We start from the raw sequence: 72,089 nt of genomic DNA, 5'->3' as shown, positions 1-72,089 counted from the left end.
TCCTCCCTTTCGTTTCTTCCTCTGTCCAAACGAAGCAATCGTGCTGTTCAGTAACATCTGTCTCAACTGAAATCGGCAACAACGTAGCTGGATTCAACGTGTTGCATCTCTTTATATGCACATGACTCGTTAACAGTGTCAATTCGTAACCCGGTAACCGAGCACTAGTTAAGTGCTGTGTCTTAGTGCGATTCAACAAGGTATCCACTGCATGTGGAACCATCACAATCAGTGTATTATCCATCACCAAACCAGCAGACTGTCGAATCGAAACAGCCGCTGCTGCTGTAGCTCTCAAACAACTCGGCAACGCTTTAGCTACCGGATCCAAAGTCGACGAAAAATAAGCACATGGACGCTGCTTATCGCCAAACTGTTGAGTCAAAACTGACAATGCACATCCCTCTCTCTCGTGGACATACAATGTAAATGGCTTACTGTAGTCGGGGGTACCCAACACAGGAGCTGAACACAATGCATCGCGCAATTCTGAAAAGCTCTTCTGACATTCGTCAGTCCAAGGAATAGGATTTGGAGTATCCTTAACAGTAAGAGCTATCAAAGGCTTCGCAAGCAATGAAAAATTAGGGATCAACTTTCTACAATACGACGTAATACCCAAGAAAGCACGTACTTCTCTCTGTGTCGTAGGCACACTCATTTTCGCAATCGCTTGAATTCTTTCTGGGGTCAGTTTCCTTCGCTCCTTCGATAAGAGGTGACCTAAGTAGGTTACTTCTTGTCGACAATATTGCAACTTCGAAAGAGAAACCTTATGATGGAAATCAGACAAATGACGTAACAACGACAAAGTAGCCTCTCTACAGATCTCTTCATTATCGGCAGTAACTAACAGATCATCAACATACTGAATAAGAGCAGCACCATCAGGTAAAACAAACAAATCAAGTTGTGTTTTCAAAGCCTGACTATAGATCGATGGACTCTCACAATAGCCTTGAGGAGCGCGCTTAAACCGGAAACTTCGGCCTCCTAAAGAGAAGCCAAAAATATCCCTACTCTCCACGGCAATAGGGATGCTGAAGAAAGCATTCTTCAAGTCAATCACCGAAAACCACGTGGCTGTAGCCGGAATCAAAGTCAGTAAAGCGGTGATATCAGGCACAACAGGAAATTGCGGCACTACAATCTTATTCACCTCGCGGAGATCGATCACAAACCTATATACAGGAGGTTGTGAAGAATCCGTTCTTTTCAGAACAGGCAAAACAGGACTATTGCACACATTACCTCTTGTTTCCTCAATCACACCTTTCTAACTCAGATCATAGATGATCGCCAGAAGTGCTCTTTCACCATCGCTGGAAATCCGATATTGCGGAATACGTGGCAATCTAGCATTCGCTTTCAACGTCACAACATATGGTGGAATCTCTAGGAGACCCACATCATTAGGACCAGTAGCCCAAAGAGAATCAGGGAGAGAAGACAATTCATGTGGAAGTCGATCTTTAGACAAGTACATCGGAGAGATCTCTCTCTTACCCAATGTAAGGTGTACTCCTGACAGAGAACAATGTAGCGCTGCATACAATCTCTTCAACAAGTCTAATCCCAACAAGTTCTCACCACAACCTGTCATCAGAATAAGAGGTGCTTCAAATTCACAAGCTCCAACAGAAATAGACAACAGACTAGAAAACGGATTTGTAACCGGCGCGCCAGAAAAATATACTGAAACATTCGTGAAGCCAGACAAAGGTGCGCCAGGGAGTTTAGAGTGCATAATAGAACTCTTCGCAGCACCAGTATCCAACAGAAAAGGCTCTGACACATCTGATGCAATCACTTCAACATAAGGTCCACTCTGATCTACTGGAACTGAAACAACTCCCTCTCTTTGTCTATGGCTGTCCTAGCAATCATTACCATCCATATTCTCACCTTCGACATAGTAATCATCCGTATAATACTGAGCCGTACTACCAGACGCACCATTCTGCTGATCAAAGCTATTCATAGAATTCTGTGGAGGCAAGGAACGCGCATTCTGAGGAAACACACCACATCCCCTACCACTAGGAGCTTGCTGAACACCACGACCTCTCACACCAGAAGCACCATTCGTGCGCTGTAACAGAACCGGACAACTACTCTTGAAATGAGCCTCTTCTTTACAATACGCACACTGATTAGGACCTACGGGAAAACGCTGTTGAGAAGACTCGAACCTTTGCGAGTTTCTCTGATATTGCTGAGGTTGCTGATAATCGCGCTGATAATTACGAGGCGGATAAGCTTGCTGTAGAAGAATCTTAGTCTTAAGCTCTTTAGTCTTCTTGTCAGCTCTATCTTTCTCGTCCTTATCTCTATTTTCATAGTACTGGGCAGTAGCCAAAATCTGCGCTGACGTAGAAACAGCCCAAGCACTCTCAGAATCCTTCAACTTAGTGCACAATTCCGGAAGCAAATTATGCACAAACTTGTCAACGAACAACCGTTGACCACCTTCCGTACTCATGTCCTGACCACTATGGTCGACAAACGTCTCTTCGAATCTAGTGAAAAAGTCGGACACACTTTTGTCTTTCTTCTGCTTACACGCAGACAACTTGTCCCAGTTGACACGCATAGCAGGCATCAAAGTCTTCATATAATCAATAATCATACCAGGGAGGTCAGCAATCACGTCCTCTGGTTTAGCACCACCTACTTGTCTAGCATCTGCGGCCCTAAGATTATTCCATGTATCACCTAATTCCTGAGCATGATCCGTATGACGAATCAATCCCCATAAAGGCTGTGGAACTACATTTCCAAACAACATGTCTATATCAGCCAAATTCATAATACATAAATCTACAGTTTGAGATAATTCCTTATAGTACCCTGCTGGATTTCTCCTAACTGAAGAATCAGGCTCAAACAGTTGCTGAGAAGGAGATTCACTCCTAAATGACAACAACGTCGCAACTGTTCTCTCAACCTCAAGATCCACTAAAGTCCCTTTCGCAAACTCAGACCGTATACGGAACAACTCAGGCAGAGCTTGTCCTAAATCACCATCATCCCATTCTTCACGAAGGAAAGAACACATCATATCAAAAACATATCTCTGTTTCGGTGCTTCCCATTGACGAAAAACATCCATAACACACTCGAGACTATAGTGCGAAGGGTACGTAACCCATTTACGCGCTAAGTGATCCAACACTGTCTGTTCATCGGGACCAGGCAATTGGCTATGCAACTGCTTACGCTTTGCAACAGGAGACATACCCAATGATCCAAAAAGAGGAGAAAAGAGACCAGCAACAGTATCGGTCATTCTCTGTCGAACAGAAGGAGAAGTTGACAAAAGAACAGGAGACAAAGCAGACTGAGAGGAAACCAAAGTCGGAACAGTAACAGGAGGAGTAAACAATACAGGCATGGGAGTAGCAGATGAAGGAGGTAGCAAAGTTGGCGGCCCATGAGAAGGCTGCGCCAAAGGAATAGGAGCCAATGGAAGAGGAGCTGGCTGTTGAGGAACCACGGGAGGCAAAGCAACCGGAGGTTGCGCAACTACAGGAGGCGGAGGTGCTGTAGCACTCTGCACATAAGGGGGTGGCGAACTCAATAGGTGCGACATTAACAGATCTTTTGCAAGATCTTTCTTTTCTTCCTGCTGTTGAGGTGGCAAAGCTGGATAGCACTTGTCTACCGCCAGTTTACGTTGCCTAAACAACTGTTCGCTTTATTGTTCTTCTTCGTTATCCCTAAACTGTATAGCAGCTTGCACCATTGACATACCTCGTTCTCGTTTATTTCGCTTCGCTAACTTCATTTCTTTCTGTTTGGCTTCCTTTAGCCATAAGCGGAAAGAGTCAAACATCGCCGGCCGGGCTTTCTTCTTGAACAGTTTAACTTCGAGATTGTCTAAAATCTCAGTTTCAAAGCTACCATAACGGGGCCACTGTAGGACACCGTCTTTCCTGGTATACTTAATCCATACTTCATTATACGTGATAAGGCCCACACCATGTTTTATATAGAGCTCATAGGTCCGAGTTCCAATCGGAGGAACCGGACACGAGTCCTCCAATCGGGAATCCCTATTACAACCACAACAAAATATCTTTCCAAGTCTGCTAAGACCAGGCATCTTCGCTCACTAGTCTAGCTTCAAACTTCAAGGGAATATCAAAAACGATAGTCTCGTGAATACACGAGTCCCTCGACTTTGGGGCCTGCAGGTACCAAATCAAAGAATCCCGATGGGATACCAAAACAAAACTAAGGACTGGGAGACGCTCCACTCATACTTAGCTGAAATGTCGATGGCGTCACCAGAAGACCCGTCTATCGTCTCGCTCTAAAAATCATCTAATGGCTCCAAGACAGGGCGACAGTCAGGGCAGCAGTCCTTCGTAGCCGTCGGAAAGCGGGGAACCTCGCAGCAAAGACTTTCGGACCACGACGACATACAGGGGTCGATGAAGTGGCAGGCCTTCCTCCAGAATTTTCACAGGAAGTTCCTCACGATCTTCAGGCTTGGACCGGTACCTCTGAAGTCGCCCTACGATGGGCGCCAACTAAAGAACCGGGTTTTAGAACCCGCGGCGCCAGGGAAAACGCCCGATGTCTTCGAGTTCCCTTGCCTTGGCAAACAGAGACACAGGACACTTCTCGGTGACGTCAAAGACCAAATTTATTGGCTGCAACCAGGAACAGAGGTCTACGAAGCACAACACGGGTGGTTTGCTAGAGACTGCACAAATTCATAGAGCGGAGCATCGTCTTTTATGCTAAAAATCACATTCCTGGCTAGCATCGATTACATACAAACTGACCAATCGGAGGATGACATTTCAAACCTATCGCATGACGACAAACCCACTTTCAGTTCTCCAGCCCACCAGAAATGACCAAGCAAAATCCAACATTCCTGCTCGATCAGGCCGGACGGACCCATCATAAAAGACCTCAACCCATATCAATAATTAAGCCATAAAGGAAGGAACAGAAGCAGATGAGAAGCAAGATAGAAGGGTGTGTGCATGTACCATAAACTCAGCAATGTCCTGCTCTTTGATCTCTATCTGACCAGCTGCTTAACAAGGAACTGGCTCAACGAGGTCAGCCTCGGGCAAGGGAGTCAGTTCGTTCAGGTCACACAAAAGTCAGCTAAAGGTGTACGTGTCCCAAGGACTTGTTCGGCCGTAGTCATCGGCCTATGTGAGGGCAACCACACAAAATGGCTGCCGTACACAAAATGGAACCCGAAGGTTTGAACGAAATCCATGAATACGTAGTGTTTCCATTGATCGATTATGACGAAAACACTTGTACATACCGCACTCGTCATTTGCGGTCCGCTGATACCAAAATCGTCATTAGCCGACGACCTTTATTGAACGGGTTCAGAATCACGGAACCACAGACCCTCCTTTTGCCCTTACATAGGCAACAAACCCAAACCCATGTCAGTCTGAATCCAGGTCTATAGTAATCAGATCATCAAGATGTTGCTGTAGCATCATCCTAGTAATTAGCAACTCTCTCTGGACAGGTCTCCTCGCACACGAAGTAGCACAATGGCCACAAATAGCAGGAGCACACTGTACACAAAGACAGAACAGGAAAAGGATAGCTAAGATCATCCCAATGACCATCAGAATCTTCCATCCCCACGTGGATAACAAACCCCAAAACCATCCCATCAACGACCAATCTCCCTCGTCTATATGTACAGACTCAGAGATCTTATGTAGTCTGGAAATGGCCTGGAAAACTGTCGGAGCGTTGTCTGGAATGAAAACGCAGCAGCTCAATTGAATCAATTTACACACCCCACCTCTATCTGCAAGTATGACATTTAACGCAACTCTGTTCTGAAGAGTCATAAGGCGATTTAACTGGAGCTCAGCAGTCAAGTTACTAAGGGCACCGGCAGTTTCGACTATGGTGGACTCAACCACTCTCGTCAATTGTCGAATGTTCCTGCTATTAGCCATAGGTCCCCAGAACGGCAGAAAACCCTTAAAGAAATCTCCTAATTCTTGTCCTCTAGCAACTCTCGTCTTATGGTAATCTGCCGCAGCTGTAAACGTGGGAGGCAACAGGAACGAAACAAAACATGTGCCCGAAAAGTCAGGGGGCAACCATGTGTACGCTTTATCGTAACAGATGAAATAGGTACCCTTAGCTGCTAGAAAAGCTGGGGAAGTCTGAGACGCAAATACATATGTCTCAGGGCAAACACTCTTCCCTAACTGAGCTCTCGGATTCTTGCCATTACCTTGCAAACAATAATTACCCTGATCGGGCACTATCCAAATCGGAGGGGATTTCTTTGCTCGCTGGTTAACACTCAGACTAACTCCATATCCAGTAACGTTCCCTCCAATGTAGGCTTGTGTCTTATCTCTCGGGATAGTCTCATACGAACTAATTCCCCTAATCTTGTCAACTATACCCTTAACCAGAGCACTAGTCTTCGGACTATCTTTCACGGAACGTTGGGGATAGACTCCATGAGCATAAATGAACATCGTTCTGTATGCCCAAATAGAACCATTGTAGCTAAAAGGCAAAACCAGAAAAGGAATACCTTTATCGGTAGTATGGGGCATAAGGCCACACACCCAACAATTTGTTGTGTTCATTACTAGCTGGTGTTGATGCAGGAGCTGAACAAAGGAATTATTAGCAAATTCCAATCTTCTAACAGTTTCATGTTCGGGCAGAGGGTGAAAAGAATGTGAAGAAACAGTAGGAGGAGGCATAGGTTGCATAGTGGGCATGAACGTCACTTGAAAAGAGAATGTAACATAACCAATTAAAAACATCATTAAGCTAAACAACATAAACAAAGACAATATTAAAAAACGTTTTCTGCTCATTAATTTACAGATTTTGCTCTTGAAGCTTATTCTTTCAACAGGTCTCTCCATCTCGAAAAACTCCATCCTCTCTAATTGCTGCTCGCTGAGGTAGGGTGTTCTGTGCTAAGGAATGCATCTGTCAGTCGAGGGAAACTCCCTCAGACCAACCAGAACCGTCGACCTAACATCTTCGGCTTGCACTCCAAAGACTTGACACCGCGACCCTACAGCTGAACCCGGATGGTGGTTCGAAAAACAAAAATCAAAATAGTTCCTCGGAGGAGAGCTAACCTTCAAAATCAGAAAAAGAAAGAAGTTATTGGTTTATTAGTCCAGCGACTCTCAGTCGCAAATTATAACGCTCTTTGCCAGGCAATGTCTGTTCACGGAATAATAACTCAGGTTCAACAGTGTTCAAACGATTCAAGGGAGGCACAGCTTCTTGCAGAAGATCGTTGCTTTCTCATTCAGTGTTCGTTCCAATCAAACGGGCATCGCTAAAAGGCAGAAAACGAGGCACGGTCTCGGTCTCAGAATCAGGAAGTCCTTTCTGGACCCACAGGTCGTACGGCAGAGGCAAAGGGGCTCTCTTACAATGTACGCTGTGGATCCAGTTCTTTTTACCGGGCACTCGTACTGCGGAACGTGTGGACAAAAGAACTAAGTAGGGACCGTTCCAGCGGGGCTGCTCGTTCTTGGTCCGCTGGAAGTTCTTCACCAACACCCAGGTGCCAGGCTCGATGGCGTGTCCTGGATCTTCAGAAGCTTGTGGTAGTGTATCATGAACCTGTTGATGCAAAACACGCAATTAAGCCGTCAATTCGTACAGGTAGTCAAGCAATACAGGATGCTCTATCTCACTAAACTTTGTCGACCGCGGCACTCCCCAAATATTTACCGGGCGACCAAACACAACCTCATACGGACTAAGTCCCATTCGTGAATGCACAGTCATTCTTGTGGACGGAAGGGCTAATGGCAAAGCATTTGGCCATTGTAAACCAGAGCTCGCTTGAATCTTGGCTAGTTTCAGCTTAAGAGTGCCATTATAGCATTCTACTAAACCAGCTGATTGGGGATGATTTGCAGTGTGGAACTTCTGCCGGATTCCTAACCCATCACACACTCTCTTCATCACTTGACCCACAAATTCACTCCCATTGTCACTCCAGATCATTCTCGGCAAACCAAATCTAGGGAAAAATTCCTTAATAAGGGCTTTTGCTTTGGACAAGGCAGTGTTATCTTTCAATGGGTAGGCTTCCACCATCTCGAAAAAGAGCAAACAACCACTAATACATATTTCAGGTTTTTGCACCTCTCCATGTGGATGAAATCTAGCTGCAAAGCCTCAAACGGATACGTTGGAGGAGCAAAATGACCAGCTAGAGTTGGAGTTCCCTTACCAGGATTGTACATCAAACACACCATACAATTCTTAACCAGATTCTCTGCACACTTGGGAATACCAGCATTCTGCCATACTGGAGTTAACAACTAACAAATCCCTTTCACACTGATATGAGCCAATCCATGAGCCATCGTAACCACTGGAAGTACATACGCATCAGGTAACAACCATCTCTGATGCTCTGACAACTCAATCCAACAACCATTTGAATCCAATTTACCCTTGCTTTCTCTCCATTCATTCAACTCTTTCACCGTAGCTTCAGCTTGGATGAATTTCACACTCTCAATCGTATCTTCACACATACTTCCATCCGGAACCATCTCACCCGCAACATACATTCGACTCATCACATCTCTCGCAGTTTCTTTCGCGACCTCATCTGCAAACGCATTACCACGACCAACATCATCAGTAACTTTCTTATGCGCACTGCATTTCACAATCGCAACTTGCAACGGCAAAGTAAGAGATTCAAGACGTTCATTCACCAGCTGACCATGCTGAATCTTAGTTCCATGCGAAGTCAGGAACCCGCGCTCTTTCCACAAACGTCCAAAACTATGAGCCACACCAAACGCATACTGTCTATCGGTGTACACAGTCATTCGCTTTCCTTTCGACAACACACACGCTCTTGTCAATGCAATCAACTCTGCTGCTTGCGCTGAATTATGTGGGATACGTGCAGCTTCAACAATCGTATGCAAAGTCATAACAGCATATGCCGCAGTCGTATCACCATTCAGAAGCTTAAAGCACGAACCATCAACCCATAAGGTACCATCACATTCTGGAAGAGGAGTGTCCCTAAGGTCTATCCTCCCTTTCGTTTCTTCCTCTGTCCAAACGAAGCAATCGTGCTGTTCAGTAACATCTGTCTCAACTGAAATCGGCAACAACGTAGCTGGATTCAACGTGTTGCATCTCTTTATATGCACATGACTCGTTAACAGTGTCAATTCGTAACCCGGTAACCGAGCACTAGTTAAGTGCTGTGTCTTAGTGCGATTCAACAAGGTATCCACTGCATGTGGAACCATCACAATCAGTGTATTATCCATCACCAAACCAGCAGACTGTCGAATCGAAACAGCCGCTGCTGCTGTAGCTCTCAAACAACTCGGCAACGCTTTAGCTACCGGATCCAAAGTCGACGAAAAATAAGCACATGGACGCTGCTTATCGCCAAACTGTTGAGTCAAAACTGACAATGCACATCCCTCTCTCTCGTGGACATACAATGTAAATGGCTTACTGTAGTCGGGGGTACCCAACACAGGAGCTGAACACAATGCATCGCGCAATTCTGAAAAGCTCTTCTGACATTCGTCAGTCCAAGGAATAGGATTTGGAGTATCCTTAACAGTAAGAGCTATCAAAGGCTTCGCAAGCAATGAAAAATTAGGGATCAACTTTCTACAATACGACGTAATACCCAAGAAAGCACGTACTTCTCTCTGTGTCGTAGGCACACTCATTTTCGCAATCGCTTGAATTCTTTCTGGGGTCAGTTTCCTTCGCTCCTTCGATAAGAGGTGACCTAAGTAGGTTACTTCTTGTCGACAATATTGCAACTTCGAAAGAGAAACCTTATGATGGAAATCAGACAAATGACGTAACAACGACAAAGTAGCCTCTCTACAGATCTCTTCATTATCGGCAGTAACTAACAGATCATCAACATACTGAATAAGAGCAGCACCATCAGGTAAAACAAACAAATCAAGTTGTGTTTTCAAAGCCTGACTATAGATCGATGGACTCTCACAATAGCCTTGAGGAGCGCGCTTAAACCGGAAACTTCGGCCTCCTAAAGAGAAGCCAAAAATATCCCTACTCTCCACGGCAATAGGGATGCTGAAGAAAGCATTCTTCAAGTCAATCACCGAAAACCACGTGGCTGTAGCCGGAATCAAAGTCAGTAAAGCGGTGATATCAGGCACAACAGGAAATTGCGGCACTACAATCTTATTCACCTCGCGGAGATCGATCACAAACCTATATACAGGAGGTTGTGAAGAATCCGTTCTTTTCAGAACAGGCAAAACAGGACTATTGCACACATTACCTCTTGTTTCCTCAATCACACCTTTCTAACTCAGATCATAGATGATCGCCAGAAGTGCTCTTTCACCATCGCTGGAAATCCGATATTGCGGAATACGTGGCAATCTAGCATTCGCTTTCAACGTCACAACATATGGTGGAATCTCTAGGAGACCCACATCATTAGGACCAGTAGCCCAAAGAGAATCAGGGAGAGAAGACAATTCATGTGGAAGTCGATCTTTAGACAAGTACATCGGAGAGATCACTCTCTTACCCAATGTAAGGTGTACTCCTGACAGAGAACAATGTAGCGCTGCATACAATCTCTTCAACAAGTCTAATCCCAACAAGTTCTCACCACAACCTGTCATCAGAATAAGAGGTGCTTCAAATTCACAAGCTCCAACAGAAATAGACAACAGACTAGAAAACGGATTTGTAACCGGCGCGCCAGAAAAATATACTGAAACATTCGTGAAGCCAGACAAAGGTGCGCCAGGGAGTTTAGAGTGCATAATAGAACTCTTCGCAGCACCAGTATCCAACAGAAAAGGCTCTGACACATCTGATGCAATCACTTCAACATAAGGTCCACTCTGATCTACTGGAACTGAAACAACTCCCTCTCTTTGTCTATGGCTGTCCTAGCAATCATTACCATCCATATTCTCACCTTCGACATAGTAATCATCCGTATAATACTGAGCCGTACTACCAGACGCACCATTCTGCTGATCAAAGCTATTCATAGAATTCTGTGGAGGCAAGGAACGCGCATTCTGAGGAAACACACCACATCCCCTACCTCTAGGAGCTTGCTGAACACCACGACCTCTCACACCAGAAGCACCATTCGTGCGCTGTAACAGAACCGGACAACTACTCTTGAAATGAGCCTCTTCTTTACAATACGCACACTGATTAGGACCTACGGGAAAACGCTGTTGAGAAGACTCGAACCTTTGCGAGTTTCTCTGATATTGCTGAGGTTGCTGATAATCGCGCTGATAATTACGAGGCGGATAAGCTTGCTGTAGAAGAATCTTAGTCTTAAGCTCTTTAGTCTTCTTGTCAGCTCTATCTTTCTCGTCCTTATCTCTATTTTCATAGTACTGGGCAGTAGCCAAAATCTGCGCTGACGTAGAAACAGCCCAAGCACTCTCAGAATCCTTCAACTTAGTGCACAATTCCGGAAGCAAATTATGCACAAACTTGTCAACGAACAACCGTTGACCACCTTCCGTACTCATGTCCTGACCACTATGGTCGACAAACGTCTCTTCGAATCTAGTGAAAAAGTCGGACACACTTTTGTCTTTCTTCTGCTTACACGCAGACAACTTGTCCCAGTTGACACGCATAGCAGGCATCAAAGTCTTCATATAATCAATAATCATACCAGGGAGGTCAGCAATCACGTCCTCTGGTTTAGCACCACCTACTTGTCTAGCATCTGCGGCCCTAAGATTATTCCATGTATCACCTAATTCCTGAGCATGATCCGTATGACGAATCAATCCCCATAAAGGCTGTGGAACTACATTTCCAAACAACATGTCTATATCAGCCAAATTCATAATACATAAATCTACAGTTTGAGATAATTCCTTATAGTACCCTGCTGGATTTCTCCTAACTGAAGAATCAGGCTCAAACAGTTGCTGAGAAGGAGATTCACTCCTAAATGACAACAACGTCGCAACTGTTCTCTCAACCTCAAGATCCACTAAAGTCCCTTTCGCAAACTCAGACCGTATACGGAACAACTCAGGCAGAGCTTGTCCTAAATCACCATCATCCCATTCTTCACGAAGGAAAGAACACATCATATCAAAAACATATCTCTGTTTCGGTGCTTCCCATTGACGAAAAACATCCATAACACACTCGAGACTATAGTGCGAAGGGTACGTAACCCATTTACGCGCTAAGTGATCCAACACTGTCTGTTCATCGGGACCAGGCAATTGGCTATGCAACTGCTTACGCTTTGCAACAGGAGACATACCCAATGATCCAAAAAGAGGAGAAAAGAGACCAGCAACAGTATCGGTCATTCTCTGTCGAACAGAAGGAGAAGTTGACAAAAGAACAGGAGACAAAGCAGACTGAGAGGAAACCAAAGTCGGAACAGTAACAGGAGGAGTAAACAATACAGGCGTGGGAGTAGCAGATGAAGGAGGTAGCAAAGTTGGCGGCCCATGAGAAGGCTGCGCCAAAGGAATAGGAGCCAATGGAAGAGGAGCTGGCTGTTGAGGAACCACGGGAGGCAAAGCAACCGGAGGTTGCGCAACTACAGGAGGCGGAGGTGCTGTAGCACTCTGCACATAAGGGGGTGGCGAACTCAATAGGTGCGACATTAACAGATCTTTTGCAAGATCTTTCTTTTCTTCCTGCTGTTGAGGTGGCAAAGCTGGATAGCACTTGTCTACCGCCAGTTTACGTTGCCTAAACAACTGTTCGCTTTATTGTTCTTCTTCGTTATCCCTAAACTGTATAGCAGCTTGCACCATTGACATACCTCGTTCTCGTTTATTTCGCTTCGCTAACTTCATTTCTTTCTGTTTGGCTTCCTTTAGCCATAAGCGGAAAGAGTCAAACATCGCCGGCCGGGCTTTCTTCTTGAACAGTTTAACTTCGAGATTGTCTAAAATCTCAGTTTCAAAGCTACCATAACGGGGCCACTGTAGGACACCGTCTTTCCTGGTATACTTAATCCATACTTCATTATACGTGATAAGGCCCACACCATGTTTTATATAGAGCTCATAGGTCCGAGTTCCAATCGGAGGAACCGGACACGAGTCCTCCAATCGGGAATCCCTATTACAACCACAACAAAATATCTTTCCAAGTCTGCTAAGACCAGGCATCTTCGCTCACTAGTCTAGCTTCAAACTTCAAGGGAATATCAAAAACGATAGTCTCGTGAATACACGAGTCCCTCGACTTTGGGGCCTGCAGGTACCAAATCAAAGAATCCCGATGGGATACCAAAACAAAACTAAGGACTGGGAGACGCTCCACTCATACTTAGCTGAAATGTCGATGGCGTCACCAGAAGACCCGTCTATCGTCTCGCTCTAAAAATCATCTAATGGCTCCAAGACAGGGCGACAGTCAGGGCAGCAGTCCTTCGTAGCCGTCGGAAAGCGGGGAACCTCGCAGCAAAGACTTTCGGACCACGACGACATACAGGGGTCGATGAAGTGGCAGGCCTTCCTCCAGAATTTTCACAGGAAGTTCCTCACGATCTTCAGGCTTGGACCGGTACCTCTGAAGTCGCCCTACGATGGGCGCCAACTAAAGAACCGGGTTTTAGAACCCGCGGCGCCAGGGAAAACGCCCGATGTCTTCGAGTTCCCTTGCCTTGGCAAACAGAGACACAGGACACTTCTCGGTGACGTCAAAGACCAAATTTATTGGCTGCAACCAGGAACAGAGGTCTACGAAGCACAACACGGGTGGTTTGCTAGAGACTGCACAAATTCATAGAGCGGAGCATCGTCTTTTATGCTAAAAATCACATTCCTGGCTAGCATCGATTACATACAAACTGACCAATCGGAGGATGACATTTCAAACCTATCGCATGACGACAAACCCACTTTCAGTTCTCCAGCCCACCAGAAATGACCAAGCAAAATCCAACATTCCTGCTCGATCAGGCCGGACGGACCCATCATAAAAGACCTCAACCCATATCAATAATTAAGCCATAAAGGAAGGAACAGAAGCAGATGAGAAGCAAGATAGAAGGGTGTGTGCATGTACCATAAACTCAGCAATGTCCTGCTCTTTGATCTCTATCTGACCAGCTGCTTAACAAGGAACTGGCTCAACGAGGTCAGCCTCGGGCAAGGGAGTCAGTTCGTTCAGGTCACACAAAAGTCAGCTAAAGGTGTACGTGTCCCAAGGACTTGTTCGGCCGTAGTCATCGGCCTATGTGAGGGCAACCACACAAAATGGCTGCCGTACACAAAATGGAACCCGAAGGTTCGAACGAAATCCATGAATACGTAGTGTTTCCATTGATCGATTATGACGAAAACACTTGTACATACCGCACTCGTCATTTGCGGTCCGCTGATACCAAAATCGTCATTAGCCGACGACCTTTATTGAACGGGTTCAGAATCACGGAACCATAGACCCTCCTTTTGCCCTTACATAGGCAACAAACCCAAACCCATGTCAGTCTGAATCCAGGTCTATATTAATCAGATCATCAAGATGTTGCTGTAGCATCATCCTAGTAATTAGCAACTCTCTCTGGACAGGTCTCCTCGCACACGAAGTAGCACAATGGCCACAAATAGCAGGAGCACACTGTACACAAAGACAGAACAGGAAAAGGATAGCTAAGATCATCCCAATGACCATCAGAATCTTCCATCCCCACGTGGATAACAAACCCCAAAACCATCCCATCAACGACCAATCTCCCTCGTCTATATGTACAGACTCAGAGATCTTATGTAGTCTGGAAATGGCCTGGAAAACTGTCGGAGCGTTGTCTGGAATGAAAACGCAGCAGCTCAATTGAATCAATTTACACACCCCACCTCTATCTGCAAGTATGACATTTAACGCAACTCTGTTCTGAAGAGTCATAAGGCGATTTAACTGGAGCTCAGCAGTCAAGTTACTAAGGGCACCGGCAGTTTCGACTATGGTGGACTCAACCACTCTCGTCAACTGTCGAATGTTCCTGCTATTAGCCATAGGTCCCCAGAACGGCAGAAAACCCTTAAAGAAATCTCCTAATTCTTGTCCTCTAGCAACTCTCGTCTTATGGTAATCTGCCGCAGCTGTAAACGTGGGAGGCAACAGGAACGAAACAAAACATGTGCCCGAAAAGTCAGGGGGCAACCATGTGTACGCTTTATCGTAACAGATGAAATAGGTACCCTTAGCTGCTAGAAAAGCTGGGGAAGTCTGAGACGCAAATACATATGTCTCAGGGCAAACACTCTTCCCTAACTGAGCTCTCGGATTCTTGCCATTACCTTGCAAACAATAACTACCCTGATCGGGCACTATCCAAATCGGAGGGGATTTCTTTGCTCGCTGGTTAACACTCAGACTAACTCCATATCCAGTAACGTTCCCTCCAATGTAGGCTTGTGTCTTATCTCTCGGGATAGTCTCATACGAACTAATTCCCCTAATCATGTCAACTATACCCTTAACCAGAGCACTAGTCTTCGGACTATCTTTCACGGAACGTTGGGGATAGACTCCATGAGCATAAATGAACATCGTTCTGTATGCCCAAATAGAACCATTGTAGCTAAAAGGCAAAACCAGAAAAGGAATACCTTTATCGGTAGTATGGGGCATAAGGCCACACACCCAACAATTTGTTGTGTTCATTACTAGCTGGTGTTGATGCAGGAGCTGAACAAAGGAATTATTAGCAAATTCCAATCTTCTAACAGTTTCATGTTCGGGCAGAGGGTGAAAAGAATGTGAAGAAACAGTAGGAGGAGGCATAGGTTGCATAGTGGGCATGAACGTCACTTGAAAAGAGAATGTAACATAACCAATTAAAAACATCATTAAGCTAAACAACATAAACAAAGACAATATTAAAAAACGTTTTCTGCTCATTAATTTACAGATTTTGCTCTTGAAGCTTATTCTTTCAACAGGTCTCTCCATCTCGAAAAACTCCATCCTCTCTAACTGCTGCTCGCTGAGGTAGGGTGTTCTGTGCTAAGGAATGCATCTGTCAGTCGAGGGAAACTCCCTCAGACCAACCAGAACCGTCGACCTAACATCTTCGGCTTGCACTCCAAAGACTTGACACCGCGACCCTACAGCTGAACCCGGATGGTGGTTCGAAAAACAAAAATCAAAATAGTTCCTCGGAGGAGAGCTAACCTTCAAAATCAGAAAAAGAAAGAAGTTATTGGTTTATTAGTCCAGCGACTCTCAGTCGCAAATTATAACGCTCTTTGCCAGGCAATGTCTGTTCACGGAATAATAACTCAGGTTCAACAGTGTTCAAACGATTCAAGGGAGGCACAGCTTCTTGCAGAAGATCGTCGCTTTCTCATTCAGTGTTCGTTCCAATCAAACGGGCATCGCTAAAAGGCAGAAAACGAGGCACGGTCTCGGTCTCAGAATCAGGAAGTCCTTTCTGGACCCACAGGTTGTACGGCAGAGGCAAAGGGGCTCTCTTACAATGTACGCTGTGGATCCAGTTCTTTTTACCGGGCACTCGTACTGCGGAACGTGTGGACAAAAGAACTAAGTAGGGACCGTTCCAGCGGGGCTGCTCGTTCTTGGTCCGCTGGAAGTTCTTCACCAACACCCAGGTGCCAGGCTCGATGGCGTGTCCTGGATCTTCAGAAGCTTGTGGTAGTGTATCATGAACCTGTTGATGCAAAACACGCAATTAAGCCGTCAATTCGTACAGGTAGTCAAGCAATACAGGATGCTCTATCTCACTAAACTTTGTCGACCGCGGCACTCCCCAAATATTTACCGGGCGACCAAACACAACCTCATACGGACTAAGTCCCATTCGTGAATGCACAGCCATTCTTGTGGATGGAAGGGCTAATGGCAAAGCATTTGGCCATTGTAAACCAGAGCTCGCTTGAATCTTGGCTAGTTTCAGCTTAAGAGTGCCATTATAGCATTCTACTAAACCAGCTGATTGGGGATGATTTGCAGTGTGGAACTTCTGCCGGATTCCTAACCCATCACACACTCTCTTTATCACTTGACCCACAAATTCACTCCCATTGTCACTCCAGATCATTCTCGGCAAACTAAATCTAGGGAAAAATTCCTTAATAAGGGCTTTCGCTTTGGACAAGGCAGTGTTATCTTTCAATGGGTAGGCTTCGAAAAGAGCAAACAACCACTAATACATATTTCAGGTTGTTGCACCTCTCCATGTGGATGAAATCTAGCTGCAAAGCCTCAAACGGATACGTTGGAGGAGCAAAATGACCAGCTGGAGTTGGAGTTCCCTTACCAGGATTGTACATCAAACACACCATACAATTCTTAACCAGATTCTCTGCACACTTGGGAATACCAGCATTCTGCCATACTGGAGCTAACAACTTACAAATCCCTTTCACACTGATATGAGCCAATCCATGAGCCATGGTAACCACTGGAAGTACATACGCATCAGGTAACAACCATCTCTGATGCTCTGACAACTCAATCCAACAACCATTTGAATCCAATTTACCCTTGCTTTCTCTCCATTCATTCAACTCTTTCACCGTAGCTTCAGCTTGGATGGATTTCACACTCTCAATCGTATCTTCACACATACTTCCATCCGGAACCATCTCACCCGCAACATACATTCGACTCATCACATCTCTCGCAGTTTCTTTCGCGACCTCATCTGCAAACGCATTACCACGACCAACATCATCAGTAACTTTCTTATGCGCACTGCATTTCACAATCGCAACTTGCAACGGCAAAGTAAGAGATTCAAGAAGTTCATTCACCAGCTGACCATGCTGAATCTTAGTTCCATGCGAAGTCAGGAACCCACGCTCTTTCCACAAACGTCCAAAACTATGAGCCACACCAAACGCATACTGTCTATCGGTGTACACAGTCATTCGCTTTCCTTTCGACAACACACACGCTCTTGTCAATGCAATCAACTCTGCTGCTTGCGCTGAATTATGTGGGATACTTGCAGCTTCAACAATCGTATGCAAAGTCATAACAGCATATGCCGCAGTCGTATCACCATTCAGAAGCTTAAAGCACGAACCATCAACCCATAAGGTACCATCACATTCTGGAAGAGGAGTGTCCCTAAGGTCTATCCTCCCTTTCGTTTCTTCCTCTGTCCAAACGAAGCAATCGTGCTGTTCAGTAACATCTGTCTCAACTGAAATCGGCAACAACGTAGCTGGATTCAACGTGTTGCATCTCTTTATATGCACATGACTCGTTAACAGTGTCAATTCGTAACCCGGCAACCGAGCACTAGTTAAGTGCTGTGTCTTAGTGCGATTCAACAAGGTATCCACTGCGTGTGGAAACATCACAATCAGTGTATTGTCCATCACCAAACCAGCAGACTGTCGAATCGAAACAGCCGCTGCTGCTGTAGCTCTCAAACAACTCGGCAACGCTTTAGCTACCGGATCCAAAGTCGACGAAAAATAAGCACATGGACGCTGCTTATCGCCAAACTGTTGAGTCAAAACTGACAATGCACATCCCTCTCTCTCGTGGACATACAATGTAAATGGCTTACTGTAGTCGGGGGTACCCAACACAGGAGCTGAACACAACGCATCGCGCAATTCTGAAAAGCTCTTCTGACATTCGTCAGTCCAAGGAATAGGATTTGGAGTATCCTTAACAGTAAGAGCTATCAAAGGCTTCGCAAGCAATGAAAAATTAGGGATCCACTTTCTACAATACGACGTAATACCCAAGAAAGCACGTACTTCTCTCTGTGTCGTAGGCACACTCATTTTCGCAATCGCTTGAATTCTTTCTGGGGTCAGTTTCCTTCGCTCCTTCGATAAGAGGTGACCTAAGTAGGTTACTTCTTGTCGACAATATTGCAACTTCGAAAGAGAAACCTTATGATGGAAATCAGACAAATGACGTAACAACGACAAAGTAGCCTCTCTACAGATCTCTTCATTATCGGCAGCAACTAACAGATCATCAACATACTGAATAAGAGCAGCACCATCAGGTAAAACAAACAAATCAAGTTGTGTTTTCAAAGCCTGACTATAGATCGATGGACTCTCACAATAGCCTTGAGGAGCGCGCTTAAACCGGAAACTTCGGCCTCCTAAAGAGAAGCCAAAAATATCCCTACTCTCCACGGCAATAGGGATGCTGAAGAAAGCATTCTTCAAGTCAATCACCGAAAACCACGTGGCTGTAGCCGGAATCAAAGTCAGTAAAGCGGTGATATCAGGCACAACAGGAAATTGCGGCACTACAATCTTATTCACCTCGCGGAGATCGATCACAAACCTATATACAGGAGGTTGTGAAGAATCAGTTCTTTTCAGAACAGGCAAAACAGGACTATTGCACACATTACCTCTTGTTTCCTCAATCACACCTTTCTAAATCAGATCATAGATGATCGCCAGAAGCGCTCTTTCACCATCGCTGGAAATCCGATATTGCGGAATACGTGGCAATCTAGCATTCGCTTTCAACGTCACAACATATGGTGGAATCTCTAGGAGACCCACATCATTAGGACCAGTAGCCCAAAGAGAATCAGGGAGAGAAGACAATTCATGTGGAAGTCGATCTTTAGACAAGTACATCGGAGAGATCACTCTCTTACCCAATGTAAGGTGTACTCCTGACAGAGAACAATATAGCGCTGCATACAATCTCTTCAACAAGTCTAATCCCAACAAGTTCTCACCACAACCTGTCATCAGAATAAGAGGTGCTTCAAATTCACAAGCTCCAACAGAAATAGACAACAGACTAGAAAACGGATTTGTAACCGGCGCGCCAGAAAAATATACTGAAACATTCGTGAAGCCAGACAAAGGTGCGCCAGGGAGTTTAGAGTGCATAATAGAACTCTTCGCAGCACCAGTATCCAACAGAAAAGGCTCTGACACATCTGATGCAATCACTTCAACATAAGGTCCACTCTGATCTACTGGAACTGAAACAACTCCCTCTCTTTGTCTATGGCTGTCCTAGCAATCATTACCATCCATATTCTCACCTTCGACATAGTAATCATCCGTATAATACTGAGCCGTACTACCAGACGCACCATTCTGCTGATCAAAGCTATTCATAGAATTCTGTGGAGGCAAGGAACGCGCATTCTGAGGAAACACACCACATCCCCTACCTCTAGGAGCTTGCTGAACACCACGACCTCTCACACCAGAAGCACCATTCGTGCGCTGTAACAGAACCGGACAACTACTCTTGAAATGAGCCTCTTCTTTACAATACGCACACTGATTAGGACCTACGGGAAAACGCTGTTGAGAAGACTCGAACCTTTGCGAGTTTCTCTGATATTGCTGAGGTTGCTGATAATCGCGCTGATAATTACGAGGCGGATAAGCTTGCTGTAGAAGAATCTTAGTCTTAAGCTCTTTAGTCTTCTTGTCAGCTCTATCTTTCTCGTCCTTATCTCTATTTTCATAGTACTGGGCAGTAGCCAAAATCTGCGCTGACGTAGAAACAGCCCAAGCACTCTCAGAATCCTTCAACTTAGTGCACAATTCCGGAAGCAAATTATGCACAAACTTGTCAACGAACAACCGTTGACCACCTTCCGTACTCATGTCCTGACCACTATGGTCGACAAACGTCTCTTCGAATCTAGTGAAAAAGTCGGACACACTTTTGTCTTTCTTCTGCTTACACGCAGACAACTTGTCCCAGTTGACACGCATAGCAGGCATCAAAGTCTTCATATAATCAATAATCCTACCAGGGAGGTCAGCAATCACGTCCTCTGGTTTAGCACCACCTACTTGTCTAGCATCTGCGGCCCTAAGATTATTCCATGTATCACCTAATTCCTGGGCATGATCCGTATGACGAATCAATCCCCATAAAGGCTGTGGAACTACATTTCCAAACAACATGTCTATATCAGCCAAATTCATACTACATAAATCTACAGTTTGAGATAATTCCTTATAGTACCCTGCTGGATTTCTCCTAACTGAAGAATCAGACTCAAACAGTTGCTGAGAAGGAGATTCACTCCTAAATGACAACAACGTCGCAACTGTTCTCTCAACCTCAAGATCCACTAAAGTCCCTTTCGCAAACTCAGACCGTATACGGAACAACTCAGGCAGAGCTTGTCCTAAATCACCATCATCCCATTCTTCACGAAGAAAAGAACACATCATATCAAAAACATATCTCTGTTTCGGTGCTTCCCATTGACGAAAAACATCCATAACACACTCGAGACTATAGTGCGAAGGGTACGTAACCCATTTACGCACTAAGTGATCCAACACTGTCTGTTCATCGGGACCAGGCAATTGGCTATGAAACTGCTTACGCTTTGCAACAGGAGACATACCCAATGATCCAAAAAGAGGAGAAAAGAGACCAGCAACAGTATCGGTCATTCTCTGTCGAACAGAAGGAGAAGTTGACAAAAGAACAGGAGACAAAGCAGACTGAGAGGAAACCAAAGTCGGAACAGTAACAGGAGGAGTAAACAATACAGGCGTGGGAGTAGCAGATGAAGGAGGTAGCAAAGTTGGCGGCCCATGAGAAGGCTGCGCCAAAGGAATAGGAGCCAATGGAAGAGGAGCTGGCTGTTGAGGAACCACAGGAGGCAAAGCAACCGGAGGTTGCGCAACTACAGGAGGCGGAGGTGCTGTAGCACTCTGCACATAAGGGGGTGGCGAACTCAATAGGTGCGACATTAACAGATCTTTTGCAAGATCTTTCTTTTCTTCCTGTTGTTGAATCGGCAAAGCTGGATAGCACTTGTCTACCGCCAGTTTACGTTGCCTAAACAACTGTTCGCTTTATTGTTCTTCTTCGTTATCCCTAAACTGTATAGCAGCTTGCACCATTGACATACCTCGTTCTCGTTTATTTCGCTTCGCTAACTTCATTTCTTTCTGTTTGGCTTCCTTTAGCCATAAGCGGAAAGAGTCAAACATCGCCGGCCGGGCTTTCTTCTTGAACAGTTTAACTTCGAGATTGTCTAAAATCTCAGTTTCAAAGCTACCATAACGGGGCCACTGTAGGACACCGTCTTTCCTGGTATACTTAATCCATACTTCATTATACGTGATAAGGCCCACACCATGTTTTATATAGAGCTCATAGGTCGGAGTTCCAATCGGAGGAACCGGACACGAGTCCTCCAATCGGGAATCCCTATTACAACCACAACAAAATATCTTTCCAAGTCTGCTAAGACCAGGCATCTTCGCTCACTAGTCTAGCTTCAAACTTCAAGGGAATATCAACAAGCATTGGAAATGCAATAGGTCTCGCATAAGGAAAGTTTGAGCAATTGGTATTGTAACGGACACTTTTTTTATTTATGTGTTGGTTTTGAAAATAGCAAAAGTAATAGCTTTGTCAGTTACAATGTCAATAGTTTTAACTTTTGCAAATGTGACACCTATAGCATTTGTAATGCAATGTGTGTTGTCTTTACGTGACTTAGATGTATTGATATTGCAAATAACAATGGCTTTTAATTTTGTACATAATTAATACTTAAACAAAATGTATTGTAATTTATAATGGCAATAGCTTAAACGTTTGTAAATTAATTTTGTGAAGATTATGTTCAGTGTATTTTATTGTGACGAAAATCCAAGAACATTGCATTTGCACCTGGTGGTGGATGTGGTGGTGGATGTGGAGGTGATGGTGGATGTGGTGGTGGATGCGGTGGTGGTGGTGGATGCGGTGGATGTGGTGGTGGATGTCATGGTGATGGTCGATGTGGTGGATGTGGTGGTGGATGCGGTGGTGGTGGATGCGGTGGTGCATGTGGTGGTGGATGTCATGGTGGTTGTGGTGGTGGATGCGGTGGTTGTTGTGGTGGTGGATGTGGAGGTGGATGTGGTGGTGGATGTGGTGGATGTGGGTGTGGTGGATGTGGGTGTGGTGGATGTGGGTGTGTTGGATGTGGGTGTGGTGGAATTGAAACATTTTTGATATTAATTACTGCCAACGAAATCATTGCTGTTACTCAACAGCAAACGACCATTGAGAAAGCCAAACTCCCCACCTGGCACATACCCCCTCATTTCAGGTCATGACCCCGATTGTTACATGACACTCAGGAGAGCTACTAGGACCCTCTGTCTCAATTTTATAAATATATATTATGTAGCTGTGCCTACTTGATCGCTCCAATTTTACTTAATATGTAATCTTGAGTGAATATGTAATTTGTTAATCTGTAACTCACGTCACGAGTAACTGCTGTACATATAAGTAGTGTTGTCTACTACCATGTCACTTTTTCCTTATGTAATTTACTTCGCTCTAGTCTAAAGCGCTCTGACAACTCTGGGTAAAGTGCGCGCTATGTTAAAAACACATAAATAAATAAATTGCAATAGTCCTGTTAGTTTTTTGGTGCACGTCAATTTTTGTGTTCTATAACTGGATGCAATAAAGGAAAGCTGGGAGAGGAACCAAAATTCAGGTTGGGTGGCACATACTATGGAAATAAATTAAATAGGCCAAACACCTTTTGGAGACCCCCTCCCCCAAACACCTTTGCATCCCACTTATAGCCCAGTGACGAACAGTATTGGGTGGGGTGATATGTTGGAATTGGAAAGGAGGGGGAATTTGTGAGGGAGAGCGAAAAAGAGCTGTAAAGGGAAGTGATGGGAAATTAGGGGGAGAGTAATTGAGCTGGGAGAAGTTCAAAGAGAGGCGAAAAAAGTGTGCGAGAAAGAGAGGGGGGGGAGGAGGGAGGGGGCCGTCTGAGGCGAGGTGGCGTCGGTGCGGTGAGAGGCGGATGTGGGGCGACACAACAACAAAGAAGCAGCGAAAACAAAGCAACATATGGCTGGTGAGTTGCAAAGACCGTAAATTAATTGTAAAGGGAGGTGAGATAATGAGAGCACGTGGTCAGTCCCCTTGAAGGGGAGGGGGCAATGGCGGGTGCGAGGCAGAGACTGCAGAGTGATGCGAGGCTCCGGCGGGGTGGATTGTGCGCGAGAGAGATTGAAGGGGAGGGGACAAGTCCCAGAATGAAAATTGAGAACTAGATGTGCAACTTAAGCATGCACGTGGATGCTTCAGAGCCCTGCTATTCATTAAGGCGTTGATAGTGTATAAAGGTAGTAATAGACTAATAGTATTTGCACTTGATATGAAGGATTCTAGATGTATGCCAGTTTCTGGTACTGCTCCTTGGCACATACTCCATAAAGAAAGATTCTATGTTAGTTATCATTTTGTAACTTGTACAGCAAAATTGAAATGGTGCCTCTTCCTGGCACCAATGGGCAGCACATGACACCGTCCCAATGACCCTGCCCCTTTACTTCTTCTCTGAACGTTAAACATAACCTCGGTTAATCATCGCCAGCCGTTCAATTATTGTTAAAGTGTAAGAAACAGACAAAGAACAATAGCGGCCCGTGCACGCTGCTGCAATTATTCTCTTAAACCAGTTTCTGTGAGCAAATCATTGGCTTCCTGTCAGGGCTGAGTGCATTAATGCCATAAATAAATAAAAAACTCTAGGCCTAAATGTACCACACACCATGCTGTTTTTAAGGCACTGATCGCCACAAAATTAACTAGATAATGCGATCCCGTTATAGAAAAAAAAATCGGGCAATGAACTAGACAAAAAAAATGAAAGTATCATTTCATGTTATTGTGATTTGCGCTTTTTTTCACAGGCTAATCCACAGAGCTCTAGGAATGTCCCTGATCAGGGTTGAGATGTTCTGCTAATTGTCACTTTTGGCTCACTTAGTACAGTTCTGCCACGTCTGGGAAAATTAAAACTGCAAGTAACAAAATACAAAGCAAAACGAACTAAACAATTCCATATTAGCTGAACGTTTGATGTCAGGTTTCGGACAGCCTTTCAGGGCTGTGCCTCTATAAACAGACTTGTGTTACCGAAGTAAACAGCTCGGTGATGCGATTAGAACCTCACCCCCACGCGCTTAAACACTTCCCTGATGAACAACAATCCCGAACTGAAACTGACATTCGCTGCAGAGGGTCGAGATGGGCAATAAGGAAAACCTTTATAAAGTATAGGTTTCCTAAGATATGACAGCACACAAAAATAGGATGCTTCAAAATATTGGATGGCATGTATACTTTGATTCAATCACAGAGTTATTCAGAAATTGTAATAATCAATGAAGGAAGACTGCAGATAGACACTGAAAACAGACTACCCCATGTAGAGATCTTGGGCGGGTTGTAATAGACAATGAATTATGATTTCAGAGTGCTGAGGTGTTGAGGTTCTAAAAGAAGAAAACTGGAGGCACCATGGTGGGGCTGTCAGTGTTTGTGGCGCACGAAGAGAGCAGAAGTCAGTGTGTACAGCTCGAGTGGTGAACGCGTCACTACCCTAAATTTCCAAATAAACGGAGGCTTGTAAACGACTCAATTTAGATCAATAACATGTAAATTTATGTCGAGTGCTATCCTGAAACGTTATGGCTCGTGTCTGTGGCTTAACATTGGTCACCGGAGCGTGGACGCTTGGCAGCAATGCTTAGAACATGTGTGCCCCTTTAAAGCAAATTACGTCACGAAGCGTTAACGACCCACAAACCATTTAACAGTGCTTCAGAGAATCAGGCCTGGTGACGTAATATGAGCTTTCCTGCCTGCTGTGATGGCACGGTGTCCACTGCGGTCCTTGATTCAATTATTCCATGAACTCAATGCCTGGAGGTGCCACAGACAGTGCAGTGACAGCCAGGCCTGGCATGCCCTCTGCAGCGGCCAGCGACGCCTCGGCACCCCCTGAGGAGTCTGTCAGGCAACAGTTGCCACTGCTGTGGGTGGCTAGAAAGCCCCCATGACAGCACGTGGAGGGGGTGAGACAGACGGCGGGCAGGGGAGAGGGGAGAGGTGCGACACGAGAGTAGGAGGAGGAGGGGGGAGGAGAGTAGGGGAGGCACGGCCTAGCGGCCGTGCAATCAAGAAGTGAGGGGGCGGAGAAATGCGACACGGCGGGCAGGGGAGGGGGCGGAGCGGAGCGGGTAAAAAAATAAACAAACAAGACCGAGGGAAGAGAGAGAAGGGGAGGGGGAGGAGAAATGCGACACGGCGGGCAGGGGAGGGGGCGGAGCGGGTAAAACAAGACGGAGTGAAGAGAGATAAGGGGAGGGAGGGAACTGATGTGCACGCGCTTTTAAGCTCAATGCGCATGCGCATTGAGCTTAAAAGTCACGGGCACTGCAAGGAATCGCCACGATTCCTTGCAAGTTGGTTCAAGAGTGGATAAGCCCCCATAGTCTCGCAAGCTCGATGCGCATGCGCATCGACAGGCGAGACCTAAAAACGATAGTCTCGTGAATACACAAGTCCTTCGACTTTGGGGCCTGCAGGTACCAAATCAAAGAATCCCGATGGGATACCAAAACAAAACTAAGGACTGGGAGACGCTCCACTCATACTTAACTGAAATGTCGATGGCGTCACCAGAAGACCCGTCTATCGTCTCGCTCTACAAATCATCTAATGGCTCCAAGACAGGGCGACAGTCAGGGCAGCAGTCCTTCGTAGCCGTCGGAAAGCGGGGAACCTCGCAGCAAAGACTTTCGGACCACGACGACATACAGGGGTCGATGAAGTGGCAGGCCTTCCTCCAGAATTTTCACAGGAAGCTCCTCACGATCTTCAGGCTTGGACCGGTACCTCTGAAGTCGCCCTACGATGGGCGCCAACTAAAGAACCGGGTTTTAGAACCCGCGGCGCCAGGGAAAACGCCCGATGTCTTCGAGTTCCCTTGCCTTGGCAAACAGAGACACAGGACACTTCTCGGTGACGTCAAAGACCAAATTTATTGGCTGCAACCAGGAACAGAGGTCTACGAAGCACAACACGGGTGGTTTGCTAGAGACTGCACCAATTCATAGAGCGGAGCATCGTCTTTTATGCTAAAAATCACATTCCTGGCTAGCATCGATTACATACAAACTGACCAATCGGAGGATGACATTTCAAACCTATCGCATGACGACAAACCCACTTTCAGTTCTCCAGCCCACCAGAAATGAGCAAGCAAAATCCAACATTCCTGCTCGATCAGGCCGGACGGACCCATCATAAAAGACCTCAACCCATATCAATAATTAAGCCATAAAGGAAGGAACAGAAGCAGATGAGAAGCAAGATAGAAGGGTGTGTGCATGTACCATAAACTCAGCAATGTCCTGCTCTTTGATCTCTATCCGACCAGCTGCTTAACAAGGAACTGGCTCAACGAGGTCAGCCTCGGGCAAGGGAGTCAGTTCGTTCAGGTCACACAAAAGTCAGCTAAAGGTGTACGTGTCCCAAGGACTCGTTCGGCCGTAGTCATCGGCCTATGTGAGGGCAACCACACAAAATGGCTGCCGTACACAAAATGGAACCCGAAGGTTCGAACGAAATCCCTGAATACATAGTGTTTCCATTGATCGATTATGACGAAAACACTCGTACATAACGCACTCGTCATTTACTGTCCGCTGATACCAAAATCGTCATTATCCGACGACCTTTATTGAAAGACTCCTGGAATCCCCTGCAGCCATTCATGAGAGCAGCGTCCGGATTGGCCTGAGCGCCCTTGATTTTGCGCTTCCAGCGAGACTGGTAGCCTGTGACTGCTGTCTCCAACCCAGCAATGCTGCTCGACTTGGAGAGAGATTCATGTGCATGATGCTTCTGCAGGCCTGAGACGCAGTGGCGTAACGAAACTTGAAGGGGCCCCCTTGCAAGGTACACAGAGGGGCCCCCGCTCCGGATTTAATTCAGAGCTCTCTGGCATGAGTACAGTGGTGAGGGGTCCCCGCACTGCGGGGAATACGGGGGCCTGTGTTACACCCCTGCTGAGATGGCGAGCCAAACCCACATGCGCACTGAATCACAGTGCTCACCAACTCCGTGACTGCTCCCGCCACCTCCCAATGGCCCCACCCCCATGATTCGCCTGGGAGAGAAAAATAAGATGATAATAAACCTTGGGGCATATTATCTAGACAGGCGATAAAATTATCGCAGCTAAAACGTCAATAATGGGCTTGATATTATGCTCTAGGGCAGGGGTACTCATAGTATGGCCCGCGGGCCGCTGGCGGCCCGCCTGACCTTAATTGGCGGCCCGCCTGACCTTAATTGGCGTCCCGCCTGGCCTTAATTGGCGGACCGCGGACCCTGTGCATGTCCTTTATGGATAAAGTTGAATGTTAAACAGAGAAGATGGCCGCAGGCGCATACGTTGTGAATACGTATTCACAACGTTTGCTCCTGCGGCCATCTTCTTTGCTTTTGTTTGCCTTTGATTGGACAGCGCCCCTGTGACGTCACCCCCGGCGCGAAGCACAGGCCCTTTAAAAGTCAGTTGTAACTAGCGCTGTTACAGCTGACTTTTAAAGGGCCTGTTAAGGAGCTTCCTGTGTCCGTGGTGACGTCGACGGCCCTCTCTGCAGCAGCCCTGGAGAATCTTCCTCGCATTGGAGCAGCCGGAGAGAATCTTCACTGAAGTCTTCGCTGCCCCCAGCCACCGAGATCTTCACTACCGCCATAAAGTCTTCTGCCTCGATAGGTAAGTGAACCATGGTCATATTGTGTGAGGGGTGGGGCTTGGGTGAGGGGCACCTCAAGATGCAAGGCCCGTGCAAGAAGGAGTGTGTTGTCGAGGGTTGGGGGGGGCACTCCTCAGCTTTATTTAGTTATTTATTTAAGCATTGTTCTCTCGCGCGGACTTTACCCGAAGGTGTCAGAGGTCTCACAATACGAACAGAGCTGATACATGAGAACAATTACGTGTGAACAAATTACAAAAGCAAACGTTACAATACATGAGGCAAAAGTGACAATCGTGAGGAAACAAAATACAAGAGGTAGGAAACGGTGCAATATAGGAGGAAAAAGTGACATGTGTGAAGGTTACAAAAGCGTACAAAGTACACGTCGTGGTATAATACTGCAATAAATGGAGGACACTCCAACACAAAAATCAAAGAACAAACGTTACGTAGGCAATGGTGGCACTTGTGCAAGTATGGAAATCAAACAAAATGTGAGAGGTAGCAAACAGTGTGTTACAACAGAAAAGTGGCGTCTGCATGTTAGAGGGGCTCTGGGGGGAGACGTGCATTTTGGAAGCATCCTTTGTCCTGTGGCCTGCAGGTTAGCTACTGGGAGTGGGCGTGGGCTACACCTGAGCTCGGGGGGACTGAAAGCAAACGTGCTTAATTTGTACCGGCACAGCAATGAAGCACGCTGAACAGGGGTCCGAGAAGCAAATAGAAAGTGAGTGGGAGACAAGGGGGGGAAAGAAAGAGATAAGGGGAGAGGCGATGGAAAGGGAGGGGAGGTGACTGGGGAGGGATGGAAAGAGAGGTGAGTAAACGGAATGGAAGTGAAGATGGGGCAGTGAAATAAAGATGGGGCAGTGAAATGAAGATGGGGCAGGGACGTGAAGATGAGGCAGGGAAATGAAGATGAGGCAGGGAAGATGGGGCAGGGAAATGAAGATGGAGAAGGGAACCTTAAACTGCAATCCACCTTGGGTGCCCTGATACCTCCAACTCCCGCCGAACCACCTGAACACGTTTCCATGAAGGTGGATTCACCAAGGTGGCAGGGTAGAATGGTTGACATAATTGACATTGGCCTCACTTAAATGACATGGATTGAAAAGGGGTGAACACCTTTTTTGCAGTATGTATTGTTTTGTTCTTGAGGAAGGACTGGCTTTTGCAGCAGGAACTTAGGTTGAAGGTGTTTGACAATTGCAAGGTTCTGTACTGAAAAACACTGTCATTCAGACCGCCTTACGTCCTTTCCGCATTTCCACAGCCCACGATGTCCCAGACATACTGCCATGATGTGCTCCTCTCCCACCTGCCCTACCCAAAATTATTTTAATTAAAATGCCCTGTGTAAAAGAAAAATATGTTTCCTTTTTTTAAAGATTTGCGTTTCAAATAATACTAGCCAAAAACTGAAAACCTATTTCAGGGTTTCTGATGGGAAGTTTTTCTTTTGTCAAATTGTGTTTAATTAAAAAAATAGAGATGCAGTAGCATTTGCTTCATTCTAGGGCAGGAATAATACGGAATGGATCACAATAAGGAACTGTAAAAGGGGATTGCTTTATTGTCAAGTTAAGTGCTAAACCAGATCAAAACAGGAACTCACATATGAGAAATGGGAGTGGAGTCACAGACATTACTTGCAGTAATATTAGTGAGCTACTGCTGTGTTACAATATTGGAAACAGTTACTAGCCATGATTATAAAATGTAAACACATTGAGAATTCAGGCGAGTGCACCTGTGCACTTTCAGTGACTGGACCAAAGACGGCATCAAGCTCCCAATTCATTGCAATCTTGCCAAGGCTAGAGCTTTTGGCTTTGCTATTGCTTGCTTCCTTGTTTGTACTTTCAGCTAGCTGGAGATATTTAAGAAGCTGCATTGTTGAATTATATAACGTAATAAGCTGTAACTGGGCAATGAAATGCCAAACAATTACTAACAATTGGGGTGTTTTGCTCTTTCTGGCCACACCTGACTGCTAATAAAAAAAATTATAAACATGTGCTGCATGTAGTTAAAGCTGCTTTGGAAATAGAGCACTGTCTAGTAATGTTTTGAAACGGTAGTGGTCTTTTTTTACCCCCTTTAGCCCCGCCCCCAAATGACCCCGCCCCCACCGATGCGGCCCTCGGCCACAAACCACACTGTAAATTTGGCCCCCGAGAGAAAGTTTGTGAGTACCTATGCTCTAGGGTATTCCAATTGAAGCTCAGGTTAGATGTCCTTCACATCTTACATGGGCTTCAATTGGAATTCCATACACCATATTATCAAGCCCATTATCCTAAAGCGGCGATAATTTTATCGCCTGTCTTGATAATATACCCCATGGTTTATTATCATTATATGATTGGGTTGAAACGTCAACGATCTTTTAGGGTCCAGCTACAGACTAAGGCTAAGGCTCTGGGTGGAAATGATTAATTTGTACACGCATCAGAGTAATTTCTTTTGCAATACTCTGGCCCGCTATATACTCTTTTCTTCCCTTGTATATACTGTGTTTTAAATCACCCTGTACATAATATATGCACCATATTCTACCACTGAGCACGAAAGTCACTTTAGTACTCATCACTATAAGCTTCATCTTGTCTTGACAGCCTTATTTTCTAACTTTCAAGTATATAAATGCTTTAATTCATATAAAAGACAAGAATATTCATTTTTTTCGCGTCTATGATCTTTTCAATGTGTTCCATAAGTCTTCAAATATCATTTATGATTCGTTTTCTAAATGATATAAAAAATAAATATACCCCCTTATTTAAAGAAATTGTGCGTATGCCCGACCGAACCATTTTTTTGTTTGTATATCCATACCCAGGTTCTGAGGGACCAGGGTCACCCCGTTGCTGTTTATCTTTACCTGGTAGGAGATAACGTTCGGGCCATTTCTCGTGTTGCGGTGCCACCGCAGTGGGTCAATCAGAGGGCACTTGGCCAGTTTCGGTGGGCAGGTAATGCTTGTTTACAGTCTGGGGCCTGTGTGCGTTTTGTTTCAGTCTGTGTACTCTACCTTAAATATTTGACCGTTGATTTCGGAAGATGATTCGTGGAGACGAGTGACACATGTTTACAAGCTGCAGCTTTCGATCATAAACCCAGACTTTCAGGCAAAGGATTGGTTTCTGGATCAGTTTCTGAGTTCTCAGATGATGGGACACTGCCATCGTGTGGCCAAACTGTATACTGGTACAGACCAGAGAATCGGCGGTGTCCTGGGATGTGTGCTCCTGGTACAGAATAAATATGTTGCAGAGATAATTATAATTGCTTAAGAAAAAAAGTAAATCCAAATAAGTGAATATGAAATAGAAAATGAATTATTAATCCCGTAGTGCCTCCAGTCTGGTATACTGCATATATTTATGGAATAATGTTTTTTCTATTAAATAAATTATGTTTTTTTCCCCTCCAGGAATGGCCCTCTTGAGGATCACCTTTAGGCGGATGCCTCGTGCGAACCATCCCAAAAACTTGTAATATGCTTGGAGCAATCCCATGTTATTTAACATTTGTTGGATGTATTGTCACTCTGATTTGCTTATGTTCTTATTCAATAGTGTATCTTACTGCTATTATGGTGTCCCTTAACTGGGCATAACCTCTTGACCATCCTTTTAATTGGTATCCTTTCACTGCTTGCATTTCAGAAACTACATTTTTCTTTTTCATTCAGCACTCTTTGAGACTGTTTCTTTTGTTGCTGTCTCCCACGTGTGATGCTTCTCCTTTCCTCAAATACCAGTCCTGTGCACTGTATGCCCCCCCCCAGCTGGTCTGTAAAGACACACAAATAGTTTTCATTTTCTGGGGCGTGACTAAACAGCATACTTTAAGGGCTCCATTTGTTCGATCGCCAGTATTCCACATATTTAACACAAGCTCAGGCCTTGGCACTCAAAGGCTTTTACGCTGTGGCAGAGTTGATTACTGCACTCATTCAGCTGGCAGAAGGGATGCTGAGCATGGTTGAAAGGCATTTATGAGTCATGAAGGAATCTGACCCATGCCCTCCAAAATGGAAAACTATACATGGTTTCTTTATAAAACTATAGGTCTGACCCCATAATTGGACACTGTATTTGTGATGTTGCATGTAGAACTAGGCTCAATATTCATTTCAGGTACACAGAGATGCACACAATACACCCTATCTGACCTTAATTTGTTACCTTAAAATGGACACAGTACACTAGTTGAGGCTTCTAGAGCTGGGCATCCTCTAGATTTGGTGTCAAGAACTGTAATAGCGAACATGAGAAGCATACACCAGATGAAGCCTCCTGAAGTGGTTTCAAGACTCCATGAATGACTTGAACCAAACTCCTCTCTTCTGGTGGCTAATAGCGGTATTCACTGCTGCATTGAGCACTTGACAAGCGTTTTCCACCTGGCCACAAGTCACAGCGTGCCAGTTGTTGTGCCATCTGGCTCTCAAGAAGCATGGATTACTACAGACCATCGTTTTACGTGAAAAGAGAGGCCCTCATGGGGCTTGCCTGCCCCACCCAAAACGGGTGCCAGCAGACCCTCCATCCAGTCATCACACACTGTCCGAATCACACTGACCTCTCACCCTCAGTCACCAGCGTCACTTCTGCAGGATATATAAGGTCAGCATCAAGATAAGACAATTGTAATAATGTTTAATACAAGCTGTGGTTAATATTCTAAAAAGTTACATTTCAATAATGCCTCCTTCGAATTTCAGCAATATTATATGGCACACTGCAGACAATCTGTATGTCCATGTTTTTCGTTAGTACACCTATATATGAGTATTTTAATTTTGAAAAATAAATTGAAAGACTTATTGTGTTGCTGTAGAAATCTTTGAAACCCTACATTTTTTGTAGGTGTTCACTAGCAATTTCATAAAAATTCAAGGGCACTTCTAATTATTTTTAAGCAGCAAAAGCTCAATGGAAGTATTATAATAAGAGGATTATTTCTGGAATTTCAAATTGTTTAAATTTTTGGGGGGATAAAAACGTACAATTCTGTTTTTTCTGTTGTTTTCTGTAGAACCTTTCAAAGTCAATTAAATCTGATGGGCTTGTTTATATTGATGAAGCATTTCTATAAGGCCTGTACTATGAACACATTTTGGAGAGTACAATCAGGGGTGTGCCAGCCTGTGAGACAGCTAACGTTCAACCCATGCTGTTCTGTTTGATTTATTTATTTTACTTAGTTTTGAGAGCGCGGGCATGATGCCATGCGGCTGCTCCAAATTGACTGAAGATTTCTTTAATTTTTTATCTTGTCATTGCAGAACATTTGTTCGGGGACGTCAGTGGGATTAAGCATGATATTACAGAGATGGGTATATGGGATTGAAATAATATACAGAGACTAAAAATGTAAATGCTGCATAATGTATAAATAGTTATTCAGAAGATGCTTGTTCTAGGGCAATTTGGGAGATTTGTCTTGAAGGCCCAAAGCTCTTAAAGGCTGTCAGGGCTGGAGATAAGTCAGTTGCTTATCAGGATCGCCCCACATATGTGACTGATAGAGGCCTCTTGAAAAACACATAGGGGTGGATTTACAAGCCCCATGCGCCTCATTTACGCCGCCGTTGCGTCACTTTTGGAACGCAACGGCGGCGCAAATCCTGCTCCATGGTGCGGGGGTACTTACAACGTGACGCATCTGGGAGATGCATCACGTTGTAATGCCCTCTGCCACATGTAGGCGTTCCTGTGCAGGGGGGGGCGTTCCGGCGCAGGAACGCCTCCTAAAAGTGGCTGAGTGAAATCTACAAGATTTCACTTAGTCACTTTTAGGCCCATGCTGCGTCAAAACCCTGCGCCTGCCTGAAGCATTAACTAGATAGGGCCCCCAGAGCATTGCTGGAGCTGTGTCGTGCTTGCGACGCAACTCCAGCAATGCGTCACTTTTATGGCACAGATGCGTCACGCATCCGTGCCGTTTTTGCGCCATGGTGCGCCGCATTGTAAATGCGGTGCATCCACGATGGCGGAGTTGTGGCGCACAATAACTGGCGCATCCCTGCTGATTTGCAGGGATGCGCCAGTTATTGTAAATATGCCCCATAGAGTGGGCAGGCACAAAACCGTTTTTTTTTTTTAATTCTCAGATTTCCCCAAAGACATCTGAGTGGCTCAAAGTATGTGAGTCTTCAAGAACGTTCTGACTGTATCACTAGTCACAACGAAGATTTACCACCCAGAAATTAGGTATAAAAGTTAATATTAGTTGAGGTAAGTATTCCATTCTGGATTCAGTGTTTTTCTTTATTTGAGGAGTATGTACGTGTTCTTTTAGTAGAACTCGGAGGTGCGAATGACTGTAAAAGGAAGTATCGTCGGTGCAGAAGGGAGGTTTTTTTTGCTTCGGTGTAGTAATCAGAGGGGTGCCTGCACGTGCGAAGATTCTCAGGAGCTGGCACGTGTCCTCCCGAGGCACTTCCGGGTGATTTTTACAGGCATTGCAGTGTAATATTTAGTAATTTCATAATCAAATGCGTTCATGGAAGCCAAGCCTCGCTCTGCCTTGTCATGACATCATCACAAACTGACAACAACAGACGGACGGAAGCGAGTCTCTGAACAGGAAGTAAATTGTTGAAAAGCTAGAGGTCCTTGCACGTGACTGGAGCAGTGACCAAGCTAGCTGCTCACATGCTGTACAGCATTGCTTTCCTAGCGGGTCCTTTGCGAATTTGAAAGCTGAGTATTACAGTTTGTCCCAAGTAAATGAGAATGGCGGGTAGTTGCTGGTAGTTCTGGTCATGCTTGCAGGTGTGGCACTCATGGCAGTGGTGGAAGGGAGTGCAGGCTCGGATAGGACTTAGATTTCAATGTAGTTGGCCCGGCGCAGGCAGAGAGAGGAGTCGCTTGGGATCGCATTGGCGTGGATCTCGTTTCCCTCCAGCCTCAGGACCTGTAGCTTTGAGAAGTTGGTGATGTCAACGAAGGAGCAGAAGCTGCCGACAGAGAACTCTGGCGAGAGAAGAATGTGAGAGAAAACATGACATGATTAGGGATCTTAGAATTATCTGATTCTGTTGCAATCATATGACAGTTTTGATCCACCTCTTTCACACTGTTACGAGTATTCTGTTTGCTGTTATCCAGCTGCCACTATTGCTATACTGTTTTCATTATGCTGGCATGCGCACTACGTATCACTTCTTGCATGTATGTATCGGAGTATATTTCGATTGTATACTTTTTCTTTCAAATACAATAAAATATTTTAACAACAAAAAAGAATTATCTGATAACAGGGCATTGATAGTGAAGAGAAGTGCGAGGGGTTCTGATGAACTGATTGAAGAGCTCTGAATTGGAGGGGTCACTTACCTCTGCCCATAGCACACCCATCCGTGTGCTCTTGCTTGACCTGTCTGGAGGATAAGTACTTGAAGGATCACTGCAGGTCATTTTGGGCATGAAGAGAGGCAATGATGGGAGATGTGGCGAGGAGAAATATATATTGCCTCAAGCTAGGAACCTGCCATCATGGCTACAAATTTGGAATGACGCTACATGTAGTCCGATAAACTCTATCGGAGAAGATTAAGATTTTGGTGTAAATAACTATCTTCAACTCTTTGCAGATAGGAATTTGTGTCAAAACCCATAGGTTTCATGGGAACCCCCGTGCACCACCGAAGGAACCTTGATACAAGGTAACACAAGACAGCTCATTGGGCAACTTTCCATTTCTTTGGGTTACTTACTATCCAATGCAAATCATGATTTGCGTTGAATAAGAAATCCTACCTGAGCACTCTGTCGGGTTTGGGTTAGAAAGGTAATACAAACCTGCCACAAAGAGTGTGCATATCTGGGTCATAGCATGTGATCAAGGTACTTTCATAGCATTGGAGTCTTGTCAGGATGAATGGTTCTCCGCTTTTGACATTTTGCACCTGGTACTGTTCTAGGCGTTAAAGTTAATTGTTTTGCAGTTTTCTGAATCAGAAGTCATGGACATAGAGTCTGAACATGAAACACTCTGAGCTTCTCATGGTGAAGGGATGAAGCAGAAACATGTGTGATGATGCTGAATGAAGATTTCTGCAAGAGAGCTGCTGAGGTGCCAGCTGATGCCTTAATTCAACCAGGCCGTGAGAATGATACTGAGTGACATAATCATTCAATGTGGGACAATTAAGCTTTGTTAGGGCAGTTGATTCACAGCTTGGCGGCTTGATCTGGGTGTTTCAGCAGTATGTCAATCAAGTGCATTTCTCTCTCGCTCTTTCTCTCATTTGCTTTCTCCTAAACATGAGCCTCCTAAACAAAAGGGCGCCTAGATTAAAAAAATGTTGTGTTGGTTCCATATTAAGGGTTAAAAGTGCCATGCAGGTGTTCATAAACCAGGAAGACCATACTATTTGGTCTCTATATGTACTGTGCGTGAATCGTAACATGCTCAGGAGGGAGGGAGTGTATCAATACAGTAAAGACCCACAGGTTAGTCCGATAGTGGACTTATACCAGGACATAACACATGCACTCAATGCAGTCCAATTGTGTCTTAAAGGGCTATCAAGAAAACCAGTGCTTTAAATGGGAAATTAGAAGTGCCGGTACTCAATAATTAGACTGAGTAGGTATTTAGGGGCGTGTATAGGGGCGTGTCTGGGGGCGTGTCTTGAACCAGGAATTTAATAATAGGCACATAAGTAAACTGTAACCCAAATGCTCCGATTGTCATGTAAAGCGCTTAAATGCCCATGGGCCAAATTCGCGCAAAATCAAACTGCTTCCTTACATAAGAGGCATGGCAAGCATCAGCTTCTATGTCATACGTGCAGAGCCTAATTTTTGACAGTTTGATATTGCGCGAATTTGGGCCATGGGCATTTAAGCAAATTACATACAATCAGAACATCTGCATTAAAGCGAGCCTGGCTGATGACAGCTGATTAGCCATAAACGGATGTATGACGTTAGAACGCATACATTGACAACGCGTACCTTTACAACGCGTTCGTAACAACGAAAGTTGTTACCACGCATTGCGCTGGGGACGCAAAATTGATTAATTTAATTTACTATTCCAACACCAGTCCCCGTGGATAGTAGGGAAGGTGTTGGGATAGTAAATTAAATCATTTACTATCCTTGAGCGCCCCCCAGTGCAATGCGTGGTAACAACTTTCGTTGTTACGCCCGCGTTGTAAAGGTATTCCGTGGTAATGCTTGCGTTCTAAACGCTGCATACCGCCATAAACCAGTCCCAGGATGCTTGATTCCGGTCCAGGGAAGACATGGCTTGGCAGTTCGGGCTGGACTGTTCCCATGAGGCACAGAGTCAGACTGATTTGCATATGGCCATGTCTGAACTGGGGTGGCGGAGTGAGCTAAAGAATGATGATGGATTAAACCCAGATCAGTTGACTGGGGGTGAGTGATTGCAATGGTTAACACTCCGTCCATCATCCCCTTTGGTTTTGCTTCACATCGATAATACAGCATGGGAGCAGAGGCAAAGTGATTCTCTCATTTGCATGGGGCACACCCCTATGCAAATGAGGGAACACCCTCTCGAGAAAGCGTGCCACTCTAAGTGTGCCAGTGCTTTCACTATTACAGAAGGAGCCGCACAAGTGACTGCGGCCCCTTCTGAAATACCAAAGTTCACCGGAGGCATGCAAAGTGGGAGCAAACGCCTGTTGCACCCCTGTGGGCACTTTGTTTAATACAGCCCCTGTTTTATTGTTACTTCTGAGTGTGGGAATATCAATGCGGTATTCTTGCATAACTTGAAAAGGGAGCCTCTGATGGATATAAGAATGCCCACAACATTCAATCACTCCAGAAAACTAACTGCCAGGCAAAAGTACACATCAAATCAGAACTCATATCACATACTCAATACAGTCTAGATAAGCCAGCAGATGGATATCAGGATCCTGCTGTGCCAACCAAAAGTTCCTGCTACTTCACACATGCATAGACCTGGTGGGCAATATGCAAGCCAAATAACCCCATCACCATGTGGGCTTCTTGGTGAGACTTCCGATCGCACAAGAAACTTATAATGTATCTGATTATAAACAACCAAACATCAATATCTTCAAAGTGCACGACTGGACTCTGGTCTGTAATGGAATACTCAAAATCAGGGAAGAAGGTGTTAGCAATGGCACAATAAGTGCAATAGAAATACGTACAACATAACTGACTGCGTTTCTAGGTGTATTTTGTATAGATTTCTATCTTCTTCCCTCAGTACCATCAAGGCTGTCAGGTTGACATTGAGGTGTTCTAGAACTGGGGGGGAGGAAGAGGGAGATCCTGGGAGAATCCTCACATGCCCAAGGTTTGGAGGCAAGGAGGAGGAAGAGGTGGGAAGCAGTGCATTCCCTCTTCTCAGGAACACAGGTGTTTCTTCCTTTTTGTGTACTGAATGGGGCATCCCACCTTCAAAGTAAGCCAGGCCTTTGTTGCCTAATCCCTGGTAAACCCCCTACCCAATACACACTGTAGAAGCTACCCCAAAGTGTAGTCACTTATGTGACAAAACTGTATCCCTACAAGCACTATATAGATGGAGTTTCTGCCATTAACTTCAATGAATCCGCGGCATTCTTCAGGACGAGAATTGGGCTCCTGTCCTGCCAATATGACTTTAGTTATTGCAACTTTGTTAGGGCGACCTATGTCAACCTCTAACCTAATGCTGGTGTTCTCAAGTACCTTTATATTTTATTCAAGTGGATATTTCATTTCAATGGCAGAAACATGTTGACGACAATAGTGGTGATGGGGTAATAGTTCCCCTAATCCCCCCTTTCCAGCTTTTAATACCAAGTAATACCCTATGATTAAATGTGATTTGGGGTAGTACACTGGTTTTTAAATCCCTTTTTGCATGGACCCCCACTTTAATTATTAGAAGTGTCTCCCTGTCTTCAGGTGTAGGCCCGCTCTCTATCAAACCAGGTTTTTAGAGAGCGAGGACTGCCTATGATGAAGCATGACACCTGGTGGTGTGTGAAGACAGTCCTTCACAATTTTTGAGATACCCAGCACTCCATCTATATGGTGCTTGTAAGGATATGGTTTTGTCACATAAGTGACTATACTTTGGGGTAGCTTCTACAGTGTGTATATAATAGGTTTGGAGGCCAGCTCACCCTGAGGACCCCATAGCCTCCATTCTTCTTCTTTGGATATTTCTAAGGGTCTTGTGTTTGTAAAGCCTCCTACGCAGTCAGCACTAATCAATGAGTAGGATACCGATCCGTCCTCATCATCTAAGTTTAAGATACAGAGCACCTTTGGCCTGTTCTGCTACTTCTTTTGCTCCAATAGGTCCTTTCTGCTTTTGTATTTTGTCTTTCATGTGGGATTGTAGATCCTATTGGCATGATGCCTTTGGATGATAGTCGTGCTTTATAAATAAAAAAGATAGATAGATAGATAGATAGATAGATAGATAGATAGATAGATAGATAGATAGATAGATAGATAGATAGATAGATAGAAAGATAGATGCTCTTGCGTTGCTTTGAGCGGTACAAAAGGGGGTGGTAATGGACTGAGTATACGAACCAATCAAACACTCACACCCCGTCAAAAGATCTAGGTTTAATCCATCACCGTTCTTTAGCCCACTCTGCCACCCCAGTTCAGACATGGCTATATGCAAATCAGTATGACCCTGTGCCTCATGGGAACAGTCCAGTCCGAACTGCCAAGCCATGCCTTCCCTGGACCGGAATCAAGCTTCCGAGGACCAGTTTCTGGCATTCCAGCCGTCTTCAGCCCGGCTTGCTTGAATCCAGTGGCAAAGTGAGCAAGGGACTCACTTCTGAGCATACCCTGCCACACTTATGGCGGCCAAAAGCGGTACAAAAGGGGGTGGTAATGGACTGAGCATCTGAACCAATCAAACACTCACACCCCGTCAAAAGATCTAGGTTTAATCCATCACCGTTCTTTAGCCCACTCTGCCACCCCAGTTCAGACATGGCTATATGCAAATCAGTATGACCCTGTGCCTCATGGGAACAGTCCAGTCCGAACTGCCAAGCCATGCCTTCCCTGGACCGGAATCAAGCTTCCGAGGACCAGTTTCTGGCATTCCAGCCGTCTTCAGCCCGGCTTGCTTGAATCCAGTGGCAAAGTGAGCAAGGGACTCACTTCTGAGCATACCCTGCCACACTTATGGCGGCCAAAAGCGGTACAAAAGGGGGTGGTAATGGACTGAGCATCTGAACCAATCAAACACTCACACCCAGTCAAAAGATCTGGGTTTAATCCATCACTGTTCTTTAGCCCACTCTGCCACCCCAGTTCAGACATGGCTATATGCAAATCAGTCTGACCCTGTGCCTCATGGGAACAGTCCAGCCCAAACGCCAAGCCATGCCTTCCCTGGACCGGAATCAAGCTTCCGAGGACCGGTTTCTGGCATTCCAGCCGTCTTCAGCCCGTCTTGCTTGAATCCAGTGGCAAAGTGAGCAAGGGACTCACATCTGAGCATACCCTGCCACACTTATGGCGGCCAAAAGCGGTACAAAAGGGGGTGGTAATGGACTGAGCATCTGAACCAATCAAACACTCACACCCAGAAACCGGTCCTCGGAAGCTTGTTTCCGGTCCAGGGAAGACATGGCTTGGCAGTTCGGGCTGGACTGTTCCCATGAGGCACAGGGTCAGACTGATTTGCATATAGCCATGTCTGAACTGGGGTGGCAGAGTGGGCTAAAGAACGGTGATGGATTAAACCCAGATGTTTTGATGGGGTGTGAGTGTTTGATTGATTCAGATGCTCTGTCCATCACCACCCCCTTTTGTACCGCTTTTGGCCGCCATAAGTGTGGCAGGGTATGCTCAGACGTGAGTCCCATGCTCACTTTGCCACTGGATTCAGGCAAGCCGGGCTGAAGACGGCTGGAATGCCAGAAACCGGTCCTCTGAAGCTTGTTTCCGGTCCAGGGAAGACATGGCTTGGCAGTTCGGGCTGGACTGTTCCCATGAGGCACAGGGTCAGACTGATTTGCATATAGCCATGTCTGATCTGGGGTGGCAGAGTGGGCTAAAGAACGGTGATGGATTAAACCCAGATCTTTTGACTGGGTGTGAGTGTTTGATTGATTCAGATGCTCCGTCCATCACCACCCCCTTTTGTACCGCTTTTGGCCGCCATAAGTGTGGTAGGGAATGCTCAGACGTGAGTCCCTTGCTCACTTTGCCACTGGATTCAGGCAAGCCGGGCTGAAGACGGCTGGAATGCCAGAAACCGGTCCTCGGAAGCTTGTTTCCGGTCCAGGGAAGACATGGCTTGGCAGTTCGGGCTGGACTGTTCCCATGAGGCACAGGGTCAGACTGATTTGCATATAGCCATGTCTGAACTGGGGTTGCAGAGTGGGCTAAAGAACGGTGATGGATTAAACCCAGATCTTTTGACTGGTTGTGAGTGTTTGATTGATTCAAATGCTCCGTCCATCACCACCCCCTTTTGTATCGCTTGCGTTGCTTTGAGCTAGCACGGGAAGAATCAGCTCCAAGTGATCAAGTTTTGTGACAAATAGATGTTGTTACTGTACATTGGGCTGGGGCTGGTTAATATGCGATTTTCCCTTGCCTGGTGTATAATAAGCGTAGCTTTGTAGATTTCACAGAATGACACCTGCTGCTTTTATGTTCCTTCACACTCTTAGTAGTCCAGGTTCAATAGACCATCACTGCTGATCATCGGAGAGGAAGCGTGTAATAATGTCCATGACCCTTGGTACTTCTCTTGTACTCATGGTACTCTTGTACCAGTGACTAGTTCAGTTCACCATGCTAGGTATTTACTGAGTGGTGAGGTTGTGCCAACAGATGCTCACCTTGGATCTGGTTGCCTTGTAGGTAGAAGTGTTCCAAGTTGGTGTTCACCGGGGGGATCCTCTGAAGCCTGTTGTGAGACAGGTCCAGTTCTAGCAGGCTGCTGGTGTTGAAGGTGTTGGAGGGTATGCCATCATTTGTCAGGTAGTTGTGGGAGATCCGCAGGTACTGCAGGTTCTTGAAGTTCTTGAAGTATTCAACAGGGATGGTGTTTATGTTGTTGTACTCCAGGTACAGCTGTTCTATGGTGTCTGGAAGGCTGTCTGGCACTCTGCGCAAGTTATTATTGCTCAGATCCAAAAATATCAGTGACTTCAGGCCTTTGAAAGCAGCTGCAACATCCTGGATCTGGTTCTTGTGCAGGTGGATAGCAGTCAGGTTCTCCAGGCCTTCTAGGGCGTTGTTTGGGATCCTCTGCAGCTGGTTGTAGGAAAGATGCAGCTCACGTAGGGACCGTGGCAAGCCGGCGGGCACCCTGGTGAGGTTGTTGTGGTCCAGGTACAACCTTTCTAGACTCCGGAGCTTGGAGAAAACCTTCCTGCCAACCTTCTCGGTAAGAAGCTGGTTGTTCTGCAGAGCTATCCACACCAGGCCAGTGGCATTCTCGAACGCTCCTTCCTGGATTCCAGTGATCTGGTTGTTCTGGAAGTAAACGTACTTCATCCTAGAAGGCACGTATGGGAGGTACTGCAGGTTACGGCTGTCACAGTACATGGCTGTTGGGAAGTTAGGGGGACAGTCACATTCCCCAGGGCAGTCAGTAGACATGGGTGCACTGATGTCCTCGAAGTAGTTGCCATAGTTGTAGGAGGGGGCATAGTAGTAGGAGGGGCCATAGTTGTAGGAGGGGCCCGAGCTATAGTAGCGGCTCCGAATATAGTAAAGCCACCAGAGTGTGTCATCTTCATAATGGGACAGGGATCCCTGCCACAGCACTTCTGCCACCAACACCAGAAAGAGCCACTTCATACTTCAGGAACTCTGAAGTAACTTCCCTGAAAAAGAAAGAGACAGAGAACATTCATGTTAGCACAAGAGCATGAAACCAAGAGGTCAGCATTGCACATGGGTCTTATTGTATTTATGCCAAACGTCAGCACACAAACACTACGAAGAAAAGAGACTGTACTCGCGGTGCATTCACGGGCCTACGTGGACGGCATACATGCAAAGCAAAGGTATGATCTAGAGGAGAGGGCTAATGCTCTGGTTTTAACATAATTACTGTTTTGATATTTCATAGGCACAAGATAATTGTCAAAAGAAATGCATCAAAACGAAGTAGCAGATTTACTAACTTTTCACACAGCGCAACAACCACAGTTGCTGCAATTATTGTTCGAAAGGAAGGCCATTTCTTCCCCCCCCCCCGCCTCCCCCTCCCCCACCCCCCCCCCCCTGCCCCCCCCCCAGGGGACCGAGACTTGCACCCCTGTATACTGTACCTTGTAAATACCTCAATAAAAGTATTTGAAATTAAAAAAGAACAGCACCATACTTACTAAGGTGTTGGATCATATCATGATGGGCTTTGCTAGTGCAGCGCAGAGCTGCACTCCTGTTTTATGTGCATTCAGGGCATAAAGTGAATTAATTCAACTCAACATTTCTTTGAGTTGGTGCTTTATTTTCAGATACTTCCGTTCGGAAACAGTGAGCAAGGTCTGCCTCTTTCTGTTTCTGAGATGAGCTGTCTGAAAACAAAGCACTAACTCAGAGAATTATTGGGTTAAGTGATTTCAGTGTATGCACTTAATTAGCAAAGTCCGTCATGATATGGCCCCTGGAGCTGTTCTTCTCTCTTCGTGAGCTGGAGCACTAGGCTGCCATGTGCCAACGCACACACCTTTGCACCATCGTGTGATTAGTGCGTGATCTTTCAAGCATAGGTTTTGTACTAAAACGAGATCCTTCCATTACAGAATGTATGTATGCTTTAATATTTTTTCCACTTAGTATGTGTGTACAGTCGAGTAAACAAGTAAAGTTGGAAAAATATGGAGAGTTTTAAAACTTCGACGCCAGCCAGACAAAGGTGTCACTTTTCAGTGGCAGGGCGTTCATCGGTAGGTTGGTGACCGGGACTTTCAGTGGTGTGCTGATGGAATTGTGGGGCATATTATCAAGCAGGGCGTTAAAATTATTGCTGTTTTAGCGGCTGAAAACTGCAGCTAAACGGTGATAATGGGTTTGATAATATGCCCTGGAGAGTTCCAATAGAAGCCAGAACATGGGTTTCTATTGGAATTCACAAGGCCATATTATCAAGCCCATAATCGTCGTTTTAGCAGCAGTTTTCTGCCGCTAAAACTGCGATAATTTTTAACACCCTGCTTGATAATATGCCCCTGTATTTTCTGTAGCTTGCTCGAGAGTCAGGGTATTTGGCAGCCCGTGAACCAACTGTTTCCATTGTTTGGACACTGCACCAGGCCTCGTTGATGTATGGAAGGTGAGCCTGTGTGCAATTGTTGCCTTTAATTTGATGATGGTGAAGCCAAATTTTCATAGCTGATAGATGGTCCAAGGTTTAATAGTTCATGGCTGAGCCCAGATTTTCGATAGTTGGCCAGTAAGTCAGTATGGGCCATACTGCCCAAATTGGTCTCCTACGCGGAGGCTCTGTCTGAGGTTATGGATATGGCAGGGTGGTCTAGGATCAAATGGTTGAGGGACGTCAAAAGATTACTAATGGAGATAGGGTTACCTGATGCTTGGTACACAAAATCTGCCCCACCTAAGGCTACTATTAAAAAGTTGTATTGGAACTGGGTCTCTGCGAAATTACATCTAGACTCACGCCATTGCAACACAACAGTAGCTTTTGTGAGAATCAAGGATGTAGTGGCATACGAACCCTATCTAGACATTATCACCATCCCGTTCGACCGCACTCTGTATTTCAAGTTTCGTGTGGGGACCTTACCAGTAGGGGAGGTAGTCGCCCGCTGGAAGAGGCCTCACCAACTTTCACCTTTTTCTGCATCCTGTCCCACTCGTGTAGAGTCAGTTGTCCATATCTTCTTTGAATGCCCGGACTATCGTGTCCCGAGAATCCGTTGGCTTAAACCACTCTGTAGACTGCTGGGCATTCGTCAGTGTATAGTGGCAATGTGCATTTTAATGACTGACACATCCCCTGTGATTGTATGTGCTGTGTCAAAATTCTTGAAATGGGCTTGGTTGAATCGCAATAGAAGGCTTTCTGTGTCAATTTAATCTTTGTTTTAACTCGTCTAATCATTTATTGTACCTGCTTTTATCAACTGTGTATAAATAGATTGTATATGACATTTTTTATAAATTGTATTTTTGTACTGCTTTTATGGTATTTGCATACCGAAATAAAGCCTATCAATCAATCAATCAATCAATCAAAGTATGGGCCATATTATCAAGAAAGGGCGGTACGTTATCGCTGCTTTTATCGGCAGGAAACTGCAGATAAAGCTGCGATAATGGGCTTGATAATATGCCCTTGTGAATTCCCATAGAAGCCCAGGTTAACACCAGAACCTGGGCTTCTATGGGAATTCACAAGGGCATATTATCAAGCCCATTATCGCCGCTTTATCGGCAGTTTCCTGCCGATAAAAGCGGCGATAATATATCACCCTTTCTTGATAATATGGCCCCCATGTTATTTAGGCGACCACGAAACTGGGGTTCTGATGGCTGGCTGGTGAGCCAGGTTAGAAAGACTAGCTAGTAAGCACGGATTACTTGTTGGTATATGAGCAAGTATACAGTGGTAGGCCAGTAGGCTTTGGATTTTGGTTGTTATTCAATGACTAAGGGTTTTGTTAGCCATAACCCTGCGCATGAATGACTGGCTGCTGAATCATGATTTAATAGTTGCAGAGCCAGTGATCCATACATTTTTGGACTGGCCACGTTGTTGGGGACCACAGTGAGGAAAGATTTGAAATAGTTTGTGAACCAGTATTTGTTTATTCTGGTCGGTGGGTGAGCTCGAGTTCACATGTGTTCATTTATTCAGCTCCATGGATATTTGTGTTGTTTGCGTTTGTAAGTCCGTCCTTTTATTTCAGTGCCTGTATCATGAGCCTTGGCTAGCCTCTTTATTAGCACAATGTAACATATGACTGTCTGCTACCCCCATATCCATCCATGCTTTATGGAGATCCTCTATTTTCATACACACAGTTTTCCATAATCAGACAGTGGCTCATCGAAGTCGCGAGGATCCGTCAGCCAATTTGCCTTGTCTGGCACCCCCGGATTTCACCATCTTGGACATATACCTCAAGCCAGTGCTCAGTATAGTCGGCCGGTTCCAGGGGCGGATTGGCAAGGCGGGCATTCGGAATGGGCCGAAGGGCCGGTGCCTCAGGGCCCTCTGTGGGCCGTTTTTTTTCTCCCCTGTCCCAGTCCACAGAGAGTGGACTAGGAAAGGGGAGAAAAAAACCGGCCCACAGAGTGCACGGAGACAGAGAAAATGAAAGCAGCCTCGCTGTGCAGCCGGACAGCGATTGTCAGCTGTGGGCTCTCCTTCACCCCTGCCCTGCCAAGCAAGCAATCAAGCTGAGGCTGGGCTGGGGAGGGGTGATTGTTTGTAATAATCGGCCTCCCTGGGGGGCAGGTGTTTCTCAGGCCTTTGAGCCATTTGCACCTCGGCCCCCTGGCGGCCATGCAGCCCAGAAACGGTGTTAGTCTTAACACCTCGCCCACAGTCCTTCACATTCAGGGCACAGTGGGCGAGGAAGAATGGGTCTTGCTGTGGGGGCCTGGTGATGTTTGGAATTTTTTTGTTTTATTTATTTATGTATGCGATTTTATATAGCGCAGACTTTACTGAAGGTGTCAGAGCGCTTCACACTAGGAACAGCAATAATACATGAGGAGAAAATTATAAGTGGACAAATTACAAAAGCAAACGTTAAGTTACATGAATCAAAAGTGACAATAGTGAGCAACCAAAATACAAGAGGAGCAAACGATACATTACAGGAGGAAAAAGTGACATGTGTGCATGTTACAAAAGCGTACAAAATACAAGTAGAGGTATAATACGGCAATTAATGGCAGACACTCCAGCACAAGAACAAACGTTTCGTAGGCAATGGTGGCACTTGTGCAAGTATCTAAAGCAAACAAAAGTGAGACGAGCAAACAGTGTGTTACAAGATAAAAGTGACCTGTGCAAGTTACAAAAGGGTACCATACACAGGTACAAGGGTAATACTACAGTAAATGGTAAACACTCAAACTGCCAGAACACACTGGGAAGGCACTTCCCATGCACCAGCTTCACCTCAGACTCCCCCTGGCTACCTGGCTACCTTGGATGACCCAGAAAGCTGTATTTTGTGCTCCCCTGCCAGGACATTTTCCCAAGGCCTGGAGGGTTGATTAATTTACTAATTGCAGGGGCCTTACCTCTGTTCATGTGCTCCTGAGCTGAAGGTCTGGGGAGGGCTGAGTAGGTTAGTAATAGCAGGGGCTTTGCTGATTTTCAGGTGCTCCTGTGCTGGAGGGCTGGAATAATTTTGTGACAAAAAGGGGCCTTGCTATTTTTTTTAGTTGCTCAGCATGTAGGCCATTGTCACCTTGGCCCTGTGTCGTGTGCAAGAACAGTATCCTCCCACTTTCATTCCTTGTCTGTGCAAATGGTGTTTCATGAAAGGGCACGCCCCTTGAATGTGGGCCACGCCCCTTAAATATGGGCCACGCCTCTTGAATGTGGGCCACTTTTTTCGTCAGTGCCCGGGCCGAATTGTGATCCCAATCCGACCCTGGCCGGTTCAATGGTCCTCCTGTGAGCCATGGTGTCGTGGTTGAACAGAGGGCCAAGGTTTGCAGTGGTTGACTTGGACCCGGTGTTTTTGATATCTGTCTAGGTAGTGAGGCGTGGTATTTTATATTTGACTGGTGAGCCAGGGTTTGGTGGCTGGGAGGGCACTAGAGTTCAACATTCGGCTTTGAACTGAGGGTTGGCCAATGAACTAAGGGGCAGTGGCGGGCTCGTGACCCAGAGTTCCGTTATTGGTTGATGAGCTGATGATCATTTTATTGGCTGGCTCGATGGTGGGTGAACAGGTTGTGGTTAAATCTTTGACCAATGAGGCTCAGACTCCTTTTCTCACCTCTAACACACAGCTCATGCCTCTTGCCAAGCCTGTGCGGTGCCGCCAGCCCAGCTGGCACCCGGCCCTCCCTGGCTCCTCACACAGGGCAGGAATATTCCAGGTTGAGCACGTTACTTCAGCATAAAGAAGCCCGTCAGGCCTCAGGGGGCGGGCGGGGCGGCTCGTACGTTGGTGGGGAGCTCACACATGCTGAACTACTTAAGACTGATGCCTCGGAGTGCGGAAATATCATTCTGAGGGTGTGTGGGTCTCCGACTGAGTCTCACGCAGAGGACACTGCGCCGGCGCAGGGGTTCTGTGCTCACAAAGAGCACCCCCACACACCCAGGCAGTTACTGGCGCCCCTCTCTCGATGGTTTTACGTGAGCAGCTTCCTGACTGTGGCTACCGTGAGCACGAATGACTGAACGCTGACCCGGACAGCAGGGCCGGCCACCAGAGTTCTGTGAAAAGGGAGCCACAAAGTACTTGGCAGGGTTACCTTAATTATGTGGGGGGTTGGTGGTATTTTAAATGATGCTGCATAATGCGACACATTTTATGATAGTATTGCCTCAATATTTCCTTGTTTTTTTTACACGTTAACACTATCTGGGCAAAGGTTTCATCTCATTAGTCCTAGGGGTGGGTGGAATTGGCAGAACTGGGTGAGTTTGATTCTTCGGAATTCCATTAAAATTCTGCAAGATTCTGCTGAGTGTGCGTTTGGCACTATTTTCTTAGCACAAAATGTACCCTTGCGTCCAAAAATGGATGAGAGAACGCATTGTGTTCTAAGAAAACAGCGCAGTCAAATACCACTCGGTGCCCTTACATCCTCTGCAGTGATTGCTATAAGGGTGAATGGTATGCAGTGGTTTTTACACTTTAGAAACCACTACATATCACTCTGTAGTGCATACCCTTTCGGGCCCTTACATACTGTGCAGTGATTAATTCATAGATTGAAAGGGCACGGGGGTATGCAGGCAATGGTTTCAAAACAGGGATGCAGGAAGGAGCAGTCCCTCTATGTCTAAAACCGCTGCAGAATAATTCCACCCACGAGAGTAATGGGGAATTACCAAATTCCTCTAATTCCGCCTTGGCCTAACTAGAGCCAGTTTGACACCCAAATACAGCAAGAAGCAAAGAAAGGTGACCAGGGAGCTTTTCAGTAAGGCTTCCCTCTGTCTGGCATCAAGTGTGTTATGAAATGAAGGCCCAGCAACTTAGATTAGAGGAGAAAAGAGTATTCCTTGACAGACGCAGGTAGGAGCGGTCCCCTCTCTTGGCCGGCTAGCGCTAACTGCCGTTAGTGCCAACCACCTCTCTCAATCGAATTCCCCCTGCATTCTAAAGCCTCTCTTGTGCTCGAGGCATACAGGGAGCATGTCCTACACACAATTGGTGTGTAAGGCATGAGCTAAATATAACACATTCCTTTTTGTTCAGCAAAACAGGAATAGAAAATAAACACAGAAAAATGCCAGAACGGTGGGAGCAAGAATAGAGCTCCAGTTAACATAATAGTGAAGGAAAGAAAAACAATGTGACTGGGTATGCACTACAGATAAAAACTATAGAAAGGAAAAGCTATAAGCAGAATTTCATAGATCCAACAAAAGCACAGAACAGGTCGATAATGATGAACTACCCAACAGTAGGTAGACGCATTGTTTAAGAAAAAAAAACTTGTAAATACGCATGTGGTCTGCGAACTCTGACATCTCTGGTGGTTACACCATTATTGAATTCCCTATCTGTGGCACTCTACACTGTATTCTCCATGAGCAGGGCAATTTCCCTTGGCACTGCAGGAGCCTGGTCACTTTGACCGCTGTTTTCCGTGGAGCTCGGATCACTTGAACGAAATTCCACATCATCCATAAACATGGATCCACCACATCTCTTCTCCTCCCTCGCAACACACTCACCTCCCCTTTGATACAAAGCTACTCTCCATGTATTCCAATATTTACCATTCTCCAGAATGACATAGAATTCAAATGCGTGCAAAACTTTGTAAGGACCTTTACGTTTAGAAAGCCCCTTTACTGTGCGAGCAGACCTGATTTTGACCCAGTCACCTTTAACAATCCTTCCCTTTGAAATCAAATCATTCCTCAACTCAGAGATCTAAGCACCACCTCTAGTTACCCACTCTCTCAACCAAGAAGGTACCATCTTGCTTCCAGGAGATCTTCCTCTCATGATTTCAAAAGGAGACTTGGGCTTGGTTTCCTGTTCTGTAGTGTGATAGACCCAAACCCAATCTTGCACTGCCTTCTTGACATCTAACCCTGCAGCAACGGCCATTTTATCACACCTTTCACCAACCTGTTGGCCCTCTCTCTACTATACTATTACCTTGGGGGTTGTATAGTGTAGGACAATAATGAGTTATGCTGTTGGTTTTAAGAAAGTGTTCTATGTCCTGAGAGACTAACTGAGTGCCATTATCAGTGATAATGATAGAGTGAGTAATTTCTTCCCCAAACATTTTTATGGAGACTTACAATGGTGGATATGGTGGTAATTTCTTTCATGAATGATACAGAGGGCCACCTGGAAAACAGATCTACCACTACCAGGGCAAATTGCACTCATCCTTCAACTCCGACAAGGGACCAATGAAGTCAATACAAACACTGTGCCAAGCTTTGCCTGGATTTGAGATGTGCCCCATTATTGCTTTTTTGCCGACGTTGATCCTCTTTTCTCCCTATTTACAAATTTGACATCCAACAACCCACTCCAAAATCTGGTTATCCATGCCTGGCCACCAAAATTGAGCTTTGGCCCAACGTTGCATCAAACCATGGCCAAGGTGACTTTCATGTGCCATTTTCATGATTCTCCCCCTTACACCTGAAGGAGGTACAAACCTGTCACCTCTCATTAACACTTTTCATCCACATGTAGAAAGCACATCTAAAATTTTGAGAAAAGGTCGTACAGACACAGCTACGCAACTCTCTCTCCTGCTCCCAGTGGACCATATGCATCACTTCGATGAGGGTATTGTCTTTTGCCATTTCTTCACTCCACTCTTCCATGGATGGAGAATGCACCTGCACCTTCGCACACCACATCCTCAACAGAGGCTACTGGTTGTCTTGCCTGTCAGAGTTAATCATATCATTAGTATGCATACCATCTAGTGCAAACCTAGATAAACAGTTTGCCTGCAAGTTTTGCCAACCAGGAATGTACTCTAAGACATAACAAAACTCTTGCAGCCTGTCTGCCAACTTGGCTAATCATGCAGATCCCTTGCCAGCTCCCTCAGGTGATAGAATCTTGAGCAGTGGTTTATGGTCAGAACAGAACAAACATTGCTATAGTACTCCATGCACCAAGCAGTAACTAACGCTTCTGTTTCAATCACTGAGTAGGTTCTTCCAGTGTTGGTTAGATTTCTGGATGCAAAGGCTACAGTCTTCTCAGCACAACCATGTTTTTGAGTAAGGACGGCACCCAAACTTGTTGCACTTGTATCAATGGTTATTATAGACTTTAACTTGATATAAAAAGAAACCAAGATTCCTGCAGTACAAATTTCCTTCGTAATGGTATCAAAACATTCTTGTTGTTAAGACCCCCAGACAAAGCTCTGACCTTTCCTCAACAAGACTTTGAGTGTTTCTGTTTTGTCTGCAAAACACTGAACAAACTTTTCATAATATTTTGTGAGGCCCATAAAAGATCTCAATTGATCCTTATCAACAGGTCTCAGTGCTTGTTCAATGAGTTTAAGTAAGATTTGCTTAGGCTTGACTCCATCCGCAGACAAGGTATAACTCAAAAAGAACATTTTTCTTGATCCCCACATCTGCAATTTCTTGTATGATCTGCTTCAACACAGCGTTATGCTCTTGAACTGTCTCGCCAAAGACTAAAATGTCGTCCTGAAAGTAGAGAATGTGATCCATTTCTCTAAAAATTTCAGACATCATATGTTGGAACACGCCCACCGCAGAAGAGAGTCCAAATATCATACAATTGAACTGGAATATTCCCTCTACGGTGATAAAGGCGGTGAGAGTCATTGCATTTGGGTGGAGCTTGATCTGGTAGTATGCATTCTTGAGGTCCAACTTGGAAAATAATCTTTCACCTTTTAGCATCAGTACTAGGACATTAATGTTAGGTAGAGAATCAGTGTACGGTATGATGTTCTGATTGAGTGACCTCAAGTCCACACAGAATCTCAGATGGCCATTGAATTTGCGTGTTATAACCACTGGTTACACTCAATAGGAAGCCTCCAATGGTTCAATGATCCCTTCCCTTAACAAGTTCTCTAATAATTATCCCTAAACATCGCCTTGGCCCAGTTAAGTCTGTGTATCTTATTTTCTACATCATCACCACTGTCTAAACTTAAAATCCTATCAGAGGTTTCAGTCTGTTGAATTGTTTCTTCAATGACACAAGCTACTTTCCCTCTCAATGCTAATCTACACATCTTCGCAAAATGTCCATGACAACCACATCTCCTGCATTCCCTGTTTTGGGCAAAACCAAACTTAGAGTCAGAATTGTGACTGATACTGCCACAATGGTTGCAAATCCTAACAGGAGCAGAAGAGGCAAATGTTCCCCTTTTTTGATCAATGTGTTTGGAAAAAGAGGAGGTAACCTGGGCTGAATTACTTATAGCACCAACTTCAGAAATATCAACTTTCTGTTCCTTCTTCTCTAGTTCCTTCATACATAGGTCTGATTGTTCTAATACCTTAGCTATTCCTGTAGCCTCACTAAGGTTGGATTTTTAGCTGCCCAGTCTCTCCTGATTTTTTTTGTTCCGGACACTGTACAAAAAGTCGGTCTCTTATAAGTTCATCTGTCATTGCTCCAAAAGTACATTTAGGGGATAGCCCCCAAAGTCTAGATACAAATTCATCAATACTCTCCTCAACTTTCCGATGCTGAGAGTAAAACTTATACTTGGTCATAACTAAGTTCTCCTCCTTAGCATAACAAATCTCTAATCTGCATCTGGCTTCCATATACACATCCTGAATAACTTGGCCATTATCTCCAACAGCTGGTGGCAAATGCCTAAACACTCTCTGACCCTCTTTACCCAAAACACTCTATTATAAGGCTTTCTTGCATGATGTCTTAAACTCCCCTCCATCGAATGCTTCCAAGTAATTATCAAACATTAAAATCCAATCATCCCAAGGAATGGGTGGTGTGCCAGGCTGCATCAGAAATGAAGGTTGTGGAATTACTGAAACATGTGATATGGCAGGTGTGGGAAATATCACTGTATGGCTATCCCCTGATCCCTCCATTGTCAATGAGAAGTAAGTACTGTCAAGAACAGGTAAAAGGATATAGCAAAATAAAAACAGAGAATACTGTATATATGGCAAAAAGGATGGTAACTTCGTTGTTTGAGGAAATGGATAGAATACTACACAAAAGATTAAACACTTTGTTGAAAAATAAATTAGATTTCCAGGTTACACACTAACATTAACCATAGAAGGAAACCTCCCCAAAACATGTTACATTAAAGCAGGGGTCTTCAAACTGTGGGGCGCGACCCCCAGGGGGGCCGTGGAGCGATGCAAAGGGGGTCGCGCCTTCACAGTGACACTTCTGCCCTGGCCTCCAGGGCTTCAGCCCCCCTCCTCCCCCATCCTGTGTCTCAGCCCGGCTGCTGCAGTGCAGCTCGCGCTCCTGGGGCCTCGGCTGGGCAGTGTCTGGAGTCTTATCTCCATCCCGAGTTTTTCACAGGTCTTTAAAGACCATTAGCATATTTACATGCCTTTGTTAACTGATTACCAAAGGTTAGTTTTTTTATGGTTCCAGGGCCCAGGGGGTACTGGAACCATAAAAAAAACTAAGCTTTGGTAATCAGTTAACAAAGGCATGTAAATATGCTAATGGTCTTTAAAGACCTGCTGAAGCGTTTGAAGAGCAGCGCCTTTCTTTTTTTTTTAAACACAGAACAGCCACCTTACAAGCCGTGATGGGTGGGGAAGGCATAGCGAGGCGCCGAAGCTAAACACGCTCACATTAAACTATGCTTTAGGGGAGATGGAGTTAAATTGACCAGCAGGAAGTGGTGGTGAGGGGATGGCTAGGAGCAGACAAAGAAATGCGATTTCGGGGGATAGTTTTTTAAAGAAGAAATGGCTGCATGTATTTCTGCATTCTAAATGAAGATCGAGTTTGGGGTGAAACAAACGTGCACATGATCTATGAGTGGAAACTCAGGAAGTGATATCACAGTCTGTTTATGTACCACTAATGCTTGTTGATTGAATCCTGCATTGGAGCCATCCACAGCCTGCATGCGTGGGGGCGAAGTGTTAATAAATGAGTGGCACACATTGACTCCAGCTGTGCGGCGACCGCTGTTATCTGAGAGCTGAAAAGTGCCTCACCTGCATTGGGAATTAAGTTATATCATGATCGCTTTTAAGACGGCAGACACTCATTAAATGTGATCCCCCTGGTCCCCCACTCTGCCTATTCCTTACATTTGTATTTTTACACTAACTGCTGTAGTGTGAGAATGCATTTAATGAAAAGAAATATAACGTTGGGTTGCCAAAAGAAACATCCCTGCTATGTGTTGTTTAAAGATCCTGCAGAGACCTGCTCTTGACACTAAATTGAGTTATAAATAAAAAAGTATGTATTAATTAGTTATGTGACTTTTCTGTCTTTATTCTCTTTAATTATTAGTTATGGATCATTGAGGCATCCCTAGAACACAATTAAAAGTGCTTTCTATTTATATTTGCTGTTCTAAGTAGTGACAGATAAGTGAAAAAAATACAGCTGTAGGTGACTGTTTACTTCTGGGCCATCAAAATAATGAGCTGGTAACCCTAATCATTAGACTGGAAGTTTGTTGCAGGATCAGCACATTCTTTATTTCCTCCGCCCTCGAACCCTGATTAATGCCATTATAGCAATAGTTTAACTTATATCTGAAACCCTACGCTTCAAGTTTCTGGGAATGCATCCTGCTTTTAGACTACTCACTTCCATTCTCGCCTTCACTTTCACGTTCACCCTGCACTCCCAGCGATCACAATACACTCACACTGATCACAATGCACTCACACTGATCGCCATGCACTCACATCATTCACTCGCTCACCCTGCACTCACACCAATCACCATGCACTCACACCAATCACCCGCTCACCCTGCTCTCACAGTGATCACTGCACTAAAAATTTGCTTGCATTGTTCACTCTGTACCTCACCCTGCAGTCACACAAGCACACTTCTTACCCTGCACTCATGTGACACTTCACTCACCTGTCCCCCCCTTACTGCTCAATCTGTAGCTAACTCAAACAAGGCCATCACTAACCATGCACTAATTTGTCCCACTCTGCACTTACCGCTGAACCCAAATTCATATGGTCACCTCACTCACCCTGCAGTCACTCCTTTTACCCTACTCTCACACTGTTGCATTGCTCACTGTGCAGTCACATGGGCACTCTTGTCACCCACACAGTGCAGAAGGTTAAAGTGCCTGGTACAAAGAAGATGTACCATGCACATCACAGAACTGAGTGCGAGTAAACTATGAGTAGCGCTATAAAAAAATGAAATGTTTGTCAGACAGGTGCTATAGAGAGATGAGGTGTATTGTTGGTGAGTGGTAGTGAGGGAATTCATGGAGAAGGTGGAAAGACTGTTGCACCGTATGCTAACAGTGCTTGGACAAGCCCTGGCTGGGAGTGTTAAGCCCCCACCCCCCCGAATTTCGGGTCTAGTGGATACCCTGCTTCTGCTTATTATTTACATTGTAGTGCGCTACTGTTACCAAAAGGTGTCCTGGGGCTAATAACCATCTGCCTGCAATGTGAGAGAGGGATCCGGGGCCGGGAGAGGAGAGAAGAGAGGGATGGAAGGAAGTGGAAGGAAGGGGGTGAGAGGAAAGGGGCATGGGTAAACTGCTTAACTCTGCACAAGACCGCCACGGTTTGAATGCACCCTTGCTGCTCCCGGCCATGGCCAGGTGAGCTTCTAATGTGGCAGCGCGTATTCCTGCGGATTGGGAGGCCCTTCACAGAGGTTGACTAGACATCTTTCTGATGTTAATTGCTGTATTTTGGTTATAAACTGGTACTGGTGGGGTGAAATCTTTCCTTAGTATTACTGTGTTTAAAAAAATTCTAAATAAAGCAATGCTACCCCAAAATATGCAGCATCACAGAATATTATTTACATTTTCTACTCACACAATTTAGTCAAGCCTGTCGCATAATTTGGTCCTCACCATCCTCATAACCTAGACGTTTAGAAATTTTTGTCAGGAGGGGGTCCTTACGCTTGAAAATGTTGACAGGGGGGTCTCGGCATCCAAAAGTTTGAAGACCTCTGCATTAAAGCCAAAATATTCTCAGTTGTGTATTTAAGGTGTGAACATCGCAGTTGTTACAGTGATCTTACCGGGTGTGCACATCACCGTTGATGTGCTAACTGAGACAAGGATCACCATTGTGGTGAGCACATCACCATCGAAATCCAGAAGATGCAGATGAAAAGAAACCAACTGTCCTCTGAGATGCCTCGGAGACCAGAAGCGGTCGCGAACGAGACTCCGAAGAAGCTTTCTTAAATGGCGCAGAACGTGAAAAAATAGAGCCTCCACTGTTGTACATTCAAACGTGGCTGAGACTCAAAATCCCTTTCTGGTTGAGTCGAAGTTGCCGAATGGAGGACTCAAAACCAGCCCCTCCAGATACGTTGCTTCCTGGGGCAAGGCTTACACTGTAAACGGATGGATATCCTCAGCTGCTGGATGAAGCAGCGGTCACGTGGATTCCATTCCTCTACTCCTAAATCGTGCTTCAGCTGTATCTCGCTGTGGCACTCCTCTTGTTCTTTCACCGCTTGTTCTCCCATTGTCTTGACTGGTAATGACACCGGCCAAGATCGTCGCAAAAATTGTAATTAAATGACGACCAAGCAATGTAGATTAAAGGAGCAGCGAGGATTTACGCAGACACAGGTAGTGGCGATCTCCCCTCTTGATGGCTAGAGATAACTGCCTTTAGTGCCAACTGCCTCTCTCAATCGAATTCCCCCCCACATTCTAAAGGCTCTATTGTGCTCGAGGTGTTCAGGGCGCATGTCCTACACACAAAGGGTGTGTAAGGCTCAAGCTAAATATAACAAAGTGCCACTCCATTATTAGTAATTTATGATCCGTTGAGCTAGAAACAAAATAGTTTTTGTTCAGATCTGAAGGTCATGCAGCGGTTGTAGCAAATGTGGCAAATACATTACTATGCAGAAAGCTACTCGGCCGCATAATCACAGAACTCGGGGGGCTCCGTTGGAGAGTAGCTTATGGATGTCAATTCACCAAAATGCTGGTAAAACAATATGATCCAGCACTCCAAACAGTGTCCATAAAATACTGCATTTAGTGAATAAGAAGTTTCAAATCCATTCAGCAGGTCTTGTTTCAGTTTTCTTTATTTAATTTCTTCTTAAAAACGACCGTAACCAACGCGTTTCGTCCCTAAAGACTTCTTCAGGCAAGTGTAATATAGAGAACCTTTCTTTATATTCATCAAAGTTAGTGCATGAAGATAGTCGCTCCCTCTCAAAACTACCTCTTGTAGAATCTTGTATGCTTTGGGACAACTGCTTTTAGTGCCTGTGCCTGCTGATCGCCATTGAGCAAACTTGCTCTGTAATTGATTTGTACTCGGCTAACTCGAGCCTGTCTGCGCGCTGTGCCGCCCTGCTCCCACGGCTGCATTGCTGTCTGTGCCTGCTGCCTACCTGGTCGCCGCTGAGCTTGCCTGCATTTCGATTGTATTTTTAAAGTGCAATTCCACTCGGTTTGCGCGTTTGCAGTGCTCCCCCCCCGCCTCCATTTTGTTTATTGTTGTGCTCGTCTTTGGCCCGCCCCGCCTCCCAGCTGAGACGCCCTCCCACTAAGTTCATCAGCGCTTCCCCTCCTGTAGTCGTCGTGACTCGCTCCTCTTCCCAGAGCTGAGTAGTCGCTCCCCAGGGTCCCTCCAAGGTCGCTGGTATCGTATGTAGCGCTTTGCCCTGTGTAACTGGAACTGCTTTTAGTGCCTGTGCCTGCTGATCGCCATTGAGCAAACTTGCTCTGTAATTGATTTGTACTCGGCTAACTCGAGCCTGTCTGCGCGCTGTGCCGCCCTGCTCCCACGGCTGCATTGCTGTCTGTGCCTGCTGCCTACCTGGTCGCCGCTGAGCTTGCCTGCATTTCGATTGTATTTTTAAAGTGCAATTTCCACTCGGTTTGCGCGTTTGCAGTGCTCCCCCCCGCCTCCATTTTGTTTATTGTTGTGCTCGTCTTTGGCCCGCCCCGCCTCCCAGCTGAGACGCCCTCCCACTAAGTTCATCAGCGCTTCCCCTCCTGTAGTCGTCGTGACTCGCTCCTCTTCCCAGAGCTGAGTAGTCGCTCCCCAGGGTCCCTCCAAGGTCGCTGGTATCGTATGTAGCGCTTTGCCCTGTGTAACTGGAACTGCTTTTAGTGCCTGTGCCTGCTGATCGCCATTGAGCAAACTTGCTCTGTAATTGATTTGTACTCGGCTAACTCGAGCCTGTCTGCGCGCTGTGCCGCCCTGCTCCCACGGCTGCATTGCTGTCTGTGCCTGCTGCCTACCTGGTCGCCGCTGAGCTTGCCTGCATTTCGATTGTATTTTTAAAGTGCAATTCCACTCGGTTTGCGCGTTTGCAGTGCTCCCCCCCCGCCTCCATTTTGTTTATTGTTGTGCTCGTCTTTGGCCCGCCCCGCCTCCCAGCTGAGACGCCCTCGCCCCTCCCCTTCCTCCATACATATATGACAGGTATTCTTGCGCGCAGCGTTTACGCGCAGCGACCGCGCCCAACCCGCGCCGAAGGTGCGCCAAAGGTAAGCCCGTCTACGCCCGTCCGCGCCTGGACCGCGCCCGGCGCCAGACCCCCTGCCCCTCGCGCTGCCCAGCCCCCCCGCGTTACCTACGATGCTGCCACCCTCCTAGCCCTTAACCCCGGTCGCGCCCCCAACTGCGTCCAAGCCGCTCCTGGACGCACCCATGGACCGTTCTCCTGCCTCTCCTGCAAATTTAGCGGCACCGACAACATCTCCGCTACGACCACAACACAGATTCCCGACCCCAACCACCTAGAATGCATCCTTCTCAACACCCGCTCGGTCCACAGGCACGCCATTGACCTTTGGAACCTACTAGACACCATCTCTCCTGACGTCGCCTTCCTAACGGAAACATGGATGAACGCTTCCTCCGCCCCTGACATCGCCATCGCTATCCCTGATGACTATAAGATCACACGCAAGGACCGCACCGACCATACAGGAGGTGGAATCGCTATCGTCCATAAGAAATCAATCCGCATCTCAACCAGCTCTGACGCCAACCTCGCTAACTCCGAACACCTTCACTTCCAGATCCACATCGACCCCAAGACCACTCTCAGAGGCACCCTCCTCTACAGACCACCAGGACCCCGCGCAAAATTCAGTGAAGACATCACGGACTTCATCACCCCACACGCGCTCCCCTCCAAAGACTACATCCTTCTGGGAGACCTCAACTTCCACCTTGAAAAGATCAACGACCGCAACACCGTCACCCTCTTGGACAACCTAGCCAACCTCGGACTTAAACAACTGGTCACTTCCCCCACCCACATCGCAGGTCACACACTCGACCCCATCTTCACCTCCAGCAACCATGTCTCCTTCAGCCACACTACGGATCTCCTCTGGACTGACCACAGCTGCGTTCACTTCACCTACAACAAGCCGAAACCCATCATCCACCTCCAACCAACTCTACAAAGAAACTGGAACAAAATCACCACGGAGCAGATCTCCACATCGCTCCTTCAAACCTCCCCAGCCCTCTCTTCTAACGCCAACGAAGCCGCCTCCAACCTCACCCTTTGGCTATCCAACACCGCCGACACCTTAGCACCACTGAAAAAACGCCAACACAAACTTGGCATCAAGAAGGCCTCATGGTTCAACGATGACCTCAAGAAGTCCAAGAAACTGTGCCGCTCCCTTGAAAAGGCCTGGAAAAAAGACCCATCCACCAGCAACAAGGACGCCTTCAAAAGCGCCATCCGTACTCACCACCAACTGATCCGAAAAGCCAAGAAAACAGCATTCAAGGATCGACTTGACAACAACGCCCACAACAGCAAGGAACTTTTCAACATCGTCAAGGAATTTTCCAACCCCTCGGCCAACTCCAACGACATCACCCCCTCTCAAACCCTCTGCGATTCCCTAGCCTCTTTTTTCCACAACAAGATTGCTGACATCCACAACAGCTTTGACAACCAACCCGGAAGCCAACCCACCCTACCATCAGCTGACCATCTTCCCCCCGTTAACACCCTTAACGCCTGGAACCCAATCTCCACTGAGGACACCATCCGCCTGATGAATTCCATCCACTCTGGATCCCCCACAGACCCATGCCCTCACCACATCTTCAACAAAGCAGACTCCGTCATAGCTCCGCACCTCCGAGACGTCATCAACTGCTCCTTCAACTCTGCTACCTTCCCAGAAGACTGGAAACACGCTGAACTCACCGCCCTTCTGAAAAAACCAACAGCAGACCCCACCGAACTCAAAAACTACCGCCCCATCTCGCTTCTTCCATTCCCGGCCAAAGTCATCGAGAAAGCTGTCAACAACCAGCTCGCCGCCTTCCTCGAAGCCAACAAATCACTCGACCCCTCACAATCTGGATTCCGAGCCAAACACAGCACTGAGACCGCCCTCATCGCAGCAACAGACGACATTCGAACTCTACTGGACAATGGAGACACAGTCGCCCTCATCCTCCTCGACCTCTCTGCAGCCTTCGACACAGTCTGCCACAGCACCCTTTTACAACGCCTCAGAAACATCGGAATCCAAGGAAAGGCACTGGAATGGATCACCTCGTTCCTCACCGGAAGAACCCAGAGAGTCCGCCTCCCACCATTCAAGTCCGAGGCCTCTGAAATCATCTGCGGCGTACCACAAGGATCCTCACTCAGTCCCACCCTCTTCAACGTATACATGAGCCCCCTCGCGGCCATCGCCCGCCAACACAACCTCAACATCATCTCTTACGCGGATGACACTCAACTGATTCTATCTCTCACCAAGGACCCCAGCACCGCCAAAACTAACCTACACGAAGGAATGAAAGAAGTCGCCGAATGGATGAAACAAAGCCGTCTGAAACTGAACTCAGACAAAACAGAAGTCCTCATCTTAGGTAAATCCCCCTCTGCATGGGACGACTCCTGGTGGCCGGAAGCCCTCGGAAATGCGCCCATCCCGACAGACCACGCACGGAACCTTGGCGTCATCCTGGATTCTTCACTCTCAATGAACAGACAAGTCAACGCCGTATCCTCTTCCTGCTTTAACATTCTTCGCATGCTCAGAAAAACATTTCGCTGGATCCCCACCGAAACAAGGAAAACAGTCACCCACGCTCTAGTCACGAGCCGACTGGACTACGGAAACACCCTCTACGCAGGTACCACCGCTAAACTCCAGAAGAAACTACAACGAATCCAAAACGCCTCAGCCAGGCTCATATTAGACATCCCACGCAACGAACACATCTCTGGTCACCTTAAAGACCTCCACTGGCTACCCGTCAATAAGAGGATTACTTTCCGACTGCTTACCCACGCACACAAATCACTCTACGACATCGGACCAGATTGCCTCAACTCTCGACTGTCCTTCTACACCCCCTCCCGCCAACTTCGCTCTTCCAGCCAAGCCTTCGCCACTGTACCTCGCATCAACAAGACCACCATGGGAGGCAGATCCTTCTCATACCTGGCTGCCAAAACATGGAACTCACTCCCCGCTTACCTTCGCCTCACCCAGAATCACCTAGCGTTCAGAAAGCAGCTTAAAACGTGGATATTTGACAAATAACCCTCCTCCCCTTCCTAAGCGCCTTGAAACCCTCTGGGTATGTAGTGCGCTATATAAATTTTATGACTTGACTTGACTTGTTTGCGATATAAAAATCTGCAACAAAAAAAAGTACAGAATGTCTGTTGGGGGGAATATATGAACCATGGTTCTGACCCTGTAGAAGAGAACGCACATCCAAACCCAGGCATGTGGTTACATTTGTGCTATATATAATGTTTCGGCAAACCAACCCTACTGAATACTATTTCCTGCAACCATTTAGAGACTAAATGGAGCAACACAGAGAATGCATCCATGTGGATAATAACATAGAGATTCACATTGGTACAGTTTAATTGTATAAAGTTAATTGTTTTGGAGAATAGATGTGGCAATCAACTGTCCGCACATAATAGTAATGCAAATAACTTTATAGAAAGTATATAAGAAAGGTTATAAGGAGCATAGGGGCCAGCCCACTGACCACATATATAGATTATTGCATTTAACATAAGGCTATAAACTACATTTGGCGTGGAGAGCTCAGAAATGCTATATCCTTCCACAAAAAGACCTCACTGTTTGTTGTAAATCCAATCACTGTAGATCCCTTCTGAACTCATCCAAAAACCGACCTAAGCAACTCTTCAGTCTGGTCAAAACTGCCAATAACCCCTCTACGTCCACATCTATCAAATTTATTGACTCACCTTCAAAAGCAGAGAGGTTTCTACAGTTCTTTGACTCCAAAGTACAACTGCTTCCATGTCATGGCGTTCATCCTACCAGCAGCCTTGTGTGCAGCTCCACGCACTGGGTTGGAGAGTTCCAAGGAACTCTCCAACACCAATGACATCCCGCCGTCGCAGGCCCTGTGCTACTCCCTCGCCACCTTCTTCCATCGCAAGATAGCAGACATCCACCACAGCTTCAACACCCAGACAGCCCCAACAGACAGCAACACAACAGACCCTCCGCACACCATCGACCACGACCTCCTGCTATCCTGGGCCAGCGTGAGCATCGATGACACCATCAAGACCATGCGAACAATCCACTATGGCTCTCCGTCAGGCTCATTCCCGCACTACGTCTTCAACAGAGAGAAAAGCTCCATCGCACCCCACCTGTTCAACGTCATCAATCTCTCCCTCGAGACCGCGACCTTCCCAGAGATCTGTAAACACGCCGAGATCACCGCCCTACTCAAAAAACCTAAGGCAGACCCAAGAGACCTCAAGAACCTCCGGCCCATCTCTCTGCTCCCCTTCCTGGCCAAGGTCATCGAGAAAACTGTCACCAGACAGCTAAACCGATACCTCGAAGAAAACAAAATCCTGGACCATCCCCAGTCAGGTTTCTGCAGCAACGACAGTACCGAGACTGCCCTCATCGCCCAGGACCCTGCTGGACAATGGCAAGACCGCAGCACTCATCCTCCTAGACCTCTCAGCTGCCTTCGACACCGTCTGCCACCACACACTACGCGCACACATCAACACCACAGGGATCAGAGACAAGGCTCTGGTTTGGACCATCTCCTTCCTTTCCGGCAGAACCCAGAGCGTCCTCCCCCTCCCATTCGGTTCCACAGCCTCCGAGATCATCTGTGGCGTACCCCAGGGATCCTCCCTCAGCCCAACGCTGTTCAGCATTTACATGGCCCCGCTCCCACACATAGCCCGACAGCACGACCTCAACATAATCTCCTATGCCGATGACACTCAGCTGATCCTCTCCCTCACCAAGGACCCCATCACCGCCAAAGACAACCTCCACGAAGGAATGAAGGCCGTCGCCGACTGGATGAAGACCAGCCGTCTGAAGCTGAACTCGGACAAGACGGAGGTCATCATCCTCGGCTCCAACCCTTCAGCCTGGGATGACTCCTGGTGGCCGACGGCACTGGGGGCAGCGCCGACATCCACCGACCACGCACGCAACCTGGGAATCATCCTCGACTCAACGCTCTCAATGACTAAGCAAGTCAAAGCCGTCTCCTCCTCCTGCTTCAACACCCTCCGCATGCTCCGCAAGATCTACAGATGGATCCCGACAGATACAAAAAAGACAGCCACCCAGGCCCTCGTCGGCAGCAGACTCGACTACGGAAACGCCCTCTAAACGGGAGCCCCCATCAAGCTCATCAAACGGCTACAACGCATCCAAAACACCTCGGCACGAATGATACTCGACATACCACGCCACGGCCACATCACCCCCCACTTGAGAAACCTGTACTAGCTCCCCATCAACAAGAGGATATCCTTCAAGCTCCTCACCCACGTACACAAGGCACTCCACATGACCAGCCCAGCCTACCTCAACTGACGGCTCTCCTTCTACATCCCCAACCGCCAGGTACATTCCGCCGATCTCTCACTCGCCACCGTCCCGCGCATCCAAAGAACAACCACCGGTGGGAGATCCTTCTCCCACCTCTCCGCCAAGACATGAAACACCCTCCCAGTGAGCCTACAACAGACCCAAGACCTGCTGACCTTCAGGAGGATACTCAAGACCTGGCTGTTCGATCAGTAGCGCCTCCCCCCCCCCCGACCCCCACCCGTATGTAGTGCGTTTTACAAATGATTGATTGATTGATTGATTGCAGCTCCAAAGACACTCACAACTATTTAATACCATAACCATCCTTTGAAAAGGAATGAATCATGGCACAACCCTTCTGGGATAGCGCAACCAGAATTTGGAACTCATTACCTCCAAATCTACGGAAAACCACCTTGCCAGTGACTTTCAAAACGGACCGGTCAGCCCTCCCCTCCAAGGCTATTTAGCTAAAACGTTGTTGTTTTTCTGTAATCCTCGACGTCTGTAAATATTTTGCTTGTATCTGGTCATTTAAAACCATCTGTAATTTCCTTGATACTAATTTTTTTTATTGTTAAGCGTTTTAGTACCTTTGGGTAAAGTCCGCGCTCTATAAAAATGCATAAATAAATCAATACATTTCTAATCCATCCTTCAGGGTAGTGCCATTTCCCATCCCTCTCTCCAGTACCCCTCTTCCCTAGAGCCCCCACCCAGGGTCATATTCCCTTCACGCCCCCTCCCTTTACTAGGGTCCCTTCCAGTCTCTCTCCCTCACCCGGTCACCCCCTCCCTCTGAGATCCCCTCCCAGGGTCTTTTTTGACACGCCACACTCAGGGTAATATTCCTCCACAAGGGTCACTTCGATTACGGTCACATTATTTCACAGTCCTCCCCGGGTGACATCTTATCCTCGAGGCCAACCGCCTTCCCACCCCTTGCTCGCTTGTCCTCCCTCCCAGGGGGTCATTTGCACTGCTCAGCACCACACCCTGCTTTGAGGGTCACACCTCTTCCTTCTCGTCACCTTCCTCCTGCAGGTGGCCTGGCTATCCATTTCTCAAAGCGTCGCTTGCTTTTAAATCCCTTTATCGCGCCCCCCCCCCCCCCCCCCCCCACTTTCTTTACCGGGAGCTCGGTAACTAAAAACTTCAATTGAGTGCAAGCCACCTTTCGTGACGTCACTTCCTGTTGTGACATCGGCGTCCCCCACTTCTTTTTTTAGGAATTGTGCCCTGCTCCTCCCCCCATCTGCCTCACACCTCTCCCTCAGGGTCACATAACTGAATCACGAAGCCTCATTCTTTCGGGGTCACACCTCTCAGACCCCTCGCTCACTATCTTGGCAACTTCCATCGCTCAGGGGTGCATCCCACCTCGAGCAACCCCCCCCCCCCACCCACTCCCCCCTTCCGCAGTTTTCCACCGCTAAAGCGGCGATACTTATAACGTCATTCCTTGATAATATGCCCCTGCGTCTTCACCTTCCACAGCGACGTGTATGTATCCCTTGATGCACCCCTTCGACAGCATGTCACATAGTGCTCCGAAGCCTGTGGCGCTAGATATGCATGTCATTATCTAGCAGTGCTTTAAAGCCAAGAAGAGCTCTTTAATACGTACACTTGGAAATTTAGACCAAGACTCTATCTTTTCATTCCTATCAGGTACCCTTGACCTTATTGTCGCGTGCTAAGTGGACGCCTTACAGCTGCAGCCACATATTCATTGTTATGCCTATGTGCTTTCAGCAGCTAGCGGTGTGTATTAGCGTCGTGCATCACGCAAAGATACAAATACAATAGGTACGATTCTTATTTTCATAGACTGGACAGTGAGTGAAGAAGCGCACTTAGGCAATAGCGCCCCCTAAGGCACCCTGAAGAATGCCCACAGCTAGCCAGTACTTGGGTACCCGGGAGCAGTCTCGCTGGGGCGCGCACCTCCCGCACTCCCTGCTGTGCAAGCAGCAGAGAGTGGATGTCACGTGAATAAGGCTCGAGGTCCTGACCGCATAGGCCTGGCTTCTCACCAGGACGTGCAGTGCTGAATGTGCAATACATGCTCACTGCATTCAATCTATAGACAACTCTATTTGCGTAATTTCCCTGATGTTGCTGAGTGATGCACAATCTCTTGGCAGAACTGCCAACTCACATGGTGCCACCTTGTGTTACACGATTTCGGGCCCCTTCACACGGTCACCCGCCAAGGAGCCGAGATCACACGGTGTCAGGCAGGTCAAGCTGGAAACCACGGCAAAGAGTGGATTTCCAGCTCGTCTTTTGAGGCTGCTGGCAGATAATGTCCATTAAGTGGTGTGAAAACACCCCGTGACATCACCAGCAGCCTCAGCAACATTTTGATCTAGTGTTTTGGTGGAAGGAGGAGGTCGATGAGGGCAAGGGACAGGGGCAGAAGGTCCTCTCGGGAGGTTGGGGGCATAAAGCCCCGCCCCTTCCAAGGCCACGCCCCCCCCATAGGACCGTTTGTGTTCTCCTTGGGGGTCACCATGGGTGTCAAAAAGGGGCCCTCCAACCTTCCCTGAATGACCCCCACCCACCTTTCAATGCCCCCATCCAGCGTCGGAATGCCACTCTACCGAGCCCCTGAATGTCCCCCACCAAACCCCGGATTCTACTCCACCCAGCCCCTGAAGGCCCCCACCCAGCCCCTCAATGCCCCTCCATCCAGCCCCTGAATGCCCCTCCACACAGCCCCTCAATGCCCCTCCACACAGCCCCTGAATGCCCCTCCATCCAGCCCCTGAATGCCCCCACCCAGCCCCTGAATGCCCCCACCCAGCCCCTGAATGCCACTCCACTGAGACCCTGAATGCCCCCACCCAGCCCCTGAATGCCCCTCCACACAGCCCCTCAATGCCCCTCCACACAGCCCCTCAATGCCCCTCCACACAGCCCCTCAATGCCCCTCCATCCAGCCCCTCAATGCCCCTCCACACAGCCCCTCAATGCCCCTCCACACAGCCCCTCAATGCCCCTCCATCCAGCCCCTCAATGCCCCTCCACACAGCCCCTCAATGCCCCTCCACACAGCCCCTCAATGCCCCTCCACACAGCCCCTCAATGCCCCTCCATCCAGCCCCTGAATGCCCCCACCCAGCCCCTGAATGCCCCCACCCAGCCCCTGAATGCCCCCACCCAGCCCCTGAATGCCACTCCACTGAGACCCTGAATGCCCCCACCCAGCCCCTGAATGCCACTCCACTGAGACCCTGAATGCCCCCACCCAGCCCCTGAATGCCACTCCACTGAGACCCTGAATGCCCCCACCCAGCCCCTGAATGCCACTCTACTGGGACCCTGAATGTACCCCACCCAGCCACTGAATGAGCCCACCCAGACCCTGAAAGTACCATCACCCACCAGCTGGATGCCCCCACCCAGCCCCTGAATGTCCCTCTACCCAACCCCTGAATGCACCCCACCCAGGCCCTGAAAGCCCGATCACCCACCCCCTGGATGCCCCACCCAGCCCTGAATGCCCCCCACCCGTCTCATTTTTTGTACAAGATCCTACATAATTTCCCACCCGTGCACAATACCGCACCCCTCGCCTCCTGGGTGGGTTTTCGTTATTAAGCCCCGGGCCATGGATACAGGCGACAACGGTCTCCACAATACAAACAATATAGCACATTTACCTTCCACGTTGCCCTCCACGGGAGCCTCTCTTCTCAAAGCGCGCGCCTCGGGTGGGTCTATTTGTTTAGCCAGAACAAAACTGACACTCAGGCCTTCCCGACGCCCTCCGAGCACTGCCACCTGAGGTCCAAGAATGCCCATCAAGTGCCAGGGATTGCGTTTTGGTTAATTGTGTGTATATTTATGGCACGTGGCAATCCTGGGCATTCGGCATGAATGAAGTACCCCGGATCAACGTTTGTTGCCCTGAAAAAAAGTTTTGTATAGTGCTACCCCTGACTGCACAATCTCTCTCCAGACGCTCCCTGGCACAATCTCTCTCCTAGTGCCCATTGACACACTATATTACACTCAAACTTCAGTTCAACAAGTTATTAAACAATAAATATAACAGGACAGCTTTCCAAATCAAGATGCATAGAAATCACCTTACCAGCGGCGCCTTGTGTCCGTGAAGTCCCGAGGGTGCTGCTGACCCGTGCCACCTGCAGAGTTGGCAGCTGCTAGCACGTGCAGGTCTGTAGCTGCGTGTGTATGTACAATGTTGTGTGTGTTAAGCTATTTGTATAGTAATATGTGCGTGTTCGCGTGCATGGAAAGTTGTGCTAGTACTCTGCGTAAAGTTACCTAGGTTCAGTTATGCGTAAAGTTATTTGGATGGGTGCGTGCGTGCGCAAGCGTGCGTCTGAAGGTAGAGGCTACCTTTTAGTGCAGGTGCCTTGTTGAGGTGCGTCCTGGCCCTCCGGTCGGTCTGACTCTACCTCCAGACTCCTGAGACTGTTTGTGGAGCGACTTGCAGCTGCCGTTTTACGGGAATTTGAGTTTTATGGAAAAAAAATGCGGCCGCAGCGGTGCCCGCCTGCTGCTGAATAAATACTTTTATTTGCCTCCCGCGCCAGTCCTCTACGCTCGCACTTTTAAGACCCAAACCTGCTTCTGTTTAACGCATTACCGGGGTCGGGCTGCTTTGACGGTAGCGTCTGGCCGCTGCCCTCGTGAGGGCAGTGGCTGCGCCATGCGCGCTCCCGCGCCAGGAGGGAGATGAATAGCGCGCATAGTTTAGCGCCATTAGAAAGACACAAGGCCTCCGGGACCTGACTGTCTTCTGAGTGCCTCAGTCTGGGCAGCCCGTAGCACCGCCGTTAAAGCAATTAGCTTTGGGGCCAAGAAGGTAGGCGTGCGAGCAGGGACATTCGTATAGCCCCTGGCAGACCGGGTGAACTGTGTCTACCCGCGGCGCTGTGGGACCCACCCTACCACAGGCACACACTCGGGCCAAGCCCCTCAGCGAAATGGCACGAAGCTACAAGACACGAGCTAAAGTCCTCTTTTCAAAGACCGGTATGCAGCAGAAAGTCACAATTAAATGCAACATACAGCAAACCCGCCTCACTAGTACATTTGAACAACCTATTCCCACACCCATAAACCTCCCCAACATGAATAGCCCCCATCCAAACAATTCAAACATTCAGATCCAGCCCCTTCAACGTATGCACCATCCTTCTACACTTGATCCAAGAGTTGCGCCCCTGTTCTCCATCTGCCAAGGCCCCCTAGCAAGGCCTCAACCCTTCGTGCCTTGTGCCTGAGCCCCATGTTTGTCTGCCACCTGTCCTAACTAACATCAGTGACAATAGACATTCTGCCCATTCACACCAATAAAGTGGAGCAAAACACTTCTCAAATCTTGCACTACAGCTAACCACGAGAAAGGGAGGGACCAGGAAAGGACATTGCCTATCATAAGCACAGCACAGCTGGAATTGTGTCCACTGCCCTTCATGCTGTCCCTGTCACACAGTGGTCGAAGAGGGGGAAAAAAAGTAGGGGAACTGTGGGCGGAGAATCAGAGGACGGCAATAACCCAAGGATTGGATCAGTGGGCGGAGCCAGAGGTGTGGCCAGATGCACAAACATCCCAATTTTTAATATCTGCATGGCATTTCACTGCCCAGTTTAACCCGTTGACCGCGGTGCGGGTATTTTAATCAGTGGGCGGGGTTCGGACAGCCCCGGCTGTCGTACGCACACGCCCACCATCACGTGGGACGACCGGGGGTCGTCCGCAGCACCAAACGTGTTAATCAACCAATGGATACACATGATTATTTACAGTTATAATGAGTTATTGATATTGAAATACATTCACAGAGTGGGATATGCTTCTAATCCCATACTGTCCCAAATACGATAAAATGTGGAAGCACAAGCCATTTGTCTCCGAGCCATGGAGTTTCTGTCATCAGGACTTCTCCCTTTTTGCACAACAGCAGTTCAAACATGAATGGCAAAATATCCTAGTTAGCGTGTTTTCTAAATAATTATGACTCTGCCATATTTGCCTCATAATGCACGATCTGCTGCATGATCTGACCATTTAAACTAACAAATTGTTTGTAGCTCAAACGTATCAAAAGTTAATAAAAAATGTGACTTGTGTTGCTGCGGAGTGGATGGCCTATTGCAAAGGTTGACTGATTACCTTTCTCACTGCTGCATTTGTATGTTACACTGGTACTAATAAGGCAACATCTTTCCAGAGACTGTTAGCATGTGTGCACATGTCAAAATATTAAAATATCAGAAAATATACTGCATTATGCTGCAGCCTTTTCTTTTAATGTATAAGTTAGTCAACACTGTGTCATTATTTTGTCCTCCTTTGCGGCATAATTAATTCCAATGGCCCCACAGCAGGCAGCACATGTTAAAAGTGCTTGTGAATGAAGTAGAGAGACTGTGAAGTTTGCGAACTTAGTTTGGTGTGCGTGCAAATCTTGCATTGAGAATCCCTGGTGAGTTACTGCTACTGCTGCTGAAACAAGGCCAATTGAGGTACCTATAGGTGAGGCAGACTGGCCTCAATGGCAGGGGTGGCCTTAGCACTGGTGGCGCCCTGTGCATTAATGTTTGTTAGTACCCTCCAATGACCACCTCTGCCATGGATTCCCTTACTACCACCTTTAATAGTGCCTCTCAAGTCTCCATAACCACACTCTCTCTCAGATGCATTTAATTTGATTTACAGCGCCACTCATACCATTGTAGCATGTTAGAGCACTTTACATCACACACATTACACAGAGACAATCAATATGTGTGTAAATCACAGTATAGCGACCCTTGACCCTTCCAGGTAGGTCGCTCCCCCTCCTTTCTTAGCTGCCCCTGCATTTCTGTGACCTTTCTGCCTTTTGTGCCACTCGTTTCCCCCCGATTTTTGTGACCTTTCTGCCCTTTTCTTGTGACCTTTTGACTTCTGTGCCACTCGTTTCCCCCGTTTTCTGTGACCTTTTTCCCTTTTGTGACCTTTCTGCCCTCTGTGCCACTTGTTTACCCCTCAATTGTTGTGGCGTTTGCCTTCTGTTTCCTTCGTGCTAACATCCCTGGCCCCAGCACCCGCCATTTCGACCGCCGCCACTATGACACCAGCACTCTGCACGCTCTCAACCCCGGACAGACCCACAACTGCTTCAAGGCCGCCCATAAACGCACACACGGTCCCTTCACCTGCCGGAAATGCAGCTACACCATCCACAGAGCCGACGAACTACCGCCAAGAAAGACCTCAACCACATCCAATGCATACTACTGAACACCCGCTCTTCACACAAATACGCCGTCGAGCTCTGGGACCTGCTCATCACAACCTCCCTGGACGTCGCCTTCCTGACAGAGACCTGGTTGACCAACTCTT

At 46.8% G+C, this 72,089-nt stretch overlaps 1 protein-coding gene across 1 annotated transcript; it reads right to left on the bottom strand.

The window, feature by feature from the left end:
* Window positions 1–34,709: 34,709 nt before the first annotated feature.
* Window positions 34,710–69,244, bottom strand: FMOD (fibromodulin). Its single transcript, XM_086923504.1, has 3 exons — window positions 68,823–69,244; window positions 42,382–43,374; window positions 34,710–35,524 (listed from the first exon to the last, which is right to left on the bottom strand). Exons 2-3 carry the CDS (start codon window positions 43,346–43,348, stop codon window positions 35,373–35,375), a joined length of 1,119 nt encoding a protein of 372 aa, XP_086779630.1. The 5' UTR covers window positions 43,349–43,374; window positions 68,823–69,244; the 3' UTR covers window positions 34,710–35,372.
* Between the last annotated feature and the right edge of the window lie 2,845 nt (window positions 69,245–72,089).

The sequence above is a fragment of the Lissotriton vulgaris genome, chromosome 5 (assembly GCF_964263255.1).
Source record: "Lissotriton vulgaris chromosome 5, aLisVul1.2, whole genome shotgun sequence".
In the NCBI taxonomy this organism is placed as follows: Eukaryota; Metazoa; Chordata; class Amphibia; order Caudata; family Salamandridae; genus Lissotriton; species Lissotriton vulgaris.
This window is presented reverse-complemented; position numbering and strand designations above follow the sequence as displayed.

Bases quoted from the DNA above. Each gene is read 5' to 3' on its own strand.
- FMOD (XM_086923504.1), bottom strand. From the start codon at position 43,348: ATGAAGTGGCTCTTTCTGGTGTTGGTGGCAGAAGTGCTGTGGCAGGGA. The intron at 35,525-42,381 runs GTGAGCATCTGT...TTCTCTCGCCAG, and splicing joins ACAAGGCAACCAGATCCAAG to AGTTCTCTGTCGGCAGCTTC.